This window comes from Eleutherodactylus coqui, chromosome 3 (assembly GCF_035609145.1).
Source record: "Eleutherodactylus coqui strain aEleCoq1 chromosome 3, aEleCoq1.hap1, whole genome shotgun sequence".
Taxonomy (NCBI): domain Eukaryota; kingdom Metazoa; phylum Chordata; class Amphibia; order Anura; family Eleutherodactylidae; genus Eleutherodactylus; species Eleutherodactylus coqui.
The window spans coordinates 267,359,010-267,431,098 of NC_089839.1; the positions used below are offsets into that span (position 1 = coordinate 267,359,010).

The 72,089-nt window shown below is 44.5% G+C and overlaps 1 protein-coding gene across 1 annotated transcript; it reads left to right on the forward strand.

Annotated features, from left to right (window-relative positions):
* The first annotated feature begins 10,180 nt into the window (after positions 1–10,180).
* Positions 10,181–60,056, forward strand: SOAT1 (sterol O-acyltransferase 1). Its single transcript, XM_066597392.1, has 16 exons — positions 10,181–10,267; positions 18,450–18,591; positions 26,644–26,702; positions 27,377–27,525; positions 30,307–30,366; positions 32,202–32,309; positions 33,947–34,229; positions 34,315–34,393; positions 36,188–36,269; positions 39,194–39,239; positions 40,973–41,102; positions 41,187–41,284; positions 42,437–42,535; positions 43,242–43,377; positions 52,223–52,368; positions 53,421–60,056. The coding sequence occupies exons 1-16, from the start codon at positions 10,259–10,261 to the stop codon at positions 53,475–53,477; spliced, it is 1,683 nt and encodes a 560-aa protein (XP_066453489.1). The 5' UTR covers positions 10,181–10,258; the 3' UTR covers positions 53,478–60,056.
* The last annotated feature ends 12,033 nt before the right edge of the window (positions 60,057–72,089 follow it).

Sequence of the window (72,089 nt, forward strand, 5' to 3'; positions counted from 1 at the left end):
GATAAGAAGTTTATCCACCAAACATAGGTCTATGCGGGAGAAAAATTTATGGCGTGTAGAAAAGTACAAATATTCCCTAGCAGAAGCGTTGAGACATCTAAACGTGTCAAACAGCGCGGCATTCCATATTCAGTTGCCCAGAGATGCTCCCCTTTTCGCCTCCCCATTAGTGGTGTTGATGGTTCTCTCCGGTACTAGATTAAAATCTCCACATACTATCACCGAGCCCTTGGCCACCTTATTTATTTTTCTTGTTAGTCTATTCAAAAAATTGATTTTTTTTTAATTTGGGACATACACGTTGACCATTGTAACCTGAGTATTTTTAAGCAGACCCACCAACACAATATAGCGCCCCCTCGGATCGCAAATTTGTTCATCAATTAAAAGTGACTGAATCTCTAAATGCAATCATAACTCCTGCGTGTTTCTTTTGTGCACATGCATGAATAATCTGGGAAAATTTTCTATGAAACATTCTCGGGCTATCTGATTCCAATAGATGGGCCTCTTGAATACATACGATATCAGCGTCGAGACGGTTTGCCTCCCTCCACACAGAATTTCTTTTATCTGGAGAGTTCAGACCATTGACGTTCAGAGACATCAGCTTCGTAGCCATATTTGTGGATGTAGTGGCTTAAGCAGGGTAACAGGAGCGCGGAGAAGTCTAGAGATGCCTGCCGAAAGATAATAACAGTAGAAACCAACAAAAACTACATTTGATACTTCAAACAAATGCTGCGATAAACCAGATACAAAGGTATAATTCCCCCCATTGATTTTGACCGGCCCTCGCATGCATGCGCTCGAACGCGGCACTGTCTGATCTATTTTTCAGCATTTAGTGCACCTCATCACCCATCATAATGATAGGGTGCGCTTAAACCCGCTGAAAGTAAAATCGTGGCAAAGAGCTGCGATGGAAATTGCGGCATTTTGCCAAGGTGCTGCGTGAGAGTGGCCTTACAGTGTTATAGTTGGTTTCACAATGTATATCACAACCTGTACTATAAAAACATACACTTTTTCTGGGTCAGAGATGAACATAATAAATGGGGGAAAAAAAGTTTTTTCTTTACTCCAAAAGTAAATTGGATGCTGAAATATACATACACCAAAATTATATATTTTTATAAAAAAAAACAAGTTTTCCCTGCAAGAACTAAAACCCCATTTCATTGTTGATGCAAAAGTTTAAAAAATGTTAGACAGTGCTGTGTCGGGACACAGCTGCTAGTTTTAGGGCGTAGAAAACATGGAATCTTACGTTATAAGACAAACTCTTAACCCTAACCTGAAATAACAACTCAGACTACTGCTTGGGATTTAATGGCCGCGGCATTTATTTCCAAACGGGTTTAACAATTAAATAACTCCATAAATTGTATCAAACTGAATAGTCTTGGTCATACAAACCCAGACTATTCCACCAATAAATTGTATGAACTGATTAGTCTCGGTCGTACAAACCCAGACTATCAGCATCAAATATAAACTCAACCGCTGATGCCCACCAGCCGAAGGCAGGCGTCTATCCCCCAATGGGCCATGACGCCAACGACATGGTCTCCCCCAACCCTGCCGCAGCCAACTCTGTCATACCTTGCAGAGTCATATTAAGAATGTCCAGGCCCACTTCCGATAAATGAACTCCGTCTGGTCTATATAATCCCTTTGTAAAACCTTCTAAATCTACATGCCGTACTGACAACCCCCCTATAGACTGAACCCACCTGGCTAACGATCTATTTAGCCTCTTCTGGATTTTTTCCATAAAGAAAAACTTAGGAACAGACCAAATCAACCTTGGGATTATTTCAGAAATAACTAGAACAGTGTCTGGGAAACTCTCCATTACCCACCACAATTCATTGCGAATGTCCCCCAAAAGATCAAATATCTCTTCTTTCCAATATCATTACCCCCAAGGTGGATCATAAGGATGAGAGGCTCCAGTAAAGACCTTCTTTTTTCCTGCAATAGCATTGACAGCGAGTGCCACCGCATCCCCCTGATCCCACACCAAAATACTTCAAAGGCGTCATTGTCCAACCCCAGATTGGCCCACAATCCAGACTACCTTCATCAGCGCTTCTGTAAGAAAGCATCAGACAGAAATATTAGTAGGTCGTATGTACAATAGATTTCTCCTCAGACTGAAGGTCCCATACAGCTGTCACCCCTTTATAATACCTCTTTTTCTTTTTTTCACACACACATCTGGCCAATCCCTGTCGTGTCTCCAGGGGTTCACTTAGCTGGCAGATTCCAGCTGTTCCTGCCGAAAACCATTCTCCAATCAACTCTTGTCACCAAGGCTCAGAAAACTTTGCCAGAATTCTGGCACAAACCATAGCTCATGTAATTAGCTATAGAGATACCTATGGCCATACATCAGTGTGGCAACATGACGAAAAATAAATAATTAAGTACAACACAGTTTAAAAAAGTTTAATTTCACATATCAAATATTCATTACAACGAATACAGTTGTAACATTCGTGAAACCTCAACTTTAACACCCGGGTCTTCTTGGATTCCCCATATCTCTTTCTTCCTGTTGACATTTTCTAAAATTCATCTGGTGTTTATTACGCATATATTTTGATCCTTTTTTAAATTTTTGCAAAATGTCCACACTTTGAAAGCCGATATGTAAACACGTATTAAATATTAAGGTTTTATTTACAACTAGAGATGAATGAGCATGCTCGTCCTAGCCTGATGCTCGATCGAGCATTACAATACTCGAAAGTACTTGTTACTTGAGCGAGCACCACGCGGTGCTCAGGTAAATTGGGTGCTCGGGATGAGAAAGAGGGAGAATTACACAAAGCATGGGTCACCTTGAAAAGTGCTCAAGTCTCCGATTGACTTCAATGGGGTTCGTTACTCGAACCGAGCTCTCGAACATTACGAAAAGCTTAGCTCGAGTAACGAGCACCGAAGCATTTTGATGCTCGCTCATCCCTATTTATAACCCATTATATTAGCCCAAAAAGAAAAAACAGATGACACCTCAAACATTGTGCTCGAAGAACGGAGCTAAACTAAATTAATGTGCGCCACTGTGCATATTTCCGTGAGTCACTTTTGCCTTGCGATTGCATCACCAATGATGTCATCGCGAGGTCATCCAATATCTAAAACTTGCTTTGTTTAATGCTCTGCTAAATGCAATATTGCTCATGTATCTATCATAATATAATAGTTTGCATGTTTATTACATTTTTCATGATCAAAGGTATTGTGACACTTAAGAATTAGGGGTAGCACCCCGGTTTCGAAACGTAAGATGCATTCTACATCAAAAAAAGTTTTGGAAAAAAATTTTGGATGGTCCTAATGGCTAAAAATGATTTGCTTCTGGTTCTTAAGTGGTTAAGGAAAGTATTATAATAATACATGTATGTTAAGGAATTATAATCCTAATAATCCAATAAATGCTTTTCTTGATACAGTGAGTGTGGCTCTCTATTACATAATTACAAGTTTCATCTCTGCCAGCAGGAAGCTTTGATTGTAAGCTAGATCCAGACAATATGATATACTATTCTCGCGCCCGCCAAACTCCCGCTGCCTGAGGCACTTTCTGTAGCCTGTCTCATTACAGAACCTAAGTTTACAAACCAATAGATGTGCTTGCCAGCAAGTAACTAGAATTACTCACCTCTTTCTTTACACAGGTATAAATTATCTTCATGATTAATTTGTCCACAGACATGTAGAATCTTGAGACGTTACCACATACTTACAAGGAAGGGAAATACAAAGACTTGCTGTCACTCAGGATGAAGAACGCACTTGGCATGACTGCACTATGAGCAATGATAAATGACGAGGAAAGCAATTTACATAGCAGAAAACACGGCTTAAAATAATTAGAGCTCATCTAACACTTCTATAGTTTTGCCCATTTAGCATACTGCAAAATGTGAAAAATTAAAACGTGTCATGTACAGACAGTTTTGTGTTTCTACTGTAAGAGACCTGTACGGGCAGGCTGAAAACCCCTATGTTATAAAAGTTTACTAAAAGGAATATTACTTTAAAGGGGTTGACCAGTTGTAAACTATTGATGGCCTATCCTTAGGATGGGTCATCCATAGTAGATGACCTGTTGGCTGTCCCTGAGGACTGGAGTTTGGGTCCCCTGATCTAGAGGACTGAAAGAGGCCATCTCACTACCATTCCCTTCTAAATCTAGCCATACACGAGAAATAGTGGATAGTCAAAAACACTGATTTAGGTCTCATGCGCATGGCACGCACGGATTCCACGTGGGGAATCCCGCACAGAATCCATCCGTGACCGTGGCCGGTGACCCCTGCATACCTGCATTTTTCTTCTTTCTCTGTAAGGTGGATGGGTTGGCCGTCGCACCAACGCACATGCGCAGTATAAATTTCCCCACGCCGTGGGTCCTGCGACCTTTCTGGGATGGACATTCTGGAAAGGCTGTGGGTCAGACGGCTTCCATTGACTTCAATGGAAGCTGTCCATGCGGAAAACGCACCAAAATGAAGCATGCTGCAATTTTTCCTCCGCGTGGAAGAATCACTTGTAAATTGCATGCTATGGTTGGACATTGCTGAGCAACCCGCTGGCAAATCCGCCTGTGTGCATTCGGCCTTAGGGTATGTTACATGTGGTGGCAAAATCCGTAGTATTTCTGTAGAAGACATGGTCAAAATCAGCTGCAGCTAATTTCAGAGACTTCTTCTCAAGTCTTCGCACTCTTGGCTCTTCTTCACCAGGCACCGGTGGCCTCTAGTGAGTGCAGCGCAGCTGTTCAGGTGATACGGAAGTGACCAGTGGCGCTGCGCTCATTAGAGGCTGCCGATGGGGTGGATTTTGCCTATTTTGGATACAGAAATGATGCAGAATTTCTCGCAGCATTCCCACTACATATAAACATACCGTTAGACCACTTCACTGACCCTACAGAAGCCACACGACCTCCCTTAATGATCCATATAGTTCTGCTGATAAGATAACTGGTCACAGTGATGCTGTAGATGTAAGGACATGTTTTAGTAAGTTTTTCTGTTGCTGCAATGGTGCTCATGATGTTCCTGACAAAGCACCGATGCAGATATTTAGCAGACATTGGAATGCTCATGAATTAACAATACGGCTGCTGATTCTTATAAATCTTGTTACACGGTGTTAGGTTATCTACTTCTCATGAATCATGCATGCTCCATGCAGGCATTACATTACAGTTTGGGTGAACAGCACAGACAGTCAATCACTGAGATCCATTCCAGTATTATAGTATACAGATTCCAGCAGCGCTCAATATATCTGCCAATTTTGCAGGGGTGAAGATATTCCCCCATAGCGGCAAACAAATCGGGGCATTCTCTATTTCTGTGCGGGGCTCACAGATGTCACTCCCCGGCCGCTGGCTCCGCTCTACGCATGCGCCGGCTGGCCGGCAGCCAGCACATCAAAAGAGCCGGAGCCACGGGAGAGGTGAGTGCCGCGCTGGTCCCTGCAGGGGCGCGGGTCGGATCCCGCTGCGAGAATTCTTGCAGCGGGATCCGACCCGGCCGTCTGCAGGCGGCCTTAGGTTTAGTAGAATGCACTTCATAAGTAATGCAGTGTACTACTCTAGCGATCGAACTATCGCATATTCAAGTCCCCTTAAGGGACTAAAAAATAACGTCAAAAAATTCAATTACGTTTAAAGGGGAAAAAACTTTTTTTTTTAAAAATATGCAACTTTTTCTCACAAATACCCTTTTTAAATGATGAAAGTACCAAATAAGATGTAAAAAAAGCAACATGTAATGGATATTATTACTGAGTTCGTAATGACCCAAACAATGAAATATTTTGTTAGTTATTGCACATGCTGAACGTCATAAAAAAAATTTTAGAAACTAAATCGAAAATTGCTATTTTTATTTTTTCGTCTCCCAAAAAACACCATAGAAAGCAATCCAAAACTGACATGTACCTCAAAATGGTGCCAATAAAACTACAACTCTTCCCGTAAAAACAGGACTTCACACCGCTTTCATGCCAGAAAAATCAAAATGCTATCGATCTTAGATTGCAGCAATGCAGATTTAATAGTTTTTCTTTAAAATGTGTTTTTATTGTGCAAAAGTAGTAAAAAAATTGAAAAAATCTATATAAACTCGGTATTGCAATAATCACACTGATCCGGGTAAGAAAGTGATCGTGTTACATTTACCAAACGGTGACTGCCATAAAAACAAGATTCAAAAACAATGGCGGAATTTCTGCTTTTTTTTTCCATCTCTTACCGAAAAAAGGTAATAAAAGTTATACAATACATTATATGTACCCAAGAGTGGTGCCATTAAAGAAACAACTTGTCCCCACCCCCCAGCCCCCCAAAAAACAAGCCCACATACAGTTATGTCAATAAGTTATGGCTCTTGGAATATGACAATTGCTTGGTCCTTAAAGCAAAAAAAAAAAAGGCTAGTCACTAACGGGTTAATGTTCATATTAGCATCTGATCTGAACATGCTATTTAGCATCTTTATGATTCATTATGGTTTTCTGATTCGTCTACACTTAATTGATAAATTGGGTTCCTGCGGGCCAACGTAGCCTGCTGCTCACATAATCCATGCACATGCGAGGGAGCTTGGTTGGGTTACCGGTGGCCAATCAGGTAGGCCCTGTGAGCTGCTGCACTCCAAAGCAATGGCTCTCTGTGCTACCAAGGTACTAAGACATCTGCAAACTATGTGCCAAGTAATTTGAGAATTTATGTGGCAGGATCCCAGACGAGCTTACTTTAATTACCTATTATTTAGTACCGGTAATGTGGTCGTTAGGGTGCTAAGAGGTGAGGTCATAGTTCAAGCAATTTATAGATATTTTACAAGCCATATGCTTTACAAACATGTTATTGACTCATTGACTGGGAACGTATCTAAACGATATTATTTAGTTTGGAAGCCGTGGCATATACTACGCAGTGTACCTCTCATCAGTGCCAGCCTTAGGTTACATGGCAACATGTAAGCAATTTTTTTTGCCGCCTGATTCCACCATCATAAGAAAAAAATAAATAAATATATATATATATAACACACTAATCGTATTCAGTGAATAAATATTGCATCAGAACCAAGCTTATAACATAAATGCAGCCTCAAAGCAAACCTCCGTAATTAGATACAACTAGCTGATATACCCGGCTTCGCCCGAGTTAATTTGGTACTGGTGTTTATCTGGTGTTCACACGGAAAACTACACAGAATGTCCACCTCTCACACGCTGCTCATAACACACAGATCAGATAGATCCCTCTCAGTGTATAGGCAGATAGGAGAGAGATTTATCTCAGACTGCATGTGAAAATGTCACCGCACAGAGTGTGCCACCTCTCATATTCTCCTCATTTTTACCCTGAAAGGTAACGCCCCTTTTTATTCAAATTTCCTACCCAGACTGAAGGTTGCAGCCCCTTGTTATACTTAAAGGCATACTCCATCCCAGCAGTCCATGTCCACTTCCTTTTGTACTTTACAGCCTTTCAATACATACGACAGTCAGTTTCATTCCTGTCAGTATATACTCATATTTCTAAATGCATTTTGTTTTGCTGAGAAGATAACTGTCTCATATATTGCGGGGTACAGATACGTTATTAGTTACATAACATAGGAATGGTCATGCCAAATTTCAAGTTTGTGCAGTACAGATGTGTGTTAATAGTTACATTACATAGGGGGTCACTTACTTTTATGCAAAGGATAGAATAATCAAGTTGCAACCCTTTACATTTCCAATATTTAGTACGCAAAGAATGATTTTGGCAAATTTCACATTTGTGCGGTACAAATTTGTGTCATTATTTGTTGCATCGGGAAGTGAGAGATTTAGATTATATACGTAAAATTTGGACGCTAATTCTTTTGCGTTTAGAATTGAATAATCGAGTTGGGACCCATTAGCTTTTCCTATTTATGACATAATCAATGCCTGTGCCAAATTTCACGTTTCTATGCCACCGGGAAGTCAGAGAATTAGATTCCGTACGTAAAAATTTGGACGCTAATTATTTTGTGCTATAATTGAATAATCAAGTTGGGACCCCTTTACTTTTCCTATTTTGGACATAATCAATGCTTGTGCCAAATTTCAAGTTTCTATGACATCGGGAAGTGAATTAGATTACGCACATAAAATTTGGACGCTAATTCTTTTGCGCTAGAATTGAATAATCAAGTTGGGACCCATTAGCTTTTCCTATTTATGACATAATCAATGCCCGTGCCAAATTTCTAATTTTCTAGGACATCGGGAGGTGAGAGAATTAGATTACGTATGTAAAATTTGGACGCTAATCCTTTTGCGTGGCAATTGAATATTCGAGTTGGGACCTCTTTACTTTTTCTATTTCGGACACAATCAATGCTTGTGCCAAATTTTATGTTTCTTTGACATCAGGAAGTTAGAGAATTAGATTCCGTACATAAAATTCAGACGCTAATTCTTTTGCGCTAGAATTGAATATTCGAGTTGGGACCTCTTTACTTTTACTATTTCGGACACAATCAATGCTTGTCCCAAATTTCATGCTTCTTTGACATCAGGAAGTTAGAGAATTAGATTCCGTACGTAAAATTTGGACGCTAATCCTTTTGCGCTAGAATTGAATATTCGAGTTGGGACCTCTTTACTTTTTCTATTTTGGACTCAATCAATGCTTGTGCCAAATTTTACGTTTCTTTGACATCAGGAAGTTAGAGAATTAGATTCCGTACGTAAAATTTGGACGCTGATTCTTTTGCGCTAGAATTGAACCAGCTGCAGGGAGCGTTTACAGAGTACTAGATGGGGTATGCCATTAGCGTAGTAACCTATCTTACTGCCACCTTTGGCACCCGCAGATGCTCCAATTTAAATGGCTAATCCGTCCAATGAGTTGCAGATGTGTTTTATTTTCTGCAGATTTACAGTGTATCACACATCTCCTAGCGTATTTTGTGCGCATTTGCGCATTCCCCATTGACTTCTACGGGGACTTTTGATGCGTAAACGAGCAGTGGAATACGGCGTGCTGCAGTATTTTTGTGCGCCTAAACTATACAGCAAAATCTGCGCATGTAAACGAATCCACTGAAATCAATGGGTTCTGTTTTCCGCAACGGAAGGAAAGCGACATTTCTACATGTGGACGGACTTGCTCTCACCCCATCCACTTTGAGGAAAGAAGCACACGAGCGTATGTGCGAAAATGCTCGCTGCGCATGAATGAGGTTTGCACTCATGACTGCGCATATGACTGTAATTTTTTGCGAGCGCAGCGCCAGTTCTCACACGCGTGACACACTATTTCCGTGGAATTGATTGGCTATTAAAGCCTAATAAGGTCCAGCTGTCTTCTTGTTTTGCGCAATGCACACCCCTCCTCTTGCGTAATTTCACCCCAGCCATAGACTTCTATGTGCAAAACGCAGGAAAAGATTACCTATTTTTTTGCACACGCACAAAATACGTGCGCAAGACGCGCTTATGAGAACGAGCCCTTTGGAATCAATGGGTTCTAGTCTCTGTTTAGCGTGCACAGATTTTGCGTGCACAAACACGGCCGTGTGAAGGAGCCCTGACTCTTCCACTGCGGATTTTCTGCCACGTGTGAACGCACCCTTAAAGGGATTTTGCCATCATGGCGCTTCGGTGCCACTGGGATATCAAAATGCCACTATAGGGCATAGTAGTGTCATGGGTGCTCCTGATGATGTGCAGTAAGTCCATTAATCAGTTTCATCAGGAGGAAGGGGGGTCTAGAAGGGGGACAAAGGGATGAGGGTCACAATGGGGGTCTGTCACTCCTCAAAGTGAACTACTGTGGAGAGCCATTATGTCATGTATCTTTGTATAAAACCATAGAGTTCCTCTAACATCAGCCCTGGTGTAAATGTGTGCGAGCTTTATAACATCAGCTCTCTGCCAGTCTATACCGTGGGCTACACAGCACTATAGCGGCGAGACTACTTCACAGCGCATGCGCACCAACAGTTCACGTTGCGCTTGCGCACTGGCGACCGAACCTGCGCTGCTCATTGTAGTGTGTAGTGACATTCTCCACGCACACCATAGAGCGGATACCTGATGTGCAGAGCGCCGCCGTGAGTCACCAGGGCTGCTTTATAATAGAGAGAAGCAGGAAGAGATGGACCAGAAGTGAGGACAGAGCACGAGTGAGCCCTAGGCAAGAGGGACCCGGCGTCAGACCTCCACGGAGAACACTGCGTGAATGAGCCAGGTACCCTCTAGTAACACGTGTGTGTCTGTTGTTCCCTGCGGGCAGCCACTGACTTAGTATGGCTCATTCAATGAATGAATGAATGAGGGCTGTGCCCTGACTATTACTCCAGCAGCCATTGTGTTCCTTTAAATCTAGGCTATGTGGCTATTGGACTCCGGCGCTCGCGGGGCGGTCTGCGTTATGGGAGTTACTGGCAGGGTAGAGATTTGCGCATTTTCTAAGTTTCTCTGAGGTTGCGGTTGGATGTGCGTCGCGGAACCGTACGGCAAAAAATCTTGGATTTATCGGCAGTTGGCTAGCACAGAAGAGGTGCGTTATAACTGTGGCAATTGGCGTAAACTGATGTGGAGCCCGCCTCCACGAGGCGAGAAGCGCAACTGCGAACAGACCCTTGAAGTAGAAAAAGAAACGCCCGGACAACTTGGAATTTGCGTGTTTTTTTTTCTTTTCAGGATAAACAACTAAGCGATTACCGTACAAACGAGCGAAAGGGAATGATAATCGCTCAGTGGGACGCGGCAATCATCATTGGCTCATTCACCAATCGATCGGTTTAAACTGCGATCGTTCAGTGGTTCTCATTCACTAGTAGATGGAATGAGAATGAACGAGCCACTGATGTGTAAACGGGCTGAATGAGCGAACCCTGACGTCATTCATTCTTTCAAATGAGGAATTGTGTCGTCTAAGGGGACCCCAAGTCATCAGTATATGATGGCGGGGTCCGCCGCTTGGGATCCCCGCTGCTCGGCTGATTCCCGGCGGTCCGGCCAGCGCAGTGAAGCCGGTAGTGCTGTCCGGATCGCAGCTGCCTCGGTTGGTATTGCATTGAATTCAATAAGAACTGCGCCTGCGTGACCGAACCGCAGTGCGGATGGCACGAACCACCTCCTGCGCTGGCCACTTTGACAGCGGTGCTGGGAGTCAGCTGAGCGGTGGGCATCGCTGCCAATCATCTGTTGATGACCTGTACTGAGGCTAGATCAGGACTTCAGTTCCCGCCCGCCCCCCCCCCCCCTTTAAGGCGGCTAGCTCACAGGCGATATTTCTGCCTGATGTGTGGACCAAAAAAATGTGTCTGAAAATCGGACAGAAACTGCGCTCATTCACTACGGGTACACGCAGGAGCTATTTTTGTTTTTTTGAGAACCTCGGCCGCCACTTTTTGGTTGTCTGTGTGCAAGTAACCTAACTTTGAAATATCTGTCTGAGCGGAACGAGGTAAGCGCGTCTCTGAAGTTACATACACGCTCTGATACTTGGCGACCGCTTCTGCCCCCTGGGGTCTGTGATGGGTGGCGGTCCTGCACCTGGAGCCCCAGCAGTCAAAACTTCTTAGAAGTTCTATGACAGACAGAAGGGCTGAAAGAGAAAGTTGTATCCGCTGGGTTCTTGGCAGTGAGTGTTCCTATGTGCTTTGTCAGAATTGACAATTATTACCTAGCGTTATAATAGGTGATAACTGTCTGATCGCGGGGGCGCCACTGATCTCTAGAATAGGGGTCCCCTGACCGCACTGAGGAGGGACATGAATGGAGCAGTCAGCATGCTGACGCTGGACCCCGTTCTCCTATCAGTGATGTGTCCACAGCCATCAGACACTCATCATCTATCCTGGAGATACTTGTCAATTCTGGGAGATGCGTCTTCGCTGTCAGTTTGTGTCACAGACCTCTAACGCTATTGGAACTGTCTGGTTTTCTATTCAGAAGGTCTTACCTGACAACATGATGGGTTAAAGGGGCTTCAAGGCTATTTTTATTGATCAGCCAGGGTCTCGCTCTCAGAACCCCTACAGATCAGCCGTTCTGGCTGCCATCGACAAAATATGCAGGATACTGAGCGGTAGCACGTGCTCCGACTTCTGTGTAGTGGCCAGCGCTGGTAATTGCAGGCTCAGCCCTCATTGATGTTAATTACTAGGGCCGGGCACTACACGCGAGTTGGAACTTCTGCCTTCACTCCATACTCTGTGTGTTTTACCAGTAACAACTGGCATCGGAACAGCCAATCGGTTTGTGTCCCAAGTGGCAGACCCCAGCCGATCAACTATTCATGACCTATCTCAAGGATAGGTTATGTATAAAAATTACCTGGGAATACCCCTTTAATATGCTGCCCATGCGAATAGGAAGATGGCACAATATGCCTCTGTAGTGCCACCTATTGGTAGGCAGCATCCCTGTAAGTCAATTTAACAAGCCTTGTAACAAGGAGTGGGAATGGAAGCCAAAGCCAGAGTCTTCTCCAGAAGGAAAATATCACCATGTACAGACTGACTGTTTCTGGGGTTTTGGCCCCTCACAAGTTTACAGTAGGCTTCTGGCTGGCTGGGAGAGGCCTATGACGTGGGTCTGGTGGGCTACAAGGGGGTCTCCACAAGGAGAAACTGTACCCCTCCTGATCCACGTCATATCCTCTCTCCCAGCCAGCCGGAAGCCTACTGTATACTTGTGAGGGGCCAAAACCCAGAAACAGTCAGTCTGTACCTGATTGTCTTTCCCTTCTGGAGAAGACTCTGGAATTGGCTTATGTTCACAGTCCTGTTAGGTCAGACATTGACTTATAGGATGGCTGCCTTCCAGTAGGCGATGTCTCCTCACGCCTACTTGGGAGTCTCCACAAGGAGGAATGGGCGCCTCTCTTCTCCTCTTCTTTATATTTCTCCTTTAATTTATTTATTCGGAGATGAGAACTGAAACAAGAAGAGAGAAGTGAAGTAGCCGTTCGGTGGCACATGACCTCATGAGATGCAGGAACATGTGTGGGACGTAACCAATAACTTGGGTTTCCTCTGGGATTGCAGGGCAGATAAGTGTTATCTCGCGCCGTGTTGTAGGATGTGACATGTAATCCCGTCACATGACCCGCTGTGGTTTTATGGAATGTAGCCCAGTTCCTGATCATTGTAAAGACTATCTCAATGTGTTAACATCTAGGCAAATAACCTGGAGGCTTCTGCTGGGTTGTTTGCTCTTCCTCCGCTCCAACACCCTGCGGCCGGAGAGCGGATCGCTGATCTCCCTGTACAGGATGGCTTTAGTCTTACTACCTGTATTGGTTTATACCCCCTCTCTCCTATGTGTAGGGTCACAGCCTCGTCCTGACATACATTTTTCTATGTAAAACCCTACAAAGACGCCCGTTAACATTAGCGTTGCATCCAGGAGGTACCTGCCGTATTTGGCAGGAGCCGCTGTTTGCAGTGTTCTGCAGTGTATTCTTCTTGTCAGGGACTACCCCGTTATCAGTTTACTAATTCCCTCAGGCTGGGAACAAACATGCAGCTTTAAGCCAAACCAGAAGTGGATCCAGCAGGAAGAAGTAGTTCCTGCTCTTTATGTTTCTCATGACTTTTGCAGCCCCTTCTGGCTCCAGAGCTACATGTGTGATTCCAGCCTAATAGACAACCACTTTTCAGAATGTGCTATCGCAGGGCGACCCCTCAAACTGACCAAATGGCGTGTTTACATGTTGGTTTAAGTCCTCTTTTTTTTTTTTTTTTTTTTTTTTTTTTTTCTCTGAACGTGCAAATTACAACTAGAATAAATATACAATATTACCCATTTTTATTTTTTATAACATTGGTGTGTATGATATGTCTAGCCGGATTTTACAAAAATAGATATTTATCCTGGGTATCTATTTTTTTTTCTTCAAAATCCGGCTCAGCCTGCAGTCTGAACCTAACAGAAGACATACGGACTTCCATTTCCGCCTCCGCTCCCTTTCTGTCGGCACTGGATTCCCATGGCCTTTCACATCTGGGTGCGGAGCAATGATATCGCACCACTAGGTCATATGTCTGCTGCCGGTGATTGGCCGCAGCTGTCATATGCTCTGGTGTCGATGACATCATAACCAGCTCCAGGCATCAGGAGTGAAGATCGTTGGGGCCCCATCAGAACGGTAGCAGTGGGGGTGCGGGTGTGAATTCTGTGATTGTTCTCAGTAAGCTAAACCAAGTAATCTTGTAGATATGATAGCTTTTAATGGCTAACAAAAATACACGATGGTATAGCGAGCTTTCGAACCTTTCAGGGTTCTTTTTTAGGCAAAATAAAACAGATCTGTACAAATGTACACACATGAAAAGGCACAGACATAGCAAGACTAAGGGCTTATTCAGACGAGCATATATTGGCTGGGATTTCACACCTGGCCGATATACGGTGTCCCTCTGTGCAGGGGGAGGAGGCTGGAAGAGTCAGGAGCAGTGCACTGAGCTCCCGCCCCCGAGCACTATTTGCAATGGGAGGGGTGGGATGGGGCGGAGCTAAGTTCTGGGATTTAGCTCTGCCCTGTCTTGCCCCCTCCCATTGCAAATAGTGCTGGGGGGCGGAGAGGGGGCGGGAGCTCAGTTCACTGCTCCTGACTCTTCCAGGCTCCTCCCCCTGCACAGTGGGACACCGTATATCAGCCAGGTGTGAAATCCCAGCTGATATATGGTCATCTGTAGCCGCCCTAAAGTTGCACTTAAAAGAATAGCAGACAAGACTGGCTATGTCTGTGCCTTATTATGTGTGTACATTTTTACAGATCTGTTCCATTTTGCCTGAAGAAGAAACCCCTTTAACTTCCTTAGACCACCAAGGAAGTTGTAATTTGTATAACATATATATATATATATATATATATAAAATATTTTTTCCCCCCGTATTTTCTGCTATGTAAACTTGGGGGGCGTCTTATAGTCCAGACAATATGGTATGTTTTTCCATCAGTACAGTCTCATTAAGGGCCAATGCTCACCACCATATTTTCAGACCTTAAGCCGGTATCACATCTGCAACGAAATTCCGATTGGAGGTTCCGTCACAGATCCGCCTCAAAATGCCCGAAGAAAAAGCACTTTTTCTTTCATCCAAAAGCCGGGCAGCTGAGCGGACTCCATTATAGTGGGTTCCGTCCAGCGCTGTTCAGTTCTGTTCTGAGGCATTCAACCGCAGGGGTTCCCTTTTCCTGCTCCCTGAACAGAACAGGTAAGTGGAATCCCCCGCGCAGGTGTGAAACCTCCCTAAGCTCTGAGCGGCAGTTTAACCTTTTCCAATCCATTTATTTTTTTCTCGCCCATTCTCCCCAGCTCCAAATAAATTGGAGCTGGGGAGAATGGGTGAGAAAAAATACATTTTCCCTGCACCCTCCTGAACTGACAGAGTTCAGGAGGGTGCAGGTGCTCACTGCACCGTGGGGGGTCCTGCTTACCTGTCCGGCGTCTTCCGCATTCTTCCTTCTGCCTCCCGGCTCAGCGATCATGTGACTTCTGGGGTCAGGTGGCACCTGGCAGTCACATGATCGCCGGGCCGGGAGACAGAAGGAGAATGCGGAAGACGCCGGTCAGGTAAGCAGGTCCTCCCACAGTGCAGGCTCCCGGCTCAGCGTTCATGTGACAGCCAGGGGTCAGGTAACACCGGCGGTCACATGATCGCCGTCCGGAATCTCTATGCATTACATAGCGCTAATTGAGCGCTATTTAATGTCTAAAGGAGAAGGCAGAAAGGGTTCAAAACCCTTTCTGCCTTCTCCTCGGGGTCCTTGATGAGGACCAGTGCAGGAGTGCATCTGCACCCGATGTGTCTGATGATTGGGTGCAGATGCACTCCTGCACTGCAGTGTCGGGCCTGTCCCTACATCGGAGCTGTGGAGGGAAATTATGATGTCGGGGCAGGCCCGACATTGGATTGGAAAGGGTTAAGATAAATTGGTTGCCTTTTAGCTTCTTTCCCAGTATGAATCGTGTCACACCACTTGTTATCCGCTGGGCGTTAATGATTTATTGTAGACCTTGGGCAATGATGAAGTGACAGCCTGTCCCCAGTGTGAACCTCTTACTGAGCCGTTATCTCCCAGATCATGTCCTCCTCCGATTCTTCTTACTATCAGCCCATCTGAAGTTGTGCTGGCAGTAGGTAGGTGTTCGCTTCAGGGATTGCTACCTATCTCTGGTTTCCTATCATACTGACACAGTTTATCTGTTAATGACCTGCAATAAATGCAGTAATTATCTAACAGCCTGAGGCGACTATCTCCGTTATCCTGTGCGCAGAGTCACATGCTGATTATAGCGCGGTGATGGTGAACTTGCGCTTCCTCCTTGCACAACACACCCGCTAGTGATAATGTTACGACCACTTTTATTGTTGACCAACTGCTGTGCTTTTGCACGCTTTTTGGGTTGGAATAGTCCTAATAGTGCAAACATGCTAGAAAGGGTGGTCTTAAAGGGAATCTGTCACCGTGTTTTGGCAGCCCTCACTGAGCGCACCATAAGGTAGTGCCTGTCACGCTAATAGCAGTGATATGCCTGCTGTGTGGATCTGTAAAGTAGTTTGGGAGAAACTTGCATTTTATTAGTTGCAGCTAGACATAGAAGTAGTCCTGTATATTCAGGAGCTGCAGGCTAGCCGCACCCACTCCACCCTCCAGCCAATGATTGGCAGCTCTCTTTCTAATAGGCAGAGAGCAATCAATTAGTGGTTGGAGGTGTAGCTAGCCTGCAGCTCATAAATATCCAGGACTACTTTTGGTAGTCCTCTATGCATATGCTGTTACTATCCTACCAAAAGTAATTGGACACCTGAGTGAGAATCCCAAAAAGTATTTATTGTTCCTTTGGCCCTGATGACATCAGATACTCTCTGTGGCACACTTTCTACTAACGCCTGATACACTTTAGCTGGTATTTCCCTCCATTCATCCTGCAAACGTCTGTTCATATTTTCGGCCCTGGCGCTCCATTTCATTCCAAAGATGTTCAATAAGTTCAGGTTCGGACTCCATATCGTCAACCAATGAAAACTGCTTTGGGCTTGTGATAAATCTTGTTGGAAGTATGGCCGACCATTCCCAGAGTATTGCTACATTGTCGGCAGCACATTATGGTCTAGAATGTCGGGGTACACCTCCGTGTTCATGGTTCTTACCACTACAACCAATGGACCAAGGCCATGCCACATAAACAATCCCCAGACCATAACGGAACCACCGCCGTACTTGCCTGTTGGCACAACACAGTTCAGGGATAAAACCTTCCCCAGGATCCCCCACACCCGGGCATTCTCCATCCGCTCCATTGCTCAACTGTCCGTTGACGACAGGCCAATGTATTGTGCTTAGTGATGGTCGGCTTGTGCACCGCGGCATAACCCATATATCTGATGGCGTGCAATTCCCGTCACATACTATGGCTGACCCCTCCAAGTGTCTACATCCTAGGCCAGGCTCACACAAGCATAGACGTAAAACGCTACGTGTATAAGCTGGCTCTCGCTACGTAGGGCAGCTATTTTTGCATGACCGTGTATCTTGCACATGCTGTTTTTGCGCAGTGTGACTTGTTTCTTTTTTATTTTTTTTTTTATTTCCCTCTCTGTCTCTTAGTGGCGTTCCATATAAGCGCTGCACATCTGCAATGTAAATGCGAACGTACAGCATTTATTTTGCGCCCATAGAGAACAGTGGGGCTCTGACGCGTGTAATACGCGGTAATTTGGTACCTGCTGCGTTCTATCTTTACGCGATATACGAAATAAAAATAAAAACCGCTAGTGTTTGTGGGTCAATGAACATCAACTTACCTTCATTGCCTCCTTTCACTGCGAAATATGCTGTGAAGTTGCACTCGTGTGCGCCTGCCATAATGCAGCATTGTTTAGTTACACGGGACATGATCCATTCTACTGTTAGGGGGGTTCACATACTTCTGGTAGGAGGGTGTACTTCCACATAAGATGTGTGTGGTTTTTTTTTTAATTTAATTTTTCTTTTTTTTGTGACCATTGTAACTTCTGCATGCTTGGCCTGACTTCTTGGAAGGTCCGAGTTACGAGATATTAAGTAACTTTTGTTAATCCGGTACTGTATGATATCCTCTTAACACTCGACATAATCTTCTTATTGTGGAGGTTTTCCAGTGTTTGCAGTCTGCTCACCAGTGCCCGGCTGGGCCGGCGGCCAATGTCCTGTATTTAACTCTGTGTTTGCTCGGCCTGGCACATAATTGCATCCTGTAGTACACATGTGACCAAACACATTTCCACCGCACTGCTCGTGTATCTGACTTGTTGCAGGTCCATACACTTCATACCGTCTGACGGTCTGTTAATGTGTTCTTTCTGTCTTATTCCTTTCTGTGTTATGTTTGACGCTTTCTGATATTTCTCTTATTTCTTTTCCCCAGACCAGTGATTTGACAATGTCTGAGGAAGACTACCGTGTTTTGCGGAGTCGGCGCTTGGTCTCCAAGCCTCTGCTAACCCCGGACAAGGATGATGTATTAAGAAGATCAGATGGGGATAGGGCATCGAGGACCATGAGTAACGGTAAGGACGTCTGATCGAATCTTACAGATGTGTGGCTTAGACTGTTTACACCTATTAAACCCCCCTGACATAAGCATTTATAGCTCTGGTGTATGGACCTTTATGCTGGACTGTTACATGTTACCCGTGGACTTTCTTTTTGGGAAAAAAATACACTGCAGCACAGAGTTTTTTTCCTTTTTGTGGGATACCCTTAATGCCACAGTTTACCTCCTAGCTGCTGGGTACTTTACACAACAGGCTGTAAACATGTGCCCTGTAGATGGCGATAGCCGGCCTCCCGCTGCAACAGCAAGGGTAGATAGGGCCGCGACCATCACTATTAACCCCCTACATGCCGCCATCTATGTAGATCACTGCATGTCAAGGGTTCACAGAGGGAGGGTGCTCCCTCTGTGATGTCATTGGACATCCGCGATTACATGCTGATGGGTTGCCATGGTTACAGATACTGGTGTCCCAGCTTGCCTATGATTGCTATTACAAGTGATAAGTACAGAAGTCCTGCAATGCCTTATCATAGCTGCTTTGATATAGAGTGTAAAAACAAATAAATTAAATAAAAATAGTTTGTGTGTGTGTGTATGTATGTGTGTGTATATATATATATATATATATATATATAAATTATTTTTACATTGTGTGTGTGTGTGTGAAAATAAATGAAAAAAACCCTTTTTTCTTAATTTTCCTCCTATTTGTATAAAAAAGAAAACCTCTACATATTTTGTATGCTTGTGTCTGTAATGACCTGTACTATAAATTGCACACACTATTTATCCTGCACAGCAAAAAAACATTAAAAAATGGAGGCAAAATGCTTATTTTGTTTGTTTTTTACCTCACAAAAGACGCAGTAAAAGTGATTAAAAAAAGCCGTATGTACCCCAAAATGGTACAAATAAAAACTACAGCTTGTCATGCAAAAAATAAGCCCTCACAGAGCCCCGCCCATGGAAAAGTAAAAGTGTTCTGGGACTATGAAAGCAGTGATGTAAAAAGAATTATAATAACCAAAAAAAGGATTTTTAAGTGGAAAAGTTTTCTCAATGCAGCATTTCCCCCCCAAAGCCCTGAAGCCGGTCTTGAGCTGCTTCTAGTGTCCTGCTGTGATCCCATCCCTGCTAAGGCGTTGGAGTAAAAGGGTCACTGAGTTCTGCTGATTCCATCCGTTATGTAGTAACACCACCAACTATTCCTCCTGTAAATGGCCGTATCTATCGGCTTATCTTGTCCCATCCCCGTGCCAGGAGGAGATCAAACTGATTGCAACATATCCTGCTGTTGTGAAACTTCTTGCACAAGACAAACCTCGACCTTCAGCGTCTCCCACTTTGTTTTTTTTCTCTTTTAATAGTAAGACATCAGTGTGTTCAGCCGCCGCTCTGCTTTGTTTTCCCTCGGCTTATAGTTCAGGTAGAACTGGGTAAATAGAAAATCCTGCGCCTGGAGCCATCCGATCCCAGAATATCAGCCTGAAGGGCACGAGCAATCCGTGTAATGCAGGGCTGCCAACCAGTGGCTGGGGGAAACACTTGAGGTGTGTGTGTGTGTGTGTGTGTGTGTGTGTGTGTGTGTGTGTGTGTGTATATATATATATTCTTCTTGGTGCTTGATCAGGTTATTATGACTGTAATTGTAATTTTGTGGCTCACGATAGATTCTGCTGGGATAATATCAGTATCTGACCTATAAACCTCTATCACTTCTCATCGTTATCATTCATTATTGTTTTCCTGTGTCCGTAAAAATTGCGGACAGCCTGATTTAATTTTTTTTTTTTTATCCAAAGATAATTTGATTAGAAAAAGGAAAAAAGTTCCGGTTGGCTGCCCAGATTATGACTGTAAGGCCTCTTTCACACGGGTGACAGTAATATCACAGCTGTGTTTTGTGCATTTTCTTGCGACGATTTTGTAGCGCTCGTCTGCCAGGATTTTCTGGGCGGCTTGAAATATAATCCCTACTTCGAAAATAAGCCATGGCTACCTTTAAAAAAAAAAAAGCATCACCTAAGAGGTGCTGTCCGCTCCGCCGCACTTCTCTTCTTGAAGCTCCAGGACACGTGTGTAATCTTCAGCCGACGCTTCCTGGTGAAGGGCTTCAAAAATCCCGCCTCCAGAAAGCACTGACTCTGGTTCTCGAGCATCGCGGCCAATTCAATGCGTTGGCTGCGATTTGCTCATCAAGCGCTGCAGTGATTGGCCAAGCCACGGTGCTTGAGAACCAATCAGAGCCAGTGCTTCCTGGAGGCGGGAGTTTTGAACCCCCTGACCAGGAAGCACTGGCTGAAGACTGCATACAATGGTGCTGGAGCTTAGGGAGGAGAAGTGAGGCGGAGCGGACAGCATCTCTTAAGTGATGTGTGTTGTTTGGGGTTTTAATTTTTTTTATTTTTTTTTTTTTTTAAATGCAGCCAAAGGAGCACTACAAAGTCGTAATATCGCTGCAATTTAATGTAGCAATATCGCACAGAACACAGCTGCGACTCTTCTTGCGGCGATATCTTTGTTGCCGTGTGAAAGCTGATGCACGGTGAGGATTGTCAGCTCTTGCGCTTGGACTCACTACTGTGCAGCTAAGACTTGCAGGGCCCTATCATTAATATTAATCCACATCATGAAGGGGTCTGACTGTGGAAATCAGTAGGAGAGATAGAAAAACACACGTAAATAAGCTCTGGGATCCTCGGGTCCAGGAAATCGGGGGGGCAAGTACTTCATTGTTTCCTTAATGGCGCCTCAGTTTCTTAACGCTTGCCACTATTATTTAGTGTTGGCCTCGTTGCATCGGCAGGGAAGAGCTGTACAAACTTCTGGTAAGCCTTTCACTTACGATCGAGGCCATCAGTCAGCGGGCCTCCTGTGATGACCCGGCAGGGTCTGCGCTTCACTTCAGAGGATTTGCAGCCATATATTCAGGTGTAGAAAGGAGGCTTAGTGCTGTTATGAAAGGGGAGACATGGCCGCCTGATCTGCTGTAAGCTACGTCTTACTAGCCTGCTCTGCTATATGTTCACTGACCGCTCAAGTTTTACCCGTCACTGGCATATACATCCGGGTGAAAACTAGCTAAAGGACTTCAATGGTTACTTTTTTTTTTCACCTTCACATTTGTCCTTCTCTCCACCTGGATTAGGTCTCCCTTGTTCCCGACGAGCATGGTATAAGATGCTGACAGCGGCAGTCGCCTCAGGCTCTTACTACTTAAGAGTCCTTGAGGAAAACTTTCTAGGCTCCTGTCTGCTTCAGTAGTTGGCGCTGCGAGCCGCCTGACCCACCGTGGGAGAACCAACATTTAGCCCATTCAGGGTCCTAGACCACCAGGGAATTAACTGCTGCCCTAGACCATCCTTGATAACTGCCCTTCACTGGCTTAGGCAAAGGGGAATGATGTCTACACCAACTTTCTGGCCACCCCAGACAGACAAGGATTTTGCCCCGATTCCCTCCGTCACCTTAGACATGCAGGTATTGTCGTTTTTGAACCCCTGTACCAGTGTTTTACTGCTGTGGAGCGGACGATGGCCGGCGTTCTGTTGTGTAGGGTAGCGAAATTGTACTGTGCATGACGGCGTATCTCAAGAACACTGTTATGCGCACACCACCTTGTTTTTTTTTCTTTCTTTGGTTTATATTACTTTGCGTATATATTTACACGGCAAAATAGAACATGCTGCATTCTTTTTGGCGCTCTCATATTACACAATGACGACACGCTAATGTGAGCAGAATTGCGTAAGGAAATGTAATTGATTGCCTGTGAGTTCCTGTGTATCACATGGGCGTAAATCGCATGCGTAGTATGCAGTAATCATACGCTCGGATGAGCCCGGCCTCCTGTCCACGGCCAATATTTCACTGCGTTACCCACAGCAGTAATCCGCATGCGGTTAACACAATGACCGCTGTCCATAGGATAACTATAACCACGAGTGGATTCCAACAGGTCAGTTCTCACAGCGAGAGTGATCGGAGTCAGGGGGCAGAAGAAGTTGGTGATCAGCGAGTGCAGAGTGATGGTGCTTTATGTCGGTCTGTAACATATAAGCCTTAAGTAACTCAAGATGGCCAGAAGCGTCCAGGAGGACAGAATCCGAGTTCTGTGTAAGTGACAGGAGGAGTTGTCCTAGGCCCAGAGAATAAAGTTGGAATATCATGTATTGAGAAGCCCATCTGGATGAAAGTGTGTGAGCGTGTATTGTGCAAGCCAGCCTGTGCAGTTCCTGAAGATCTGCTAATAAAAGTTATACTGCTGTCTTCACCGTTACCCCATGTCTTGGAGTCCATCCACCGAGGCTACCTATCCGGGAGCAGAGGACGACCGGAACACCAGAGCCCCACTTGCCCACAACACCATCCTCCTCATTCAACGTTATTTATGGCACTGTGGCCATAGTTAGTTGGAGGTAGAAGATGACCGCAGCCACCGTGACTCCCCCCCCCCCCCCCCCCCCCCCCCACCCGCTCCAGCATGCTGCAAAAGAAAAACTGGCTAAAAACTGCAAGTGGAAATGAGACTTATTCTGCTGATTGCCCAACACTCACTATCAGTATGGTTAACCCATCAATGTGTGCTGCGTGTCCGCCCATCATATGAGATCGGTAGTTGCTGCTCATCTGATCTTGGGTACTTTTACCCCGAGCGTTGAAATAGTCGTTCTGATAAGCTGTCACCCTGCACCAAAGAATTTTTAATCAACCAACAACTTTAAAAAAAAATTTCTTTAAAAAGTTGAAACTCCACCACTATAGACTTGCCGCTCGTCACGCTGTCGGTGGCCGTACTTACACTGAACAGTCGTCGTTTGGATTCGCTCTTCCAAGCGATTAGTCGTCCTGCGTAAAGGTGCCTTAACTTAGAAGCTGATCTGTCCTGTCAGATCCGAGTTTAACCCGATATCCACAATCGGGGGACTGTCTGTGTGTAATCTGCAGACTTGACCAACTAAGACCTAAGCGGCTGCAGTATCGCATCGGGCTGCGTTGGTGGATGTCCTTTAACTTTTGTAGGAACTAGTTGTTTTTTTGTTTGTTTTTTTGTTTGCTCATTCGGTAAATTAAGTTGGAGAGAATTCTGGTTTCAGAAATGCTGACCTCAGTAATAAAGTTATATTTAGTAGAATGAGACATTGATGAATTAATGATTAATGAATGGGTGGTTGTTTTCCAGTCCATCCTGTAATCTAGGGTGTTCGCCTTCGTCTGCCATGTGACCTTGACACCATAGCTTCCCGTCATCCCTACAGTCAGTCATTCTCTTACTAATGGTTTCATCATGGTGACTTCACAGTCTCTTACATCTCAGGCTGAACTCTAGTGAACTTCAGAAATGGGGAGGAATGCTGACTCTTAAGTAGTTGGTGGGAAGTAGGAGGTCGGAATATATTCTGTTGGCGCTCCTCCAGGGTTACAGATTGTAATCTCTGTACAGCTACCTGCGGGCTGTTACTGGACAGACAGGCGTGAAACTCACAAACCTCTCCTCAATGGATCCCAGCGAATGAAGAATCTCCGACTCTGTGGGGTCATACATGATCCTAATGGCAATATGTTGTGTATGTGTGAAATAAATAAAATATATATACATTTTAATAATTGAAACCAGATAGAAAAGTGAAAAAAAGTTCAATGTACTTTCTGATTACAGAATTTTTAATTCTGCTGTGTATTCATGACAATGGGGATGTCTATCTTGACTGAGTTGCATTTAGAGGGATGCTTTACAGCAGTCTTATGGGCCATTCACATATTGGACAGACAGGGAGCCATTGACTTGTATGGAGACTGTTCTAGACATGTTCTGTGATGTGCAGGGAGAGGGGTAGAGAGTCACAACTTATACCTATGGCGGATCCTGTGTTATCCCCATATAGGTGTCACCTCTCAGTGTAATCCTGCCTGTGATGTCAGTGAGCTTTCCCTACAGACCAGGCAGTGACAGACTATAATAGGCTCTGTGGTCAGTGAGAAAAATGCGGGATTTTAGGATCAATTAAAAAAAACAAAAAAACCCCAAAAATTCTTAAATATTTTTAACACAACATATGCAAAATACGCAACATAGGTCATCTTCTAATAACACTCTATTTTAATTATATGGTTCAGCCACTATTGTGGTGTACACCCCCCCCCCCCTCTCCTTAGACGTTCTGCCTGTAAAGCAGCTCCAGGTCTGCCACATGTTAATGCAGTTTGTGAAGGATCACTTTGTATCTGTTTGCCTGTGTTCTATGTCCTATTGTATTGGTATCCACGCTCCCCTGTTATTTGAACCTAGTAGTTGGAGTCAGTGAGGACCCAACAGACAATCTATTGTGACCGTCCAGTTCATTCAATTCCGCACTGTTTCTATGTGAAAGATAGAGTTAATGAAAGGAACCCTTCAATAATGTCTCAAGTCATCGTCTGCATCTTGCTGGCGCAGCACAATCTGCACATGAAACAATACAAAGCCTTAGTTTTCTTCTTTTTTCCTCCTTTTCCGGGTGAGCGGTCAAAGGCTTGTTCTTCACAATAGACCCGAGGGACACGGCTTGGGTGTTGTGTCAGACTCGGTAAGATTATATGGTGCCTCGTCATCCCCTTCCCATGCAGGCGGCCTGGCAGTAGTTCTTGAGATGTGACTAAATCCAGGGATAAGCTGCGACCTTCAGTGGAAAACGGCCCATTTAAATGCCGGTCTTGTGCACTAGAAGCTTCACGACAAAGACTGGGCACGTTGTACCAATGGCGGGGACGCTCTGTCCTCTCGCTGCTGTCAAGCGGACATGAATGGACATTAGAGGGTCTTTTTGGACTTGCAGCTTTATCTTTTGTACAGTTGTTAGAGACACGTAATCGTCATACATTTTTGGGTCACAAAGCGTGCAACATGCACATGAATAAACCAAAAAAGAGAGATGTGGGCTCCCCTCACCAGCAGTAACTTTCAATGTTGCAGGAAGATCTGGGATCCAACAGGAGCTCCATCCTCAAATAGCCGACGGCAAACGGCCAGATTCCATACGAGCACAAAATAGAGATGGAGGGGAGCTGCTACCGTTAAAAATTTCCTTCTTTATTGAATAAAATAAAGCATACAGCTCACAAGTGCACGCTGACGGCGTTTGAACTTGTTCAGCGTGCACTTGTGAGCTGTATGCTTTATTTTATTCAATAAAGAAGGAAATTTTTAACGGTAGCAGCTCCCCTCCATCTCTATTTTGTGCAACATGCACACTTTAACTTAATTTTAGGGTTAAAAAAGACAAAAAAAAAACTGAATAGTCAACGGGGCTGTAGTGGCTGGAGAGACCCATGTCGTGGGTCGGGAAGGGTATCATAATAGAGTTCCTAGAAGGTATATGAGGAGACTTCTAAGGCCATCCATGCTCCTGTGGGAAATATGCAAATAAGGAAGTTGGAATAATACCTCTGCAGCGCCACCTATTGGAAGGCAGCATTCTTGCAAGTCTATGTTAGACTCTTTACACATAGGCCTCTCACTAGTCAAGCCAGAAACCTACTGCATACTGATGAGGGGCAAAAACCCCAAAACATCTGTCTGTGTATGGATTTTGGTGTAGTTTTTAATTCCCAGTCATTGTTATAAGGCTTGTATAAAGTCTAACATTGACTTGCAGGAATGCTGCCTTCCAGTAGGTGGCGTTGCAGAGGTATTGTTCTATCTTCCTTATTTGCAGATCTCCCAGAGGAGCATGGATGGCTTTATAAGTCTCACAAATCTAGGTGCTCTCCTTAAGGAGGAATGATAACCTTCACAACCTATGTAAGAGGTTAAACACACTGCCGTATTTTGCCTCATTTTGTTACGCACAGAATACAGAAGTGTGCGCTGGTCTGACCGCGGGTCTACTGACCCGAACTCTGAGCATCATGGGAACGTATGGCGCTTGGGCGTCGGGTCAGGAGACTTGGTCTGGCTGAGACACTTTTTCAGATTTCAGACGTAAAGCTGAGGCCAAATACGGCAGTGTGGTTACCCCGATTTACCGTGCTCCTTACTCATGGTTAGTGCACAATGTCCTGACTTGTTCTTTCTTACTGACAGGTTTTATGGATTTGGAGCATGTGATCAACAGAAAAATGGAATTGAAGAGGAAAGCCGAGGTAACCCGCTGTCCCACAGCTGTTTGACCTGCGTAGCCGCTGACCCGTGACTAGCCATATTCTGCTTATTTACCTGTTCTGTACACTTGTCAGGAGCAGTAATGGGGCGTAGCAGGTTTATAGTACTAATGTGCATGGAGGCTAATCAGGTGATGATACTGGTGGGAGCATTGATCATTCGAAAGGCTTCCCACCGCCCCCTCCCCTCCACTGCGGTATCAGTCTTTAAGATCTCTGGGTTGTGAAGTTAAAGTTGATGGTGTTGCAATAGGGATGAAGGATGAATGCTCAAAGCTGTCTTAAGTCTGAAGGGGGCAGCCCTTACAACTCTGATGGTTCTAGTAATTAGCTAGGGTTCCAATTTGCAGAATAACTGATGCCATCTTCTCCCCTCCTTTTAGTGACAGAACGATAGCTGAAACTAGAGTGTCTCGTTACAAATATAAATAACATTTTCTTAGAGGGGCTTTACCAAAAAACAGCTTTTTGATACAACCCCTAAATCAGAAGTCTGATCCTATGCATGAAGGTCTCAGGTCCCCCTCCTTGTCATTGGAGGGGAATGGGGGGTCAGTTCAGTGAGCTACAGTAAAGGGAAATGGGACCCCGGTTACATTAGTAGCATATTATCCACCGTTTGTATCTTAGGTCTGTCAAACTCTTGTTGTTTCCAGGTTCTGAAGAGTGAATTGATGAAGGAAGTAGACATTCACTTTAATGAGTTTGTGAATAACTTTATAGAAGAATCCACCGCTTTAGACGCCTCTTCTGCTACCAACAACTGCTATTCTGCAAATGCTGAAAAAGACGGCCACAATGTGAGGTAATGTCAGCAAGGCTACTGGGTGACCTGATGGCTGAATGCAATCTGTAGATGGGGGGTCAATATTTGGGGTTCAGAGAAAACATATTCAATTCTTCCCATTTACTTGGATGCTAAATGTTAATGGGTTGAAGAGAATTAGAAAAACATTGCTGCCTTCTTCCAAAAACGGTGCCACGCTTGTCCGCAGGTTGCGTGTGGTATTGCATCTTCACTTTAGAGAGTTGGGAGGGGTAGTGTCTCTTCTTGAGGAGAGCACCTAGAAGGTGAGTGAGAAGACTTTTATAGGGCCATTCATGCTCCTCTGTGTAATATGCAAATGAGGAAGATGGAACAATACCTTTTGCAGTGCCACCTACTAGATGGCAGCATTCCTGCAAATCAATGTTCAACCCTTTATACAGGTCTTAAAGATTGGGAATTGAAAACCAAGCCAGAATTCATACACAGACAGCTGTTTCGGAGTGTTTGTTTGCCCCTCATCAGTGTGCAACCCCCCCGAAACAGCTGTCTGTGTATGGATTCTGGCTTGGTTTTCAATTCCCAATCTTTAAGACCTGTATAAAGGGTTGAACATTGATTTGCAGGAAGGTTGCCATCCAATAGGTGGCACTGCAGAGTATTCCATCTTCCTCATTTGAACCTTTTAGAGAGGCAATGCAAACAGTCCTTTGCACTGAAAGATCCAAAGATTGATATTTATCACCTATCCACAGGGATCCCTTTTCCTCACTGCAGGCGATTGAATGGAGCGATGGTCATACTGCTCTATTTATCTTACTGAGATACCCAAGCGCTTGTGTTCGGCTGTTTCCTTCAGCCCCATTGAAATGAATGGGGTTCTATTCAATCTCCACATGAATGCATGTGGGTGCAGCAATCTTGCAGTGATGAGAAGAGCAGGACCCCAATATCTCGGGATCAGTGAGACATCCCCCCCCCCCCCCCCCCCCCTCCACCACCAATCAGAATTTTCTCATCTAGCCTATCTTGGGGTTGTTAGAGTATTAGTAGCTGCTTCATTCTTGTGCCAGATGAACTATATTGAGCGGGCAGTTGATGGCGCCGTGTTGACTACTAATGCCTGTTAATGTGTATAGTAGTCCTTCCGGTATAGTAAGGGGTTAGGAGGTCCTTTTCCCTTCTTTCTGCCTTCTCTGTGTTATACAGATGATGGATGCCGTACTTCTCAAGCAAACAGTCTTTGTCCCCCACAAAGTTTAGATGTTAATGCTTCAGCTTACAGCTTAGAGAATCTGCAACAGGCATACCCACTGTAAACCCGAGTTACCCAAGTGATCTATATAAATAATTTGAATGACAATATTTTTGGGATCAGTGGGAACAAACCACTGTGATGACTGGGAATAGGGCTGGTGTTCCAGGGGGCTAACATCCTGCTCCAAGCTGGCCAGATTAGTCTTCGCCTCCCCCACCAGTTGTCACAGTGGGATTAGCGGTGGGTTGGTGTCGCACGCTGGCCGGTAGCGGTGGGTTGGCGTCGCGCCCTGGCCGGTAGCGGTGGGTTGGCGTCGCGCGCACTGGCCGGTAGCGTTCCTCTTCTTAGATGTTGTGCTGTGAGAACCTGAATACAAGTCTGGGAAACGAGAGGCAGCGCAGTATAACCATTCGGGTGTACTTGTCATTGAAGGAAGTATGTCAGGTCATTTTTTTTCCCCCATGTAAGCGCAATATACTGGCAGCCTATTGGAGATGTAATGCAGCCCATTCACTGAGAACGATGCATGCATGTGATATAATTCCAGAAGCAGCAGCATCTGCTCCCGCAGTGGGGGCGGCCTGGAGGCGTTATGCTGCGAACATGGTGGCGTTCTTTAGTGGAAGAGGGAGAAAGTAGGAGAGGTGAACTGCCCATTTGACAGCCCGCTGCTAATTGGCATATGGCGCTGGAAGCCATTCTCCGGCTAGTTCTCTGGATGGGTGCCTGTGTTGAAGCAAGTGAAGGTACCATTTCACTCCTCATGAAGTCCCACATCTGCCAGTATATTGCGTTTATATTGGAAAAATGACCGGACTGTCTTCCTTTTTTTTTTTTTGAAGCTTAGCAGTTTCTGCTTAGTATGGAGGGCCAATACTTCATAGAGTGTCTCACAGGTAATGGCGGCTGCTGCCCTCCCTCAGCCTGGTGACTGCTGCGCAGTCTGTTCCTCTGTGGATTGTTACCCCTTTTTCCTTCTGGCACAATATGCAGAAATCTGTTTCTGCTTCTCCACCAATATACACTTGTCCTGGAATTGAGGGTTACTATCTTCTTCCCCTCCGACCTCAGGTAGTTCCTGCTGCTGCAGCCTCTGGCGGTGGCCTCCCTGGTTTGGCCAGAGGTTCTCCTGCATTCCCAGGCATGGGACCTGCAGACTCTGATGTGAACTACTGTGCTTACTGTTATAAAGGTGTGATAACTAACTCTTGCTCATCCCACCAGTTTAGCATAGGTTAAAGGACTTCCCTAACTCGGGTTCTAACAACTGTAAAGCTGTTGACCCTCCAGCTGCTGCAGCACATCCTACGCTTTACCATGGCCACCACGTAAAACTACAGTATACAATGTCCTAAAACATTATACGTCCAGTATTCAAGTATAATAAACAATTCATGCAGCAGCATGTCTCATATAAAATGGTACGCAGATCTTCTGGTTACCAGCTGCACGATTCTGCGTACCGCACCCATCTCCCAAATCAGACCACTTTTTTTTTTTAAATCACATCTTGTACATATAGCATGTGTGATAATTGTTGTCTTATTTCTTCTTATTGACAGGACATTGAAATCGGCAGCTGAACACGGGAAGGTCTTTGTATCAAGACGTTCTTTACTAGAGTGAGTAGAAATACAGTTGGGTTTGTGTACATGTTCTCATATGAGGGCTTTTCTTCTTGGTGTGATCTGTATCCACTGGAATCTTCTCATAGAGCCCACTGGCCTGTATGTGAGTTTCTCATTTTGTTTAAATGGCATATACAGAGTGGGGCAGATATAACAGAAGTGGTATACCACATTCCCTTCTATTTTTGTGTTCGCGTTTAGGATCGGGCTTCATGACCACATTTATTCATTTCATGGTAAAATTGTAGTATTACCAAAACCTCAGTGTTTTCCTATAATTCTCCTACAAAGTCTTGTCAGCTGTAACAGTCACCTAACAATTGTTTCTGTACATTGAACCCCAGGGCTAATATAGTTTACGTTAAGGCTCATAAAAGTGGTCAAAAGCAGAACAAGCTGGCTAGAACCTTCCTCCCCGCTCTCCCCTGCAGCCGGCAACCGAACCTTCAGTCTCGAGCGGGCAGGTACTCGCTAAAGGCAATGCTCGCTCGAGCAATTGCCTTTAGCGAGTATACTCGCTCATCTCTAATCTTAACTTGTGACATTCTTCTTTTGTATGGATGGCTGCACATTGGCACGGGTACACAATTGCCCACATGTTCAATTATCACAGCTACTGGAATTTTCTCAATCTTTAAAGTAGTATTATACCTTATAAATCTATTATTTGGTTGGCACCTGCTGGTTCTGTCGTCTGTTTCGTTCATCGTAAAAGCCAAATTACTGAAAGTGGAGTACTTTGCAGTCTTAAGTTCAATTTTGCAAAAAGTAGAAAGGCATGAGAGCCGACTGATATCTACTCTTATTGCACATGCTTGACTATCAGGGCCCATTCACATAGCCTATTTCCCCTCTGTGTTTTCTATGTATTTCACAGCGTATAGATCCATTAAAGCCAATTGGACTAAACACACAGGTGTTTTTTCACAGGCCTCATGGGTCATGCAAAAAAATCACAGCATGTGTTATTCTGGTCCAGATCACGAACTAGAATTGGACATGCAGTGTCTACTCCCCGTGGGTATTGGAGAGCCCTCGGATGTGTCCTTGTGCTGTCTGATGAGTTGTCCCCAAGATCTCAGGCACAATTTGCATATGGCCCTCGCATCAATAAGATGTAAAAAGAGTGAAATACAATTACTGTAGGGTGTCTAATTATGCTACATTTTTGCATTTAGGAGCAGCATGGAAATCAAAATGAGCAGTTCCAGGTGTATGGCGGCTCTAGATACGAGATAGCCTAAACGGTTGATTTTGGGCTTATTCGCGTAGACGTATTTTCTGTTTGTGTATGTCATGGACCGCCCAGGACCCATTACAGCCTATGAGGCTACAAACACATGCATGTTGCTCCATGTCTGTATTCCCGGACAAGGATAGGACTTGCAGTGTGCGCAGATCAGACAACACAGTGACCTGGTGTCCGGGTGCTGTCCGATGCGAGTTGTCCAAGCTCCACCTGTGTGAATAAAGTCTTACTACTGTGTTTTTCCAGACCTGCTCCCTCTATCCCATCATGGACAGCAGACTGGGTAGACAATTAATTGATTGTCAATCTGGATAGCGTTTCATCTTCAGTTTAATGGCCATATTGGAGTCCAGCGCATTGGAGAGGCTGCAGACGGTGGATCTCCTCCATCTGCTCTAGTCCATAATCTGCTGTGTCAGCAAAAGAGTTTTGTGGTCTAGGACTATAGTTTAGGCTATAAACGTATGGGTTCTCACAGTATGTAACACCATATAATAGCACGCTTATGAAGAGATGATTGGGGCTTTTTACTGTGTTTTCTGGTAACAGAGTAAAGACTTTTTTATTTGTTTTCTTCCAGTGAGCTCTTTGAGGTCAATCACTTCCGCACCATCTACCACATGTTTATTGCTCTCCTCATCCTCTTTATCCTCAGCACAGTGGTTGTGGATTGCATTGATCAGGGCAGGTAAGTTGTGATGGGTGGGTATTTAATGCCAAAGGAAAATTCCAATTGTTACATTATTTTAATATTTAGAGACACAAAGTAACTCTTGACTGTTTAATGCACTGAATAATAAAAAGAAAAGTTTGGTCCTCTGAGCCGCTCTGTTGACTAATACGGTGCAGGTGTGATATTACATTTCAGTCGTCTGTACCTCTTCCCTGTCCGGTACTTCCTGCATCATCCCAAGTCACAAGACCTCTTCTAGTTCAGAATAAGTTCTCTTGCATACAGCGGCTTTGTAAATCGATGAATGAAGTGACCCGCTCCATAGATTATCATTGAGGAGTGATTCCTTTTAGGAAAGGCACTAAATGGCAGCATTGTTACTACTGCATTCATAGTTTTGCAGGTTGCAGAGCCTGTATATCAAATAAACCCCCCTTTTTTTTTTTTTTTTGCTTTCCCAAATACTTTAGAGTTTCTTTTACCATGCTCTACACAGTGATGTATTGTTAGCTAGGACTAAAAGTCTCCATATACATTACATGAATGGCAGCTAATTTTGGCATTGACAGCCCACGATCTAATGCAGACAAGTCAAATGCAAGACCCAACGGCAGAATCCAGCCCGCCGCCTCCTTTTATGTGGCCCGCTGGCCTTTCATTAAACCTTAAAGGGGTTATCCAGGCAGTGCCTGCCGGGATGCATCGGGGTCGGAGCGGAAGAGCTGCTCTGACATCTGTGTAGCCACCGGCACTCGTAATTGCAGGCGTCGCTCTCAATGAAATCAATGGGGACCCCAGCCTGAAATTACAAGTGCAGCTCCCATTGATTTCATTGACCAGACCCACGTTCTCATGATTAGTGGGAATCCCAGCAGTCAGACCACTACTGATCAGCTAGTTATCCCCTAGCCCATGGACAGGGGATCACTTCTAATCGAAATTCTCATTTAATGGTAAATTGTGAAAAAAAACAACCTTCCTGCCAACTTTATCAGCCATCTGCCGGATTTCTATGGTCAGATTTTGCAAAAGCTTTTCTATACCGTGTATTGTCTCGTGTGATTGGGCACTCGCATGATTTCCTTGACTTGAAGGATATAACATGAGGGCCAATTTGTAAAACTGTCAACCTTGACTATTAATAGAATGACTTTCCTTGACTCCGCGATTTCATTAGACTTGCATGACTTTCAGAAGATCCTGCTTACGACTTTAACCTTTGACCAGCAAATGCGTATGTAAGATGGCCCACAATGAATTGGCATAGCCGTGGCATGACGTACATGATTTTAGTTAAGTTCAGCGATCAACCAACTAAAAACCCCAATTCTCACATTTGCCGATGCATGGCAGATATGCAAATACACCGCCTCGAGTCGGAGACGGCGCCCATGCAAATCGGAAACCTCACATCGCTTGTGTTCCGGCGCATTCTCTGTGTGGCAAGGTGCAGACTTTTCTACCTCAGCGACCCACTCACTGTGCATGTGCCGGGGGCAGGTTGTCTTTAATGATCCCGGATTCTTTACTTCTATTTCTAGTGTGAAACAAGCTGAGTATTGAGGCAGGGCGAAGATAAATCACGTTAAACCGTTTCATCTGCCTGTTTGCTATTGTTCTTCCTCGTGACTTGCGTATTCTTTTTCTTGCAGGCTTGTTTTGGAGTTTGATCTTTTTTCCTATGCTTTTGGCAAGTTCTCCATTGTGTTGTCCACGTGGATATGCATGTTCCTGAGCACGCTGATCATCCCGTACGTCCTCTTATCATCGTGGGCGCAGGGCTACAAGACCTCGTCGCACCGCACCATACGATCGCTCTTCTACGCGTCCCTTTACATGGCGTTCCAGATGTTCGGCCTGGGTTTCTGTCCGGCCTACATTGTTCTGCAGCACAATCTACCTCCCGCTTCAAGGTTCATTGTCATTCTAGAGCAGGTAACGCCGCTCGTACCTCAGGTACTGTCTGTTGCGCTTGCGTTAATATTTATATATGCTTCATTGAATGTAATTTCGCTTACAGGTTCGACAGATCATGAAGGTACATTCATTCGTAAGAGAAAATATCCCTCGGGTCTTGGCCTCTGCCAAGGAAAAGTCAAGTAAGTAGAAATCTTATCCCTTTGTTCCCAAGGAAACTTCCAGATATTTTGATATATTGAAAGATTTTAAAGCCTGGCGAGTTACATTTCTTCAAGCTCCTTTCTTTTTTTTTCTTTCTTATGGCATCATAGGAAAATATATCACATTTTGATCACATTCAGTGCTTTTTTTTTTTTTTTTTTTTTTTAAGAGGCAAGTTTAGCAAAACCTACGACTCTCTAGCATGGTTCGTTATTGGTTTTTATGGTGTTCAACATGTGGTATAAATAATGGTACCATTTGCTGATACATATGACTCTGCTTTCTGTTCCAATTTTTGGGACACAATATATGCAAAAATAGCTATTTTGGTCATTTTGTTTTTGATATATATATATATATATATATATATATATATATATATATATATATATATATATATATATATATACACAATAAAAACAAAGGGCCAAAACCCTACCCTTTTCACCTTACTACGTAAAAAGAACTATATATATATATGGTAATTAGTTCTTTTTACATAGTAAGGTGAAAAGGGTAGGGTTTTGGCCCTTTGTTTTTATTGTATATTTTATACTCTAGATGGCAGACCCAGAGGCCATTTTCAAACCTCCTGGTGCCATAGCGACCGATTGGCACCTTGCAAGCATATATCATGGGGGGGTCCAATGGGTGACACAGGGAGCTACATGTTGTGGCCGCATTGACCTAGAGTGTAAAGGTTAAATGGCTGGAAGTGGAGGCTTCTTCACTCCAAACTGTTAGACCTGGAGCCTCGCTATAATCAAACAGCTGAGCGACTGCCCTGCCAGCCTTATTCTGATGTGCTGTAAAAAGCCACATGCAACTTAGTGGCCTCTGCAAAAAATCATATTGGTGGTCACTGAGGGGTTACTGTGGCTCCTGATTGCTATTCAAAATTGTATGTGGCTCACAAGGTTGAAACGGTTGGGGTCCCCGTCTATATCGTCTTAGTGCTTGGCTAGAATCCTACTCCCTGATTCCTGAAGAGATTTACTTCTCTTCTATAAGTCTACAGATGCAACACTTGGGTCCGCTGCAGCTCTACTGCACAAAATGTAGATCTCTGTAGAGCTTTATGGTCATCTAATATGTTCAGTTCAGCAGCATCGGGTTAGGGGGTCCCGGTGAGCCAACCATAACATAGATGGCAAAATGTGGTAGTATTCTAGTCATGTGCAATATGCAATTTGGAAGTCGTTTTCTATCTGGTGTTCAAAATCCTTCTTGTACGATTGCAGTTTACCGGCAGTGGAGATCTATTAGGAATGTCGCATCGCTTGGCTTCTGTTTCTATGTGTTGCGGTATATCGCATACTGCAGAATGCTGTTCACAAGCAGATCTGTGAGTGTTACGGCCTCCAGACCCTCTTTCTTTTCCTAAATAAACACATTAAATTTTGTTTTGGTCCTAAATTGGCTTAGAAGCTCCTTCAGGAGATGCGAGGGGGCGGCAAACTGAGCAATCAAGTTCTTGAAGGATTTGCTAGTGAACAGCTTTCTGCGACTTGCTATATACTGAGACGCATAGAAGCTGTAGAAGCCAAAGGAGCACAAAGTGTTTTATTAAAAAAAAAAAAAAAAAAGTGTATAACCAAAATGCTTTTATGCCAAAAGTACATGTATTTAAAAACACATTTAGAGTTCTGTGCTTTTAATAAGACAGAACATTTATCCATTTAAATGCTGCAAGTGTTTTCCACTGTGGAATTTTACCTTGAGTGTAGTTAATATTAGATTCCTGTAAATATTCTGTTTTTCCCTCCATTTAGCGGTCGCTCCAGTCCCACAAGTTACACAATACTTGTATTTCCTGTTTGCTCCTACCCTGATTTACCGAGACAACTACCCAAGGTAACCGAGTTCCTGAACTTTGTCCTGTTTGACAGCACATTGTTGACCTGTCTGTAGTTTCTATCCTCGCGCGTTAACCGTCTGCAAAAATACTACAAAAACATTTGTTCTGTAAACCTGCTGATCCTCTCCATGTAGAATAGATTGTACTTGGGCCGCTCATACACAGGCTGCTCTAAGCCTCTATTCATTTCAGCGGGGCTTGTTACACCAGCGTTTTAGCGCAGTGTTTATAATGCGCGCTAAAATGAATGCCGTATGTTCTATTGTCGGAGTTGCAGCATGACTTTGACGCCCTGCATCACCCATGAAAATAAATGGAGTGTGTTTAAAAATGTTGTGCACAGTGTTTTCAACGCCGCTCACTATGGCAACAGGAGGGGGGAAGAATGGTGACGTCATCAGTTTACTTTGTCTGCGTTGTTACTGTGCAAGATATGTAGTAAAAACGCAGGCAAACTCTGTGTTTTTAAGCAGTGTTTTACGAACGCCTCTGTGATTATCGCCTAAGATCTACAGTGGATATAAAGTCTACACACCCCTGTTTAAATGCAGGTTTTTGTCATGTTAAAAAAAATTAGACAAATATGAATCATTTCAGTTTTATTCCCACCTACAGTGTGACCCGTATCTGTACAACTCCATTAAAGAACAAACTGAAGTCTTTTAGGGTGGAAAAATTAAACTAAAATGTTGTTGCATAAGTGCTCACACCCCCTTATATTTGGGGATGTGGTTGCGTTCAGAATTGGCAATCCACCTTAGACTCATGTAAATTATACTCAGTACTCCGCTGCTGTTGTGTACACTGATTCCGATTGACCCCATATAAGGTTCAGCTCTTCTAGGAGGACTTTCCTGACATTTCCTTAGATGCATTTTTTCAGCTGTATAGCGCTAACCGCACATCAAAGGGATCTGATTGTTGGAAGGTATCGTTAGCAGGAGGGGATCAAAAACCATTTCTAAGACATTACATATACCATGGAGCACAGTGAGGACGTCATCAAGAAGTGGATTACATTTGGCACAACAGTTACCTTAAACAAGAACTGGGCGTCCCTCAAAAATGGATGAAAAGACCAGAAGAAAATTGGTCCGGAGTTGTCAAGAGGCCGACAGCAACATGAAAGGAGCTGCAGGAGGTTCTGGCTAGTACTGGTTGTGTAGTACATGTGACAACCATCTCCTCTTTTCTTCATAGGTCTGGGCTGTGGGGTAGGGGGCAAGACAAAGCCTTTTCTAACAAAGTTAAACATCCAAGCCCGGCTATGTTTTGCCAAAACCTACAAGTCTGACAAAAGTCTGTGGGGGAATATGTTCTGGTCTTATGAGACCGAGGTTGAACTTTTTGGCATTAATTCTAAAAGGTATGTTTTGATGCAGAGCCAAATCACCAAAAGACCACCATACCCGCAGTGAGGATGGTGAAGGCAGCATTATGCTTTGGGGTGTTTTTCTGCTGCTGCAACTGGGGCTTAAGTCAAGGTGGAGGGAACTTTGTACAAAATATCAGGTTATTTTGGCACAAAACCTTCAGTCTTCTGCTAAAAAGCCGAAGAGAAAAAGGAAATTAATCTTTCATCAGGCAACAACCCAAAGCAGACCCCCAAATCAACAAAACAGCTTCACCAGAAGAAGATTGACATTTTGAAATTGCCCAGCCAGAGCCCAGACCTAAATCCCATTGAAGATTTGCGGGTGACCTGACGAGGGCGCTACACTCAAGATGCCCTCGCAATCTGACAGATATTTAGCACTTTTGCAAGGAAGAGTGTGTAAAGATTGCCAAGTCAAGATATCCCATGCTGATACGCCTAACCAAAAAGACTGACTGCTGTCATAAAGCCAAAGGGTACATCAACAAAGTATTAGTTTTAGGCCTCCTTCCCACGAATGGATTTCCGTCACGTAATTCGTGGCGAAAATCCGCGGCGTTGCCCGCAGCTATTAGGTTCTATTGAACCTAATAGCTCAGGGCACACGGTGCGGAATTCCACCGCGGAATTCCGCACCGTGAAATCTCCCGTCCTCACCCGCGGCATGCTCTATTTGCCGCGGGTGTACGCGCTGACGGCTTCCATTGCAGTCAATGGAAGCCGTCCGTTCACGCTATCTCCCGCTGTAGCACAGCGGAAGAGAGCGTGAAAACTCTTTCCCGCCTACCGCCGCCGCGTCATATGACGCAGCAGCGGTGGGCGGGGAAGCGTCATGCAGGAGCGAAGAAGCCGGATCCGCTGGTAAGTATGGGGTCTCTGGGGGGCGCCGGCCTAAGAGTGTGCATACTTAGACAACCACACCGGGTGTTTTGTTTTGCTTTCCACTCTAAGGCCTAATGCACATGGGCGGAAGTTCCGTGGTGAGATTCCGCGCTGAATGTCCGCCGGTGCATGCTGCCATAGGCGTGCACGCAATCCTTTGCACGCACCCACGATTTTGATCACGAAAAATCTGCGCAATAACAAAATTGCGGCATCCCCTATTTCAGTGTGAAGCTCGCAGAGGCTCACAGTGCCGTGTCCTCGCTGACACGCCGGCTTGGCCTCGCGTACGTGCAGCTGCGGCAGCCGGCACATCACAGCGCAGAGAGAGACGCCGGACGAGTAAGCAAGAGGTCAATGCAGGGGCAGGGGTCGTATGTCACTGTAAGAATCTCACACTCAGAATCCGACCCGGCCGTGTGCATTCGGCCTAAAAGATTTGCTTGGTTTCTTGTGGGTTTGTACAGATAATGGGTCACATTGAAGGTGGAAATTATACATCTTTGTCAGAATTTTTTTTTTTTTTTTTTTAACATGACAAAAACCTGGCATTCTCACAGGGTCATGTAGACCTTTTTATCTGCATTGTATATATGTTGTCTTTATTAATGCATGGTAATGCCCTTGTATAATTCAGCCTCCTGATGTCTGCTTGTCTTGTAGGAATCCGACCATTAGGTGGGGATATGTTGCCACTAAATTTGCCCAGGTGAGCTATTACATCACAAATCATTACAACGTGTAGAAGATACAAGTAAGCGATCGCTGCTATACTTCGTCAGCTTCATATGAAGAAATAATTAGTAGAACAATCTGTTAACCCCTTGAGTGGCGGGTTTCCTACCACCCTGTCGTGCCCACCAGGGCAGGTTTTTTAAAATGGTCTAATCATTGAATTTCAACTAATTTTGCAGTTGCGTCTCAAGAGCCATAACTTTTTCATTTTTCCATTGACATGGCCATAGGAGGGCTTGTTTTTTGCGGGACAAGTTGTGATTTTTTTTTTTTTAAACAGGGGGGAGGAAAAAAAGAAATAGGGAAAAAAATCGTCAATATCTTCTGCTGGTTTTTCAAAGCCCTTGCTTTGTTCTCTGTGGGTCTGTGCAGGCAGAGCACACTGTCACAGCTTGTGGCATTGTGCTCTGCAGCTCCCATAGTGATACATAGCCCGGAAATCTTCCGGGCTATGTTGCTATGAGCAGTGGAGCTCGTCCCGGAAATTTTCCGGCCGTGCCACTCAAGGGGTTAAATGGTTTTTCTGGGACCCCAATATTGATGAGCTATTGTTAGGATATGTTATCAGCAGCTGACCGGTGGGGGTCTGCTGTCTGGGTCTTCTGCTCATCAGCTTCTTGAAGAGGCTGGGGGGCTCTGGTAAGTGCAACGATTTCTTCACTGCATACTAGACCCAGCGCTGTATATTTCATAGCCACAATAATCTGGTTCATTTGAATGGGACTGAACTGCTCTCAGGCAACATGATTAATGAATGTGATGTTACAGCCCTGAGGCCGTGGGGCTACCCTGTGCACCACAGTCTGTTCAAACGGCAGATTGGTGGGAGCTGGAGCAGCGGACTCCCACCTATCAGATATTGGGGACCTATCCTAAAGACAGATCATCAATATTGGAATTGCGGAGATGCAACCTGCACTTCCTTCTCCTGCCTTCTAGTTTATTGCACCAAACACACATATGTCATAACCAAATATGCAGAATTATTAGGTCGATCTTAGTAAATTTTTCCCCTAGCCCCTTGATCTCTTCCTTTCCACATTCAGTGCAGGGGATGAGGGGGTAATGAAGGTGGAGAGGGATGTGGTGTATGTATGTATTCACAATCTGGAAATATGAGAATATATATTTTTATTTTATTTGTTGATGTAATAAGGACAAACAACAATGTAAAATAATAAAAAAAAGTACTGGCCCCGGTCTGTTAAAAGCTGGTGCAGTATGGAGGTTGATGATAAAAGCTGGCTTGGTTATTTGGGTATTTAACTTTTTTATTTTTTTTTTTTCTCATGTGGAGTCAATTGTCAAAAAGTAATTTCATATCCGTTAACTGTTCTACTACTTGAATAGGCTTGTATTTATATGCAGGGTCCATTTTGTATTTTAACACCCGTTATTCGTGTTACTGTACATCTCACTTGTAAACTATGTCTTACATACAGATCTGAGTGCTTCGTGAAAGCTACTCCTTCTTCTGCTTGGGGAGCCCCAGCTAGTCTTGAGGGCCATGCTCCTCTAGGAGACAGTTTGCAGAATGGCTCTCATCCAGATAGACTTTCTCTAGTATAGCCATCTATGGTGGTGATTAGAGATTTCATTCTTTCTGCAGGGCGGCAATTTTGAATAAATTGGGTATAGAGTCAGTTTTAATCCTGTAAGTGAGATGGAAGGCTTTTCTCATTCACTTTATCTGGTTTTATGTTGCAGGTTCTTGGCTGCCTCTTCTATGCCTACTATGTCTTTGTCCGACTCTGTATCCCACTCTTCCGCAACATCAGCCTAGAACCCTTCAGCCTCCGAGTCATGGTCCTCTGTGTTTTTAACTCCATCCTTCCAGGTACTTGGTAACCGCCTGTATATAGTGGCATGTTCAGTCTATGGTAAACCTTTGTATTGATGTATGTTCTTTCTCTGTAACCAGGTGTACTCATACTCTTTCTGGCCTTCTTTGCTTTTCTGCATTGCTGGCTCAATGCTTTTGCTGAGATGCTCCGTTTTGCTGACCGAATGTTCTACAAGGTAAAGGCAGATATTTAGTACTTTTAAGGTGTCATTTTAACATTCGTGGGCTGTGAAGAACTTTCATGTGATCTTGAGGAGAGTTGTTAAAGGGGTTGTCCCGCGCCGAAACGGGTTTTTTTTTTTTTCAACCCCCCCCCCGTTCGGCGCGAGACAACCCCGATGCAGGGAGGTAAAGAAAGCTCACCGGAGCGCTTACCTGAATCCCCGCGCTCCGGTGACTTCTCTACTCACCGCTGAAGATGGCCTCTTCCTCCGTGGACCGCAGCTCTTCTGTGCGGTCCATTGCCGATTCCAGCCTCCTGATTGGCTGGAATCGGCACGTGACGGGGCGGAGCTACACGGAGCTACACGGAGCCCCATAGAAGACTGCAGAAGACCCGGACTGCGCAAGCGCGGCTAATTTGGCCATCGGAGGGCGAAAATTAGTCGGCACCATGGAGACGAGGACGCCAGCAACGGAACAGGTAAGTATAAAACTTTTTATAACTTCTGCATGGCTCATAATTAATGCACAATGTACATTACAAAGTGCATTATTATGGCCATGCAGAAGTGTACAGACCCACTTGCTGCCTCGGGACAACCCCTTTAACTATTTAATAGGATTTTGCTATTTGAATAAAGCGCAGTGTGTAATGTTGTTGTTCTTGTGTTTAGCTATGTATACTGTTAACTCTGCTTTTCACAAACTTTGGACATGTCAAATGTTTTGATCACTGAATGCTGGGACCTATGATGGCTGGAACGTTAGGCTAGCATTATCACTGCTTGTAAGCTGAAGATGGCCTAATAGTAAGTCTATGGGCCTGTCTTCATCTAGCAACCAGTGACGTTGCTTAGAACGAAACGGCTGATTTGCTCATCCAACGATTGGTAGGGTTCTCTGCATCCGGACCCCCAGTGATCCAAACTTGTGATGTGTCCCTATGATATAACAAAGTACAGTTCTACTTTAATAATGTATCCAACAGGAGGTGTTAATGCTAATCTTTGATGGAAAAAGTAAATTCTACTTGTCTTCATTCTGTCTTTGAGACTTTGATCAGTTTGTTGGTATCTGCAGTTTCCTTTAATGAGTACCTCTTCACATTTTACAAATTCATCATTTTGCCATAACTTTTATCACTGCATGATCTGTCTTATTTTCAGGATTGGTGGAACTCCACGTCATTTGCAAACTACTACCGTACCTGGAATGTGGTTGTACATGATTGGCTCTACTACTATGCTTATCGGGACTTCGTCTGGGTGAGATGCCAAACCTTCCCATCTTCTAGTTAGTAGAAAATGTTAAAGACTAAGCGCACTCTTGGATAACCTTTGACCTTGTCCTAGTGGGTGTGATCAGTGGGGGGTCTGGATGCTGAGTGCCTATTGTTCACTGAAATTAAGAGGCAGAAGTGTTCACCTGAAAGCTTTACCCTTTTGGCTATGATTTATTTATTTATTTCCCCCCCCCCCCCCAGGCTCATACACTTCTGCCAAGAAGATAATTTCATTGATCAGTGTGGAGGGAACTTGGCACTCAGAACCCCGCTGATCAAAACTGCTAAAGAGTCGCTATGACATATCAAAAGTGCAGTTATTCTTCACGGCTGTGTTCATATCTGCATCAGTTCAGTCAGAATTCCTAAAAAATTTTTTGAAGGCAGAAACCGTAACTTCTAGACCTCATTAAGTCAGTGGGGTCTTCTTTGCACCTCTTGGTGCCTGTTGTCCTGCTGTGTGATGGATCTGGCATTGCATACAGTTACATTGCAGATGTGAACAGAGCCTTAGTTCCTGGCCTCATCACATGCACAGATATAGTTGTAACTGCATACATTAGTATTATATGTTTTATGTATTATCAGTAGTACGTAACACTTTGGCATGTTTTTGGTTGGCTTCTCATTGTCTGTCACTATTTATTTGTATCTATGATTAGTTTGACATTCTTTATTTCCTTTTCCAGTTCTTTGGCAGGAGGTTTAAAGCGGCTGCCATGTTGTCCGTGTTCATAGTTTCTGCCGTGGTCCATGAGTATGCCCTGGGGATCTGCTTTGGATTCTTTTACCCAGTTATGTTCATCCTGTTCGCTGGCTTTGGCAGTAAGTATTACTAATCTTCAAGAAGAGCAGTCGCCAACTTGTCGCACAGCAGCGGGTGCGCCTGAGCAAACGATGGAAGCTTCACTGATCATATTCAGCTAACCTGTATGATCAGTGGTTGTCCCATTCTTGTGGACAACTTCCAATGGTTCTCGGAGCTGTGGAGTTAGTCCCACTTTGGTGGAGTTGGTAAAAATCTACTGACTTCAGCTTATAAATGGATAAAACCATTAATTCAGTGTAGAATTTGTTGCATACTTCCTTCCATATGAATATAGGAAAGTTTTTGAAATGTTCTATTCATCTAAGCCCCTATTTAACCAAAACATTGATAACTAGGATATGGCCTGTAGCTTTACTATTTTTTTTCATAATGGTGAAGAAAAGCCTGATTTTTACCATTTTAATATAGTAAATTTTTTCACTAAACATGCGTCCTATATGAAGGGGTTGGAGTCTGAGTCGGAGGTTTGGCTTACTGACTCCCCAGCCCTGGCTCTCATGAGTATTTCTTGTTGGCAAAAGATTGGTGTGTCAGGTTTTCCATATGTATTTGGCAAGTATCAGTAGGTTCAGGGAGACTTCATTTTTTTAAAGCTCTTAAGGACCACCCACCTTAAATATACGGTGGATGGTTGCAGGTGTCATATGGAGTGGGGTCAGGAGCTGGGCCTACTCATACCTGGCAGGTGCTGGCTGTTTCTGACAGCTGGCATTTGCTTCCAACTGTAGCAATAGGAGCCAATGCTGTTAACCGTTTAGATTCTGCTCTAAAAGTTGACAGCGCATCTAAGCCGCAAGCTGGACGGCAACCTTTTGCTCCCCACAACACAATTGTGGGATGCCGATTGCTTCACATGGCAGCCCTGAGTCTCAAGAAGGGCACCCAGGTCTGCCATGTATTAGTCTATAAAGTTCTGCCTGTAATAGGGGTTAAAGGACTATCTCTAAAAATACAATATTCTGGAAGTTACCAAACTGCTGCAACTTCAAGCCCCCTGGATGGGTTAAATAAGATATATATAGTTTTTAAGAATATATATATAATATATATATATATTCCAGTGTATAAGATGACCTTTTAACCCCGAAAAATCTGCTCTGCAGTCGGGGGTCGTCTTATACGCCGGGTATACAGTTGTCCGAAAAAAAAAAATGAATACTTTCCTTCCGCGGCGCTGCTGCAGGCTGTCTCTCCCCCGACTTTCATTGACTGACGCCACCTGAGTTAGCCAATCAGAGCATTAGCTTTCTGGAGGTGGGGCATTCAAGCCCAGCTTGCAGAAAGCAATGCTCTGCCGGCGTGCACGGCGGAGCGAGAGCCTGCAGCAGCGCCGCTGGAGGTGAGTATTCTTTTCACACTGTATTCCTGGCATATAAGACGAAAATTAGGGGTCGTCTTATATGCCGGAATATACGGTATATATAATTTTAATTTTTTTTTTTTTTTTTTTTTTTTTTTAAGAAAAAACAATTTGAGCATGAAAAATAGAAAAAGTTTTTTACATACACAGCAATACTAAGTATACTTATTCTATTAAAATATATAATTTTACACTGTGGCTTTTTAAAAAAAAAATTTTTGAGCACCCATTATCCTTTAAAAATAAATAAATAAGTGATCAGAGTCTTATATACCCCAAAATGGTACTAATGAAAACTGCAAGACATCCTGCAAAAAAAAAGTGCTCACTCAGCCATGAAGGGGAAAAAAATATAGGGTGACGGAAGCAAAGTTCTTAGAAGTTTTTATAATGTATAAGTAATAAAACACTATATAAATTCGGTGTTAGCAGGCCGTTTTTGCTATTCCGTAAACACAATAAAAGCAAAGTCCAAAAAACAATGACGGAATTGTCTGTTTTTTATTTATTTTTTTTTGTTGTCATCCCTCTTAAAAATTTCAAAGTTTTTCAATACATTATATGGTACAATAAATAGAACTACTTTTGAAAATATAGCACTTCCTGTGAAAAACAAGCCTCATACAGCCGTGTTGACAAAAAGAAAGAAGTTATAGCTACTAAAAAAGCAAAAATGAAAATTTCTGTTTTTTTTTTTTTAATTAAAGTATTTTTTATTAAACTTTTTCACCTTTTGCATATTTTAAAACATTTTTTTTTAACAAATCTTTGGTTTCCCCTCCCTCCCCCTCCCCCTCCCCCTCTCACCCACCCCCTTCCCCTCACCCCCCTCCCTCCCCCATCCCCCCTAAGATCTCTCTCTCAACGTTCTGTTCTTTGGGTAAACTGTCTCTGAATGAACACAGTGTTGTGTCGTAAACAATAATAACAGTTCTTGTAACGTATATTTGTTTTCTTCTTTGGTCTTCGTGTTGCTTATCTTCTTGCTGTTTTCTTTTATTGATTCAGGGTTAGATTTTTTGTTGCATTCGAGGGGGGGGTCATATTTCTTTTGCCCGTTGCCCGGTCTCTCTCTCTCCAATCCCTCCTTTCTTAACTTTTCCCTATTACTCCTTACCACTTTATTTTATTGTATATCGAGTCTGTAATTTGTTCTACATTTCCCAATAAACTTTATATATATCCATTACATACGTTGTTATGTCTTAGTAAATCCCCGGTTTACTGGTGCCTCCCCACACGGCTCACCACTCCCTATGTATTTGATCCAACATTACTGCTCTGGGCGTGTATCCATCTCAGCCATATGTCCTGATATTTTTGACTGGTCTTACGCTTAGTGTAAATACTCCTTTCCCACGGTAAAATTTGGTTGACCTTATTTTTGAATTCTCCCAGCGTGGGTGGTTCTTCGTCCAACCAGCGCTGGGCTATTGTTTTTCTGGCTATATACAATAGTCTGGCTACCGCTAGTTTTTCATGATCATCTAATGTTAGATCCTGTATGTATCCCAGAATGCACACGTATGGTGTAAAGTCCATACGTATGCCAAATGCCGCGTTAATTGCATTTCTTATTCCCATCCAATATCTGTGCAATTTCGGACAACGCCATAGCATGTGGATTAGGTCCGCCGTGTGGGTTTTGCACCTTACACATATCGGGGAGGTTCTCATTCCTATATTGTGTAAGAAGGCCGGGGTGCGGTACACTCTGTGTATTAGAAATATTTGTGAGACTCTGTGTGATTCGCTCAGAGATAGCTTGGGTGTCATTTGTAGGATTTCCTCCCAGTGCGACTCCTCAATGGGCCCTATGTCTGCCTCCCATTTTGCTCTTGTTGATAACGGGTTGTGTGCATTGACCGTGTCCTGTATATGGGAATATAGTACAGATATTTTCCCCGCTGTGGTGGTGGCTTTTCCTATTATGTCCGCTACTATATTTATTACCATTGTTATTTCCGCCGTGTTTTTTTCCGCTTGTATAGCGTGTCTAAGTTGCAGATATTTGTAAGTCACTATTGGGGATGTCGTGGTTTTGCCTTAACTGCTCGAAGGTTTTTAGTTCCCCCCCCCCCCCCCCTCCAGTATCTGGTCCATTCTCCTAACTCCCCTGTCTTTCCACCCTTGGAATCCTTTTAGCTTGTTGACTTCTGGCAGGTGCGGGTTATTCCATATGGGGGTATGTTGTGTGCAGTTTTTTATATCAAGCATGTTTCTGGTCTTCCACCATATTTTATGTATCAATAATAGCGTGGGGGCACTTTGACCGTTTTTTTTAAACGCTCCACGTTCCAGGGTTTCAAACAAATGTGATCCGTTAAAGAGATTTTTAAGGATTCTGAAACTAGCGTCGTGTGTTTCTTCTGTCTCCCATCCCCTGAGATGTTGCAGCTGGGAGGCCATGAAGTACGAGAACGGATTGGGCAAGGCTAATCCTCCCTTTTCTTTTGAATTGTATAGCAGTTCTAATTTTATCCTAGGTGTCTTCCCTCCCCATATGAGTTCTCTAAACAGTCCCTTGGCCTTGTGGAAAAATTTTTGTGTTATCCAGTGTGGGGAGTTGTGTATTAGATACAGTAATTGGGGCATCCATATCATTTTTATAAGATTCACTCTTCCTATGATTGTCATGGGTAGTTTTTTCCATATGTGAAGTTTTTGTTTCCATTTTTCCATAAGTGGTTCCAGGTTTATTTTCCCGTACTCACTGACCTCTTTCGTAATTTTAACTCCCAGATATTTAATTGTTGGGGTGCATTTCAGGGTTAATTCTCTGTTGGCAACTTGCATGTCTGGGGTGTCTATTGATAGTATTTCGGATTTGGTCCAATTGATAGCGAGTCCTGAGAAGGCTCCAAATTCTTTTATTGTTTGCATCGTGGTTTCTAAAGATTTTTCCCTGTCCCCTAAAAATAATAACATGTCGTCTGCATACAAAGCGATTTTCTCCTCCATGTTTCCTCTTATGAATCCCACTATTTCCTGGTGTGACCGAATTTTGCATGCTAGGGGCTCTATTGCAAGTGCAAACAGGAGTGGCGATAGTGGGCATCCCTGCCTTGTCCCTCTATGTAGTGGGAATGTTTCTGATGACCCCCCGTTGATGGACACATCCGCCTCCGCTCTAGCATATAGGAGTTTTACTCGTCTCACAAATATTGGGCCACAGCCCATTTTTTCTAGTACCTTCCACAGGTATTGCCACTCAACGCTATCAAACGCCTTGGCCGCGTCCAGTGAGCATATGATTCTGTCTCCGGTATTATCTACGGGTATTTGTAGGTTTAGAAATACTCTACGGATGTTCGTAGCCGTTGATCTTGCTGGTATAAACCCACTCTGGTCTGGATGCACCAAGGTGGATGCCACTTGTGATAGCCGCTTGGCTAAAACTTTTGCTATAATTTTGACATCCGCGTTTAACAGCGATATCGGCCTATACGAGTCCATCAACAGGGGGTCCTTTTCTGGTTTTAACAGAATTATTATTTTTGCTTTTCGCATTGTTTGTGGTAGTTCCCCTTCCTTTTCCGCCCCCGCCCATGTCTCCAGGAGTTGTGGTAATAGTGTCTGCATGTTTGTAAAACTCTATTGGGAAACCATCCTCCCCTGGGGCCTTGTTATTTTGCATATCTTTTACTGCCTCTTGCATCTCCTCCAAGTCTATTGGTGCATCTAGAAACTCTGTCTGTTCCGCCGTCAATTTATGTGTTCTTATATCCGCCAAGTATTCCTCGATTTGTTCTACCGTTTTTTCCAGTTTCGAGGAATACAGAGAGGAGTAAAATTCCCGTGCAATCTCTCTTATGGATGTTGCGTCCCTGACTATCTCGCCTTGTGCGTCTTTTAGTTCAATGATGTATGTGGGGCTAGTTTGTGCTCGGGCTATAACTGCCAGCATATGTCCTGTTTTTTCTCCCTCCTCATAATATGTCTGTTTCCTGAACCCATTTTTAGTGGCTGCCGTTTCTAGGACGTATTTATTAAGGGCCTCTTGGGCCTGTTTCCATAGGTTGAGTGTTGTTATAGTTTTCTCTTTTATGTAATTTTCTTCTGATTCTTTTAGTTTGTCTCGTATTTTTTGCCCTCTTTCTCTATGTCCTTTTTTTGCCTGTGTGATTTGCTGTATGTATACCCCCCTCATATATGCCTTCATGGCCTCCCAGCAAATCGTCATACTTGTGGTATCCTTATTTAATATGAAGTATTCCTCTAGTGTTTTTTTCACTATTTCCTTGTTTAATATGTTTAGCCAGTGCGAGTTCAGATTCCATCTTTTTTGGGAATGACTCACAGTGTTACTGTGCTGTATGTCCAGACGTAGGATGGAGTGGTCAGAAACAACTCTTGGTAGATATTCTATCGAGGTTATATCTCTATATATCTGAATATTCCCCACTGCTAGGTCTATTCTAGATAAGCATTGGTATGTGGATGAGTAGCAGGAGTATTGTTTGTTTGTGGGGTGCCATGTTCTCCATATGTCTATCAATGATATCTCGTTTATTAGTTTACCTAGTGGTGTCAGGTTCCTTTCTTCGTTTGCGTTTCCTGCCCTTAGTCTGTCCTGTGCAGGGTTAATGACCGAATTAAAGTCGCCTATGATAAGGACTGGAATGTCCGGTTTATCTGTTATGAATCCTATAACTTGCCTCATTATCATGTTATTATATGGTGGCGGGATATATACTGAAGCTATAATGCATGTGTAGTTGTAGATTCTGCAGTGTAGGCATATAAAGCGGCCTTCTGGGTCAATTTTTCGTGAGAGACATTTAAACGGTATATTTCTGTGTATCACTATGCTGACCCCCCTGGAGTACCTCGTGTGTGTGGAGTGGAAGCTCTGACCCATCCCCCCTATTTTGAACGTGTCCGTATTTTCTTTTGATAAATGTGTTTCCTGCAAGCATATAATAGCCGGGCCTTGTTCCTTGATGACTTGCAGTACTGCTGATCGTTTTGTCTGGTCACTCATACCTCTCACGTTCCACGATACGACCCTTATCCTACTACCCATTTTCCTTGTTTTTTGTTTTCCGCAGGGTTATTATTTTCTGGGCGCCTCCACCCCTTTTTGTTTTTATGAGTGAGTCGCACTGGGAGGGTCCCCATCTCTGTATTTGTGTCTCGCCCGTGTCGCCCCGTATATGTGTATGTGTATTACTGTTTGTTCTCCGCATAGGGCTTCTCCAGTAACATTTTGGTTTGGTCCCCCACATCCCCCAGTACAGACATTTATCCACATTTACTATACATATTTTCGTTATTTGCAACACATTTATCATTTGTACATTTACGTTGACATTTCTTCCCCTTATCCCACCCTGAATCATTTTTCTATCGTTTAACCTTATCCCTTTTAACTTTATCTTATCTAATATTCCCCTAATATGCGAGAGAGAGACCAAACAACAGACACCCCCAACATGTAACTCACTGATCCGTTGTCTCATCGGATCGGGGTACCAGTCCTCCATTCTCCTACGCGATGCATCCTGTCGTCCCAGGAGCTCCTTTCAGAAATTTTCGGTTCCCTTTGCATGAACGTTTCTTTAGGTGCAGCCTCTTCATGGTGTCTTGCACGGCGATCTTCCCCTCCGGATCTGTTCTTCATTTTGATCTATCCAGGCACCTGCATCTTTTGGGTTTTCAAAGAATTGTGTCGTGCCCAGCGCCGCCACTCTCAGTTTAGCCGGGTACAGCATCCCGTAGGGCACTTGTAGGTTTCGCAGTCGTCTTTTTATTTCTACAAATGTTGCTCGCTTCTTTTGTATTTCCGTGGAGAAATCTGGATAGAAGGAGACTTTCGCGCCATTATATTGGATTTCACCCTTTTCGCGGGCCTTTTGGAGTATGGTATCACGGTCTCTGTAATGCAGTACTTTGATGAGTATCGGTCTGGCTGGAGCCCCCAGGGGGAGGGGTCGTGTCGGTACACGGTGGGCTCTTTCGACTGCAAACATTGCAGTTAGAGTGTTTCTTCCGAACAGTTCGGGCAGCCATGTTTCAAAAAATTCTGCCGGGTTTCTTCCTTCCGTCTTTTCTGGGAGGCCCACAATCCGCACGTTGTTCCTTCTTGACCTATTTTCTAGGTCGTCTACCTTGTTCTGTAGATATTGTATGTCATGCAGATTTTTTTCCACGTCTCGCTGCATCGGCTGTATTGCGTCTTCTACGTCGCTTATACGTTGTTCAGTTTCTGTCAGACGCTCTGATATTTTCCTCATATCTTGCCGTAGCAGGTTTACATTACTTTGCATCGCCCCCATCTGCATATTAAGGTTGTTCAGTGATGCGTTGCCTTTAGTGATTTCGCTGAATATTTCTTTCAACGTAGGCTCCCTGGCGCACCTTTCGTCCTCCTGCCTTTGATCTTTTTTGGCGGCATCTTCTGCACTTTGGGAGGTGTCTCGTATAGTGCTTTCTGAGGTGTCTGCGTGATTTTCGCTGTGCGTGCATATGCCTGGGCTGCTTGCATTATTCATGCTGTCTTCTGTGTAGTGTTCGTCTGGATTGACACTGTTTGCACCTTTATTTTTGTAGTTGGGGTTGTCTGCCTGACTTGTGACTTCCTGCTTATTTCCAGCATGATCTTGTACAGCATGTAGACTATTTTGTTTTTCCTTGTCCTTGCTGTGTTTAGCAGGGTCTGTTGTTGTGTTTGCTTTGTCTGTTCTTTCCTTTTGACTTACACTTTCTGCATGTACTGTGTCTGCAGCTTCTTCCTCCCCTCCTGCTCCCTCCGTTTGTGTGGTTCTCTGTGGGCTCTCCCGCTCTCCCCTCTGTTGTTTTGGGCTTATGGAGTCCTGTTTTCTGCCCCCCTCCTCCCTGGCATACCTTGCCAGTTTACATGCTGTGTCTGCACTGTTTGTGCTGGGCCGCGGTATGAGCGTTCTCGGCTCCCTCCCTCCGGCGCCATGTTGTTTCTGCCTGCCGCCGGCTTCATCTGCCTTCCCCCGCTCCTTGCCTCGCACCATTAACTCTGCTGCTGTCTGTTCTGTCTCCGGAGCTTGCTACTGTGCCTCCGCTGCTTTTTGATTGCCTTTCGGCGTCTCTGGGTCCCGTTAACAGGATGGGAATGTCGGATCTTGCAGGAGCTACTCTGAGATGCGACTATCTACATCTCCGGCCAGGCTCCGCCCCAAAATTTCTGTTTTTTAATTTTTTTTTAAATTTATTAAAGACTATACATCTTTAAAACATTTTTGGTCCTTAATTGGTTAAAGCAAATCTGTTTAATTTAGCCTAATAAAGGGTCCATAGGAGACCCGAAAGCTTGCTATAACATCATGTATTTTTGTTAGCCATTAAAAGCTATCATATCTACAAGATTACTTGGTTTCTCTTACTGAGAACAATCACACTAAATTACAGATCTGCCCCATGATTTCTATGAGAGTATTTCTTGTTTGGTAGATAAGCTCACCTGTTTACTTTCTCACTTACCATGTGATATCTTGTTTTCATTGCAGTGATCTTTAACTTCATTCTTCATGACCGGCGGAGAGGTCCCATATGGAATGTGATCATGTGGACATCCCTGTTTTTGGGACAAGGGGTCATGCTGTGCCTTTACTCTCAGGAGTGGTACGCCCAGCGTCACTGTTCACTCAGCGATGTGAGTTGCTTTCCACCTTTAAGCTAAATGAAAGCTTGGAGATGAGTGTATAATTCTCTAGTCATTTTTAGTAATAGTTGTTGATGTTTTAAGGTCTTTTTTTGCTGGCCATATTAAAGGGAAGCTTTCATCAGCTTTAAGTCCCATAAATTACATTATGGGCTCAAAGGTAAGCGAACGGGGAGTCCCGGGAGCTGTTTTATACTCACCAGGTGCCCCGTTTTAGCGCTGTGTCCCTGCAGAGTTGGTGCATGTCAGCTGAGTGACTCTTTCTGTGCACTCACCTCTGGCAGAGATGAATAGGAGACGTGCGCAAAAAGAGGCAAGCTGTTAGCGCTCGCCAACGTAGCAAGGACACCGTGCTGGAAAGGGAGGTCTAATGAGTATTAAACCACTCCCGAGACTCCCCTTTCCCTCACCTTTTGAGCCACATAATGTATTTTGTTATATTGTTTTAACCCTTTCCAATCCAATTTGTATCCTGGTTTTCCTAGGGGGCTTACTCTTTCTGCTGTTATACAACGGCACTATCTGCTGGCTAAAGCCAGTACTGCATGAGGTGACACGTTGGATAGGCTCCAACAACAAAGAGGCTGGCAATATACAGTAAGTGAACCCCGATGGACGTCTTCGAACATCAGGGCTGCACAGCCTTAAATCATAATGTCTTAAGACGTCACAGTGGGTTGGAAGGGGTTAAAGGGCCTTCACACTGGATGATGCAAACTGATGCTCATTAATACGACTGTTCATCTCCCATGCACCTTCTGTATTGCTGGCTGTACCTCCCCTGTTGAAATGGGAAGAAGTGCTGCTGACAACGGTGATTTTTACAGCCTTGTAATAGGCATGATTAGCTGGGCGGCACCTGCTCCATACTGGGCAATAATCGGAAGAGCCTTCGTTCAACTGATTATTGTGACCATGTTAAAGGGCCGTGTGGGGGTGGGGGTGGGTGGGTATGTGTGTGTTAAGGCATTGGTGTAAGAGTAGGATTTTGTTTTACGCTTGCCTGCAGACAGACCTGAAGTGTGCTGATGTTTGTCTTGCAGCCCACGTTTCTGGACTACTTGAAGCCGCGCTCTTGGACCTGCCACGTTGAGGAGTAAAAACCATAAACTTGCAAAAACTGCGGTGCCAGAGTTCTGATGCTGAAGCGACTGACTTCCTCGCCTTGTTACCAATATTTTTTTATTCTTTAGTCTGTGGTCCGTGACGACAGATTTTGGAAAGGAATCGAGCTACGTTTTCTCTTGTATAGCCAGCCAACAAGTCCTGAACACGAACACCAGCGAAGGATACATCCCGGATCATTCTTTCTGTTCCCCATTCTTTTCCGTAAGTGATATGGTTTACAGTGGAAGCTCTCTGCGTGATCCCGGAGCCTCCGATTCTTCCCTTTCTTTATGGCATTGATCTAAAGCGTCCTTGTAATACTTATCAGTTGTGCACATCAAGCAGGACTTTGACATTAATAGGCAACACTCTGCAGACTGACGTTCTAATGCCTTTTGCACAATGTATTACTGAATGTATTCCTTTTTGAAGCCAGCAAGGCATAAATAGGACTGTGAGCGGTCCCTACTGTTCCCGATGCCTCACTGAAGCTAATGCTGCATTACTAAGCAATAGTGAGACTTGTAACATCCTTCCACCCTTCAGTTAAATAACCAAAGATTTTTTTCTGACTTCTATACCCTTCTATCCTAGCCTTCTCTGTTCAAGTTAGAAAGAACCCAAATTCGTAACGCTCATGGATTATGGTCCTGTATGACGTTATTGTTCTCAAGCATCTAACTTGGAGTTTTCTGGGGTAACTTTCACTTTTAGTAACTCGCACAGACGGTATATCAGGCACAGCAGTCTGGATATGGCCTAAGCGTAGACCTACAGTAGGCGATAGTTGGCAGAATGGTCGCCAACTAGAGATTACAGGCCACTGTTGGCTTGTGTAAACACCGGACCCGATTGGACAGATAAGCGAGAATTGCTCACTTGTCCCTCTTGCTTCAGTTGAGCTAGAAAATGATTGACTGTCGGACCGTTTATACCAGCAGTTATTCATCTATGGATGATGGCTGGAAGAGATCCCCAGCCGGTCCGTCTCCATTCAGTGAGCGATCGCTGCTTCTTTGTGAAAGCGCAGGCATAATAAATGTTGAGACGGTGTTGAGCGCTTCAGCACCTAGCAGCCGTCCTGTGCTACGGGCCGTTTACACTAGACTATTGCTCAAAATTAATTAAAATGAAGGTGAAGCAATCCAATGTTGAAGTCCTTTCGTGTAAAAGCTCTGCACGAGTGCTAACGACCTGTAGCGGTGCCGTTGGCGCTCGTGCAGTCATTTACCCGACTGTCGGCCCGTATAGAGGATTTTGATAAGATGTGTGTCCATTCAGAGCTTGGCGATAACTCACTCTTATCTCAAGAATTAGAAACTATGTCACAAAGTGTTTGCAACGCCAAAAGTTACAAAGTCTTTGTGCTGAGATGTTGGCACAGTGCGAAAATGTAGCAATGACTTTGATAGAATATCTACATTGACTTCAATGTTGCAGAAAGGAGATTCAGTTGACTAAACAAAACGATAGTTTGCTTTAGAGTAAATGACTGTCTCTAGATCTGGCTTATAGGTTGTGCCAAAGAATGGTCAGTCCTGTCGCAGTACCAATGTAATAACTGGTGTTCTGGGCAGAAATGTCTACTGGCCTGAATAAGGATATGTTAACACACATCCCATAGAGACAGATTACAGCGATTGACCCCATCGGCCTCAATGAGGCTGATCCTCGGCTTGTCCCTTTTTTTTTTTTTTTTTTTCTTCTTCCCCTTCCATTTCTTCTACCTGAACTAAAAACAGAAGAACCCCGTCCTTGGCTGTTCTGCAGATATTTCAGAGCACACAATACATATCATTCACACCTTAAAAAAAAATATATAATTTTTTTTAATGAAGTCTGAAACGTGAACATACCCTACAAGTCAGAACTATTTATCTGTGTGCCATACTGAAGCTTGTCTCTCACATTGGCATTTGAGATGCAAGTTGTGCCTCAATTTTCGGGATAATCCTGACACACCAAATTGTCTTTGGATTCTGTCCTAATCCCCTATTTGCTCTTCTGCCAATCCCTCTCTCTGATGCCAGCTATGGCTGCTTTATCTCCTATCTCTCTGCTCGTCCATCACTAAAGCTGTGAAGAATCTGTTGATCTTCTCGTTGACTGTAATACAATTCTTAGTGTAACACAGTAGCGGTAAGTGAACTTGCATTCTCAGTATTGCCGTTCTGCAGCATGTAGGTTTTTGGGCATTGGAGTGCAATGAATGGCCTTGAGAAGATAAGGGACAATTACTATTTAACTTATTCTTTGCCGTTAGGATGATGGCACAACTATTGCACAAGGTTAGACCAAAATGGAGGACTTGTTTGTATTAAGCCAAGAGTCAAGTGGATGCGGTTTGGTACATACTGCTAATGGTACACACAGATGGGAAACTCACCAGTCTACAACGACAGAAGAGGGTTGTCTCCTCTGTAAGATGCCACATTCAGAAGACCTTCTTCAGTGGTCCGTCCCTGACCATGGATTTATAGGAGACCTTTACATGACATGATTGATGTGCACTGCCGCTTTTATTGTGTTGTCTATGTGCTTCAGTGTATGTACTACAGTGTCATATTCCGTACCATGAAAACTTGGCAGCCAGTTGCCCATGTGCCTTGTTCTTAAGACTTCTTTGTAGTAGCTGCAGTTTTTACAGTGTTACCCAGCAGACTGCTAGAAGTGCAGACTGTGGGATATTTAAAATGACCATCTGGTTTCAGGTCAAAATTCTGTCCCGGCACCGGAGGTGGCAGGGGGTATACTATGGGCAGTTGTTCTCGGCTGTCCTTCCAATACGCAGGTTCATGACCTGATTTCAGTTGTCCCGCAGCAATTTTCTCACTGCCTAATGCACACTGATCTCTGATTAGCCAGGGCTGATTACCTGAGCAGCTCTCGCCAATCGGATAGTCTAACACTATCAATGCATTGTGGGGATTAGGTAGTCTGAAGATTGCATCACCCATCTTGGATGGCCAAAAATGAGACCTGCAACCGGTTGTTTGGAGAGACTGTAGACCACTTCCACCTCCGGTCCCGGGACAGACTTGTACCAAAACTGGTGGGTTGCTTTAAGAAGGAAAGAGCCCGTGCTTAATGTGCCAGTCATTGCATTGATGAACACAACATCCATGTGCTGCTACAAGTGACATTGTGTTTGGTTACTTCCCTAGTGAAGACAGGGAATAATTAGTTTTGATATTGGAATGTATAGTACAATGTACAGCGATTGCTCAACAGAAGGAAAGCGTCAACCAGTAAGACCTACCATAGTTATCTATTGGCCTCAATGGTATGGATCAGAGAAGAGTCTTGGCGTCGTTACCTATGAGAGAAACATCCTTGGTTTCAGTTCATGCTGCCCTAAGCCTGGGATTGAATATACCCCAGTCTTACAAATTTAAAGGGGTATTCTCATCTGAGACTTTTATGGCATACCAATAGGCATATAACTCTGGAGCCACAGAAATGGCAAAGCTTTTTGGGCTACACTCTTCCTCTAACTCCCAGTGATTTCTGTTGGACTTGGGAAAGCAGCTGCTATGGTGCTATGCTATTTCAGTAACATGACCGACAGTCCTAGACAAACAAAGATGGCTGCACCGCCGGACCCTACAGCTACTTTGATTGGCCAGTGCTGCACATGTGAGCAGTTCTGGCCAGTCAGAAGTGTATAGTGTCTTGCACTACCAATGCATGCTAATACACAGTGTGCATCATGTAGTCAGAGAAGCCAATGCGGCCATCTTTGTCCAGGACTGGAGGGTTATTTTTAAGCCCAGATCTTCCCGGGGTTGGAACTAGAGCTTGGTATGGGCTCCGGAGATGGGACCTGCTTCTATCAAACTTCCATGGTGTATTCCGTGGTTATGCCATGAAAGTCTCCGATGGGAAAACCCTCTTAAATGTCTTGTGTCAGTGCTACTGATATTACAGCACCCAAGTAGAAACGGCTAAGGTACATACAGGCACATAGATGTACACCGTCTACATACAGATGAGAACACTTATACAGACATGCTTGCACATATACTCGCTCATTGCCTACTAAGACGTACCAACACATACACTGACTACTTACACATACACACATACTACAGACAGCCACACATATGTTTTCTCATTTACTACTACCGTGTTTCCCCAAAAATAGGTCTTACTATCGGGGTAGGACCTATTGGGTTTTCGGGGGAGGCCTGAAATGAGGCCTCCCCTGAAAAACGGACCTATTTTGGGTGCCCCCCACACACAAAAAAAATCAACACTTACATGGTCCACTGCGTCCCGATGGTCTCCTGCAGCAACACGGTGTCGTCCTCTGACTCACAGCAGCCTTCTGCTGGCGATGGGACTTTGAATTCCCCCTCCTCCAGCAAAGCAACCGCTGTGATTGGCTAATCGAGCGCCGGCTTTGATTGTCTACCAGCGCTCGATTTAGCCAATTACAACGCTCGCTTTTCTGGAGGCGGGGTATTCAAAGCCCCGTCGCCAGCAGAAGGCATCTGTGGGACTAGGACGCCGTGCCGCTGCCAGACACCATTGGCCATTGGAAGGCATCGGGACGTCCGGGACCAGGTAAGTACAAGGCCCCCCCCCAAAAAAAAAAAAAATTAAGACCCTGTGCCCTTTTTGGGCCCCAAAAAAATAGGACAGTGTCTTATTTTCAGGGAAACACGATGCGTGTACAATATATGCAGGCATGCACACATGAATACATGCTACTTTCATGTGTAGTATACGTCTATATAGTCAAATATCAGACTTTTGTATACTACATCATTATGCACAGACGGATTTACATTGACACAGACATCATTGGCCGCTGCGTCTTGCCTGGTAAGTGAAATAGTACTTTCTTTTCACTTCTTTGCACAGCAGGTATGCAGAACATGCTGAACTGTGACTCAAAACAAATTGTGAGCCCCAACGGGGACAGAGCCCTATATAAAGTGCTGTGTAATATGTATGCACTATAAGGTGACAGCGCTGGGAAGCTGTGGCCACTTGGTGGTAGTTACATCTCACTCATAGTTGCTCCTTGGCTGAGATATGTAATACTGCCTGCTAGTGGCGCAGAAATGCTTATGTACTGCATACTGTGCAAACCTAGAAATTTCACGTTGGCTCTGCTCAGCATGAACCATTGGATGCCAACAGCCACATCCACAAGTGATCGACTGGTTGTAGTAAAATTAGCTGCTCTTAAAGGAAATAAATATTTATTAACTGCTGCCCTTCTGAATTGTACCTCCCTTGGGTGCATGGATGTCCGTAAAGGCACGGGTGTCATGTAGTAGTCACTGCGCTGCTGGGTCGCAGCAGCAATGTGGCTGACAAGCATGGTGGTGATGCAAAAATGCATGCAGCTTTCAAACCAATTAAATGTTCGCTGTAGGCTGTTAATAACCACACAGTTATAGACAAGACCTGCAGCCATTAACAACTCGCAGCTAGTGAAGACGTCATTAGCAAGCTGCATGTACCTGCATCACCAGCAGGGTTGATGGCTGCATTACTGTGACGACCGCTACATGGGACTGTGCCGTTTAAAGGGGTTGTCCTTGTGCAAGGTAACTTTGTAATAATCGATCCAGGTCTGTTTAAAACAATAAAAGCAGGAGTACTTCCCTGTCCCCTGCCCCATCCTCACTCAGGTGCCATTCTCCTGGCATCATAGCATCTGACTGCTGTGGCCTCTGATTGGCTGCAGCAGGCAGGTGGTTTCTGTTCCACCATAAAGGCCAGATGGGACCGCAGTACTTGATCGCTGAGTAAGCACCCCTAATTTTACTACTATAACAGGCTTGGATCGTGGTGTGTTTTTAACCTTTCCTCGCACTTGGACAATCCCTTTCTAAGTTTAACTTAGTTTCCATAGCATAAGGTTGACTGCCACAATGAATACCTTGAGTCATACAGTGATTCTTGACATCCATCTTGAAATTCTTCTGCTAGTGACCGCCAAGCATTGAGCTGAGAGATGTTGCAATGTGGTACTGGGATCTTGAGCTGTGATATGGCTTGAACCATGACATCTTGAAGTATCTTGATACTTTACCAGTAGTTGTAGCATGCCTTCTGTAGTCCGGCTGTGTTATACCTCTGATGGGCTGCCACTGCCAGGCAAGGTTGACCATCTTGATATTTTTCTATTCCGTCCTTTTAATATACATTGCATCTTGTAAAAGGAAATGATATTTAAATGTATAATTTGTGTAAATAACGAATCACAAGCCATTTACTGTAAACAGAGACTTCAGTTACAAGAAAATTGTCGAATTTGCACTCACTTTTGGTTGTCCTCCCAGAAGTTAGTGGAATGTATTTTGTAGGCTGCTTAAATATTTAATCCAAATGTTGATTTTGTTCTAAGTTATTTTTTGCAATCTAATAAGAAGCATCCAATTACTGTCAAACATTACACTGAACGGTGACTATATGTGAGCACGACCTCTGCTGGTCGTCAGCTGGAACTGCTGGAATCTAACAACTGTGCAGTAAACCAACATGTTTTAGTCTGCATATTGTAATACTTGTTGAAAAGGGAGATTTTCAAATAAATGTGATTTATTTTTTTTCTACATGTGTAGTTTTATGTTTTGGGTATTTTCATATATTCCGGAACAAATAGAAAAAGGAAGGATACATCAGTAGTATGTCACACCTTTTGGTTACAATAGCTTTTCAGTCCCACCCCCAAAAGAGATACAGAAACCAAGGCTCTCATCCAGGGTAATCGGAACAATAAAACTTTAAACTTAACCCACAACACGACTATCAACACAGCAACGGTCTGTATCTTTGTAGATAGTGAGCGGTAAGAGAAGAGAGACCTTCAAGGGATTTAGACATGATGCTGTGGTATAGGGTCAATGGGTTGACTGCCCTAGCTTAGTAAATTTAGCAGGGCAACCTCAGGCCATATGTCAATTTGTATAAAGGGTGATTATGGGAGATTTTAATTATACAGACATTTGTTGGATCCATTTACTTTTACCTGAGAGAGATTCCCAACAAATTCTTATCGGCTCTTGTTGACAATGCTTTCTCTTCTACCTTTTTAGAAGATAAACAAAGGGGATCTACTCTCTTTGACATAATTCTTACCAACAGGGAAGAAATGGTTGAGGAAGTAAGGGTGGGACCTTAGGGGACAGTGATCGTGATATCGTTGAATTTTGGATAAAAAGGGGAGGAAGACCTGAGAAACTCAGACCTCAAGGTTAGATTTAGGAAGGCAGATTTTAATGAACCTAGGAAGAATCCAATGGCTGGATGTACTTAAGGACAGGAATGTCCAGGAAGGCTGGGGAATATTGTGAAATGAAATTCTCAAAGCACAATCCCTAAAAGAAGGAGACCAGAATGGATGAATACAGAACTTGTACAAATGTTAAAAGGAAGAAAAATATGTTTATCAAATGGAAAGAGGGGAATATCTAAAGAAGAATATAATGTGGTCTGCAGAAACTGTAGGGCAGGTGTCAGAAAAACTAAAGTTAATCATGAATTGAGGCTTCCAACAGAGGCCAAAAGCAATAAAAAAAGGATTGGGGGGGAGGGGGGGGGGATGTCAAAAGCAAAAGAAAAGCTAAAGATGCTATTAAATGCTTACAAGATGAAAATGGTGAATTGGTTAAAAATGATGTTGAGAAGGCCAAACTTTTAAATTTCCTATTTTGTATCTGTTTTCTCTCAAAAAGGGGAATAAAAGAATGCAGGCCATCTATAAATGGGGTGATTGTGAGGGAACACATGGCTTACTTAAATGAATTCAGGTCCCAAGGTCCAGATGAATTACATCCTAGGATACTAAAGGAAGCAGCGGAGGTAATTGCTGATCCACTCACCATAGTTTTTGAAAATTCCTAGAGAACAGAAGTCCCAGAAGATTGAAAAAGGGTAAATGTTATCCCTAGCTTCAAAAAAAGGGAAGAAGGTGGATCCAGGAAACTACAGGCCTGTGCACCTGACTTCCATGTAAGGAAAGATTTTTGAATGAATTATTAAACAGCTTGTATGCAAGTATTTGGATAAAAATGGAGTAATTAACCAGAGCCAGCATGGGTTTGTAACAAACAAGTCATGCCAGACTAATCTAATTTCCTTCTGTGACAGAATCACCGAACTGGGTGGATCAGGGAAATGCAGTGGATATAATATACCTTGCTTCTAGTAAAGCATTTGACAATGTATCTCATACCATTCTTATTGAAAAAAATGACCAAATATGGGATTGACAAGACAACTGTTATATGGCTTCACTACTGGCTGAATAATTGTACTCAGTGGCCCTAAATGGCTGCACATCCAAGTGGAAGAATGTATCAAGTGGGGAACCACAAGGCTCTCCTAGAGCCAGTGGTGGTCAACATTTTTATAAATGATCTGGAGGGAATTGATGGGAAACTGATCAAATTTGCCAACAACACAAAGCTAGGAGGGATAGCTAACTGTAGGGAAGAGAGTGAGAGTATTCAAAAAGATCCAGAAAAGCTTTAACAGTGGGCAGTGACAAACAGAATTTTATTTAACAAGGAAAAATGCAAAGTCCTACATCTGGGCAAGACCAATGAAAAAAAAAGTACATCCAGAATGGGAGAAATTGGGCTAAGCAGCACATGTAAAAAAGACTTTGGTATACTAATACAGGGGTCCCCAACTCCAGTCCTCAGGGACCGCCAACAGGTCATGTTTTCAGGATTTCCTCAGTATTGCACAGGTGATGTAATTATTGTCGGTCCTCAGACATTGCCACACGTGTTCTTACCATAGGATATCCTGAAAACATGACCTGTTGGTGGTCCCTGAGGACTGGAGTTGGGGACCCCTGTACTAATAGATCATAGACTAAACTTGAGTCAACAATGTGATGCAGCAGCCAAAAAGGCAAACACAATTCTGGGATGTATTAAGAGAAGCATAGAGTCTAGATCACATGACGTAATTATCCCCCTCTCCTCTTCCTTAGTTAGACCTCATCTGGAATACTGTGTTCAGTTCTGGGCACCCCACTTTTAAAAAGACATCAACAAACTGGAGCAAGTTCAGAGAAGAGTTACCAATATAGTGAGCCATCTGCAAATCATGTCCTATGAGAAACAGTTAAAGGATCTGTGAATGTTTAGCTTGCAAAAACGAAGGCTGAAAAGGAGACTTAATAGCTGTCTAAAATATCTGAAGGGCTGTCACAGTGCAGAGGGATCAGCGCTATTCTCATTTGCACAAGAAAATACTAGAAGCAATGGGATGAAACTGAAAGGGAGGAGACACAGATTAGACATTAGAAAACTCTTTCTGTCAGTGAGGGTGATGAATGGGTGGAACAGGTTACCACGGGAGGTGGTGAGTTATTCAATGGAAGTGTTTAAACAAGGACTGGACAGACATCTGTCTGGGATGATTAAGGCCCCCTGTCCACGATCGTTGCGGAATATCGCTAGCAATATTCCGATGAGGGGGAGCGCTCACAGGTCTCAGCGGTGAGCCTTTTTGACAGATAGGCTCACTGCGGAGAATCGCATCATTCTGTGATTTAGTTCCCGCGAGCAGAGAATTTCTATGATTCGCTGCTCGTGGATGCTGCAGGTGTGCTTTCCATGGCAATGCTATGGAAAGCTTCACACAGCGTGATCTGCCGGCGATTTATCGCCAGCAGATTCACGCTTATGGACATGCAGCCTTAGTGAATCCTGCTCTGTACCATTCTATAAAAAAAAGGAATGACCCAGGCAGCTCTAGTAGTTTTTTTGGGATGTTTTTTAGTTGAGCAACACCACTTTTTTTTAGCATAAAAGAACAGCAGTTTGTATAGAGTATGTGGTGTTGTACGTGGAATGTCCTCCAAAAGGCCGAAGAGATAAATTTTAGGATGCACGGGGCTCCTAAAATACATTTCCATAAATTTTAGGATATCCCTCCAATAGGTCTGCATGACATGAACTTTCCAGAACGTGCATAGTAGTGCCCGCACTCATCAAGCATCTGGATAGTCTGCATTGAGAATTAGGTCCATGGTACATAGGCAAGTGGGAGTATAATAGATTCTGTGGAGAAACTTGACGAGTTAGCCTGTGTTTGGTACTGATCAAGGGTGGCCCTGAGCTGGCCAAGAGGGCACCTCGGTCATCTGAGTACAGATTCGGTATATCTGAGCTCCATTTTCTCAGTGAAGTGAGATTATTTGTCAGTTGACTATAGAAGTGAGAAAATCACTTTAGAGCGTTTGGTCATCGGTGCCAGCTCTTCTAACCACTTCAGAGTGAGGGGGATGTGCAGACCCCCAAATTGGGCTCAGAGGGTGTGACTGAATTGGAAATGTCTAAAAAAAGGGAATTATTAGGAAGGTCCAATCATATTTGGAATTGCAAAAAGGTGCTTGGGCCACCATTTCCTACAATATCTGAGAGGGAAGTTCTTGCAGGGTGTCCGTAGAAGATGGTGTCTGGCATGTCTTGCAAGTGCAGGAGGTTAGGGTTACTCCACAGGGGAGTGTAAGGGGACCATTTTCCTGCCTCATCAGGTATCAAGTGAAGGGCAATATTCAAAACTTTAAGGGTCACCCACATGGGTACAGTTAAGGTAGTTATACATGAAGTGGGGTTCCTCAGCAATTTTCCTCTCAAACTTTGGTCAGGACCCACTATTCTGCATTGAAGCCCTACCATTGGGTTCTAATCTGTAGAGGACAGCCACCACCCCGCACCACCAGTTGATTAGCAAGGTGGTGGTAGTAGTAGGGGAAATGGAAAAGGGCCAGCTACCCACCCTCTATGGGCAGACATAGAATTTCTAGTTTAATTCTCGGGGTGGATCCCCGCCCCATTATACGGAGTATCTTTCGGAGAGTTGTAAAACAGTTTTTAGGGATCAGAATAGGTGTGTTCTGAAGTTATATTTAAAAATTAAGATCTCTTCATTTTATTAGGTTTATACCAAATACTAGTGTCAGTGGAAGTGAAGCCTACTGAGTTGCCATAGATCCTGAGATCCTGACCATTCCAGAAGTGGGGTAAGGTTGTTTGCATAGAAATGGTCAGCAGCTTTTCACACCACTTTCCCAAGATGGGTGATCCCGTCTGTCCACCTTAGGGGTGTAGGGAGGCTCTTAGAGGCCCGGAGGGCATCTATCACCAGTTATCCAGTCTTATACCCAATTAACTTTGAAGTTTACTTTGGGGTGAAAGATGGAGCGTACTGCAGCCAAGGAGGACTGTGGGTCCTGCAAGAAACCCCATAACCGCAATTGATGCTCTGATCTGGATTGCTAGCTGCTTAATTGCAATAGCAAAGAGTGCTGGGCGAGAGGGCAACCCAGTTGTGTTCCTCTGGCAAGCGAGAACTGCTTAGATATATAGATGTTCGTGCGCATTTGGACACCGGGAGATAATATAACGTTTGTAGCCATTAAATAAAACTCATTGCAAACCCGAAGCGGGCCATCATGTCCCACAAGTATCTCCATTCCACTGAGTCGAAGGCCATAGTTTGATCTATTTTTTTTTTTTTTTAAAGACCAGGGTGTGTTTGCCCTGATTGAAGTGAGAGAGCGCAAGGTTAATAAAGGGTCTTTTAACATTTATGGTCGCACTCTTGCCTGGCATGAATTCTGATTGATCATCATAAAAATCACAGAAAACGGCAGTATATTTACTAAGGCCGCCTGCACAGGGGCGGAAATCCCGCAGGATTTCCGCCGCTCAAAGCCTGCATAGGAGTGCATTACAATACGCACTCCTATGCAGACAGACGCGGTTTGGCCGCGCGAAATCTCGCGCGGCAAGCAAACCGCGGCATGTCCTATTTTTGTGCGGGGCTCGCAGAGCCTTGCACAGAAACGTCACTCACGTTGCTGCCGGCTCCGGTCTGCGCATGCGCCGGCACATAAAAGAGCCGGGGCCGCCGGGCGCGGGTGAGTACGCGCTCGTCTCTGCAGGCTCTCGGGTCGGGTCTCGCGGCGAGAATTCTCGCCGCCGGATCCGACCCACTCGTCTGCAGGCGGCCTATGGAGGGCAGATAACTGCATCCCCTCAACATGCAGGTAGCAAACTACCAAATGAGGGAACGAAGTACACCTGTGAGGGACACTGATGAAACACACTCACATAGTTTCTTAATATAGAGGAGGGTAGCTCCATGGTGTATACTTCCACACTGAGTGGATTCAAAGTGGCAGACCTTCTGATACATGTAGTGCAGCATGCAGACCAGCAACCTATTAATGATGCCATAATAGTCCTGCGGCTTGCTCTGCGCCTCAAAAAGGGAACCACATTGGTACTGCCACCCTGGACTCCCCCTGGCGTTTTAAAGCTGCACTGAATGTGAATAATGTATCTTGGCCAAAATCCAACTAATGCTTTGCATTTATTATCCATCAGCACACTAACCAGTAGGTCTCCGGCTCCTGATCCGTATAGATGCCAACTCCTTGTTGATCTAGTCACAGAGGATTAAGTCTCCATGGCAGGCGGGTTTTAAGAGACATCACACACTAAAGGGAGACATTCTCGGGCCCCAAAACATAGGTCTAGTCTGAAAAAGAAGCTATGAGACACCAAGTTGCAGGAATTTGCAGTGTTATTTGGGTGTCTTAAGCGCAAGTAAGAGGAAGCCCATGTCGGTAATTGGGTTCCAAATGAAGTCGTTGGACGGAGACTGTCTCGTACCAGGTCCATAAGTTGGTTAAAGTCTATGATCTGTATGAATAGGGCTGCATCCAGGAGTACCAGGTTAGCCATGATATTGTACAACACTTGAGTATTAGCTGGGGGAGGTATATAAACATTTACTATAATTAGAAGTTGCCCATTAAATGAACCCTGTAATTTAAGAAAGCGGCCATTTGGGTCAATATGTAGTTGTTTAAAAGTAAATGGTATAGACTTGGCCACCAAGATTGTTACACCTCTAACTTAATTTAGAGTATGTGGCATGGTAGGCTGAGCCGACCAACACTCCTATAAGTGCCATAACCCTAGAACCCCGCAAGTGCGTTTCCTGCAACAAGAGGATATGCGGGTTACGGTTTTAAGGAAATTGAACACTAGTGCTCAGGTGACTTTAGAATTGAGGTTTCTGATGTTCCATTAGATCAATTTAACTTTATCAGCCATTAGAGAGAATTTAAAGAAGTCACATTGGCGTAAGCGTGACCTTATACAGACTGTTGTATCATGGGTAGAAACCTGAAAATCAAACTACACATGAACACTAACTTCTCTCCTATCCCTACTCATCCAGCGCAACCAAAGACTGGTTTGAGTCCTTGAATCATTACAATCAAAAGGGGGTGTAGGCCCACCAAACTTTTCCTAAAAGACAGAGATGGAGGACTTCCCCCGTCCATGCCCAGATTAGTACGGCAGACATAAACCCGTAAGAAACCTAAGGTAACTTATTCTGTAGTTTGCTTAGTGAATCTGTGCAGGGAACAGGCTTATTCAGCCATGGAGGATTCCTCCTGTTAAAGGGGTTGTCTCGCACAGAAACTGTTTTTTTTTTTTTCCATAGGCCCCCTGTTCGGCGCAGGACAACCCCAAGGGATGTGTTAAAAAAAAAATATATATATATTACTTGCCCGAATCCCCGCTCTGCGACGTCTTCCTTCTTCCTACTTCTTCCTTCACCAAGATGGCCGCTGGGATCTTCACCCACGATGCACCGCGGGTCTTCTCTCATGGTGCACCGTGGGCTCTGTGCGGTCCATTGCCGATTCCAGCCTTCTGATTGGCTGGAATCGGCACACGTGCCGGGGCGGAGCTACGATGACCAGCTCTCCGGCACGAGCGGCCCCATTCACCAGGAAGAAGACCGCACCGCGCAAACGCGTCTAAAAAAAAACGCCAGAAGAAAGAGAAATTAGACAGATCCATGGCGACGGGGACGCCAGCAACGGAGCAGGTAAGTGAATAACTTCTGTATGGCTCATATTTAATGCACGATGTACATTACAAAGTGCATTGATATGGCCATACAGAAGTGTATAACCCCACTTGCCGCAGCGAGACAACCCCTTTAAGGCTAGGAGCCCCAAACAAGACTACAGTATATTGACTTGCAGGCTTAAATTTATACTTTGGGTCGACCACTCAGAAGCTGAAAGAAAGAGCGTGTAATAAAGCAGTTATATTAGTGCATTATGAGACATGCGTGAATCAGTCTTGACCTAGTGTAGTATACAGTAACGTATGTATTCCCCCACCCCCACCCCCGGAGAATCCATCTCCCCTCTGCAGAGGAAAGCAGCAGCATTGATGGCATCAGGAAGCATCTGTAATCAACCAGTCCATTACATTTTCTTGAAGTATCTTGCGTAAGGCACTTGGGATCTATTGGTGCTCTAGCCAGGTGATCACATCTTCCAGCTTGTCAAGGAATTGAGCTCGGTTGTCACTGATAATGAAGTTTAGCATACCATGGCATTGCATAGTACAGCTGCTTAGAGCGTAGGAGAAGCTTTGCCTCTGTGAACTTCTGATGATACTTCTCATGTGCTGTCCTCGAACTTTTTAAGTGATCCATCTTTCGGTTCAATTCCAGCACTTTATCTCTATCACTGTAGTTTAGGCCTCCCTCACACAGGTGTTTGCAGAAACTCAGCTTTCTTCAGTACTGCAGTTACTTTGGTTTCAAGAGCATTGTCACGCATTTTTAACTATGTTTTGGCTGTGTTTTCAGCACAGCTGAAAACACAGTCCAGGATGCTGAAAAAAAACAAAACAATACACCAAGCTGGTGCTGTTCAGTTCTCTGCTGCTGCTCTCCATAGCTCCCGACGCTCGTCTTTGCCGAGTGATTGGGTTTGAAGACCCCGCCTCCAGCAAGAGATTGCTCTTATTGGCTGAGCCTGCTGAGTGTTAGCAGGCTCAGCCAATCACAGCCATCGCTGGATGCACCAATCACAGCAATTCATTGAATGGCCATGGTTGGTGCATCGAGTGACGACTGATTGGCGGAGCCGGCGCTCCTGAACTAATCAAAGAAATCTCTCACTGGGAGGCAGGGATTTCAATCCCTATCACTAGCAATAGATGCTTTGTCAGCTTGACAAGTGGTTTGGAGCCTGCCCAGAACTCCAGAGAACAGCAGCGAGGACAGCGGCAGTTAGGTGAGTATTCTTTTTTTTTTTTCTTCTTAAAGGGGTTGTCCCGAGGCAGCAAGTGGGTCTATACACTTCTGCATGGCCATAATAATGCACTTTGTAATGTACATTGTGCATTAATTATGAGCCATACAGAAGTTATAAAAAGTTTTATACTTACCTGCTCCGTTGCTGGCGTCCTCGTCTCCATGGTGCCGACTAATTTTCGCCCTCCGATGGCCAAATTAGCCGCGCTTGCGCAGTCCGGGTCTTCTTCTTTTCTGAATGGGGCTCCGTGTAGCTCCGCCCCGTCACGTGCCGATTCCAGCCAATCAGGAGGCTGGAATCGGCAATGGACCGCACAGAAGCCCTGCGGTCCATGAAGACAGAGGATCCCGGTGGCCATCTTCAGCAGGTGAGTATGAAGACGCCGGACCGCCGGGATTCAGGTAAGCGCTGTGCGGGTGGTTTTTTTAACCCCTGCATCGGGGTTGTCTCGCGCCGAACGGGGGGGGGGGGGGTTTAAAAAAAAACAAAACCCGTTTCGGCGCGGGACAACCCCTTTAAGGTTGTGCAATTAGCGCTGCCAAAATTGTGGCACCAAGTTAAGCCACTTTCTCAGCAGCACTAAACCCGCTACTCATTCATTTCAACGGCCAAAGATAGAGCATGCATCGCAGTCAAAGCGCCGTGTTTTGACGCTTATGGAGCAGTCCCATTAAAATGAGTGGGAGCATTTAGCACAGCGTGAAAAAAGTAGCACTAAACGCTGTACAAAATGTCTGAGGGAGGCCTGAGGAGATTAGCTATAAATGTGCGGGGAGGTACTACTGGAGTGGGGGTGTAGTCAGGATATGATGCGCTCGTTCCATAGAGAAGAGGGTTGAGAAGGAGTCAGGGCCGTAGAATTCCCTGAGTAGTGATTCGAGGTATTCACAAGGGGCTCTCCCCTCCAGTCCCACCAGCAGGCCAACTAATCTGATGTTTTATCTACGAGAATGAATCTCCAAGTCATCAATTTTCAGTTGCTGAGCAGAAGTGTCAGATTCAAGTGCCTGTACTTGCACCCTGAGTGGTGTGACTATGTCCTCCAAGTTGAAGACTTGGGTCTCCACTGTAGCTGTGTGCTCTTTTTAGGGTACGGATATCTGCCCGCACTAGGCCAAAATTGGATTGTAGAACATCAATTTCTTCAGTGAGTGCGGATCGACACTCCGTTATAGCTTTTAGTGCGTCCACAATAGCTGGACTTGAGGCACTGGGTCCAAGAGGTGACCCCTGAGGCAAGCTAGGCATCTTCCATAGCACCAAGTTTCACAAGCTGTTGAACCCTATTGGTGAGTTTCGTTTGCTTTGTAGGGGCCATGTCGGTGGGAGGTACAAGAAGCATAGTCAGAAACAAAGTCGTTACCTGGCTAGAGTTGCTATAATATCACCGGAGGGTCCTCAGGGAATTTTATTTGTTTACTACATCTCAGGGTTCTTGTATTTAACCAAGTGCAATGTATATATCATTGTGAGTCTATCACGCTGGTGGCTGTCTGTTACTTGATTTGCGATTTCAAGTTCAGGGCTCTGTGGGAAGGATAAAATGCAGGGTATCGTTCCAGTAAAGGATCACTAGATGGCAGCAAAAATCTTGCTCTTATGGATTAATAGCTGTGTCCCCTTTTTTTCTTCACTTACGAGTTTATGTTCCTCTCACCCTCCAGTCCACAGGTATCAAATGATCAGGCAGGTGAGGTAAAGGGGGGTGGGGGAGGAGTCGGTAGCTTAACCCCCCCGGAACTGAGAGTATTGTACACTCAAGGGCACTCCACTGCAGTCTGCACCTTTTTCTTCCCTCTTCTTTTCCTCCCCACCACTCCTCTCTGTCTCTGTCTCTGTCTCTCTGTCTCTCTGTCTCTCTCTCTCTGTCTCTCTTTGTGTGCCTCCCTCCTTTAGGGTAGAGGTACAGTGGAAGGTATGTATTCCCCTATTTCCTGGCTCCAAGATACCAACCGTATGTTGGGAAGGGGGGATGTAGCAGTCTCCACCTGGGGAGCACCGACCCTACTATGCAGGAGGCTCAAGGTAGTATGGCCTCACAGGCCGGGAACCACCTGGCCGATTGCCAGCGGCAGTGTGACTCACCCGGCTGTAGAGTGGAGGGAGCAGGCAGCAGCTGTCCCTCTGCAAAGGTCTCTGTATTGGTTCCCGCTCCAGACCGCTGGGCTGAAGAGCTTTGGTGGGGCTCTTCAGGGTGCCTCCTGAGCCCAGCACCCGGTAATCGAGCTCTGGGATGTTCAGGCCTGGTAGGCTGCACCAGGCTACGGCCGAACTCTGATGCTGGTGAGACGATAAAAGGTCTTTAAATGCTCCCCCAAGGCAAGAGAGGATGTTGCAGGGTCAGAGCAGGCTGTCTTGGGGTTGATGGAGGCAGGGAATTCTCAGGGCTAGCATGGAGCTCTCCTGAGCACGTCCGGTCTCTACGCTGGCTAGGCCACACCCCCTACAAACCTGCTATTTAGACAGAAAATTGGCAAGGCCATCATACATGGCAGTATTCTTACACCATCACACTACTACCACCACCGAGGGTGATCTTATGTAATCAACTACATGAAGACATAATAGGACTTATGTGCAGAGATGGAACAAGGCAGTTGAGTGCTTGAAGCAAATGTGACAGTAATTATGAACACCACGGTGTTACCATGATGCCGCTGCACGGAAATACTGCATGAAGTGTCACAGGACCAAGATAAAGCATACAGTGATGTGACAGCAGAGCAAACAATACACCAATGTAGTGGCCGGAGCGTGGCGCTGCAGGGACCATAGGCAATTAGCCATGTTATATTCTGTTGCTGCGACTGTCCTTTGTGTAAAGCATCAGTATTTCTTTAATGTATAATCTGCCCGGCAGCACTGCGTTTAGATTTGCTGATTGGTTGCCAGGAGACCAGTGCATGGAGGTTTCTGTGTGGTTGAGCAGGCTAGGGGGAGGAGCTAGCATGGGCTGTGGTTTCACAGGCAGTTAGATTAGCCATGGACCGGAAGTGTGCAGGAGGTTTGGTGAGGAGACGCCGTCCTGACTGGATGCCGGTGGTTGTGCTCCCGTGTGGGTACGATCGGAAACTACTGGGTGCCTCAGAGAGTGAAGCGGGCCTGATGTGTAATAGTCCTGTGCCCGCCTGGCACCTGTATACGGGCCTGATGTATGATAGTCCAGTGCCCGCCTGGCACCTGTATACGGGACTGATGTATAGTAGTCCTGTGCCCGCCTGGCACCTGTATACGGGCCTGATGTATAATAGTCCGGTGCATGCCTGGCACCTGTATACGGGCCTGATGTATAATAGTCCTGTGCCCTCCTGGCACCTGTATACAGGCCTGATGTATGATAGTCCAGTGCCCGCCTGGCACCTGTATACGGGCCTGATGTATAATAGTCCGGTGCCCGCCTGGCACCTGTATACGTGAGTGACCGGCGGGAACTAAATAAATCACCTCAGTAAAATTCACGTTTACATTCAGTCTAATTGGTAGA

Bases quoted from the DNA above. Each gene is read 5' to 3' on its own strand.
- SOAT1 (XM_066597392.1), top strand. The intron at 30,367-32,201 runs GTGAGTAGAAAT...GTTTTCTTCCAG, and splicing joins TCAAGACGTTCTTTACTAGA to TGAGCTCTTTGAGGTCAATC. The intron at 41,285-42,436 runs GTAAAGGCAGAT...TCTTATTTTCAG, and splicing joins CTGACCGAATGTTCTACAAG to GATTGGTGGAACTCCACGTC.